At 30.2% G+C, this 50,613-nt stretch overlaps 7 protein-coding genes and 1 pseudogene across 9 annotated transcripts; 4 read left to right on the plus strand and 4 right to left on the minus strand.

The window, feature by feature from the left end:
• The first annotated feature begins 4,066 nt into the window (after positions 1 to 4,066).
• LOC8258977 (repressor of RNA polymerase III transcription MAF1 homolog) lies at positions 4,067 to 7,261 on the plus strand. Its single transcript, XM_048373445.1, has 11 exons — positions 4,067 to 4,226; positions 4,335 to 4,390; positions 4,517 to 4,587; positions 4,709 to 4,758; positions 5,161 to 5,234; positions 5,336 to 5,398; positions 5,802 to 5,889; positions 6,300 to 6,362; positions 6,431 to 6,510; positions 6,659 to 6,730; positions 6,828 to 7,261. The coding sequence occupies exons 2-11, from the start codon at positions 4,359 to 4,361 to the stop codon at positions 6,904 to 6,906; spliced, it is 672 nt and encodes a 223-aa protein (XP_048229402.1). The 5' UTR covers positions 4,067 to 4,226; positions 4,335 to 4,358; the 3' UTR covers positions 6,907 to 7,261.
• A 2,950-nt stretch (positions 7,262 to 10,211) lies between these two features.
• LOC8258976 lies at positions 10,212 to 11,385 on the plus strand. Its single transcript, XM_015728611.3, has 2 exons — positions 10,212 to 10,803; positions 11,068 to 11,385. The coding sequence occupies exons 1-2, from the start codon at positions 10,698 to 10,700 to the stop codon at positions 11,340 to 11,342; spliced, it is 381 nt and encodes a 126-aa protein (XP_015584097.1). The 5' UTR covers positions 10,212 to 10,697; the 3' UTR covers positions 11,343 to 11,385.
• Positions 11,386 to 20,423: 9,038 nt separating this feature from the next.
• LOC125369953 lies at positions 20,424 to 21,351 on the minus strand. Its single transcript, XM_048373485.1, has one exon. The coding sequence runs from the start codon at positions 21,121 to 21,123 to the stop codon at positions 20,572 to 20,574; it is 552 nt and encodes a 183-aa protein (XP_048229442.1). The 5' UTR covers positions 21,124 to 21,351; the 3' UTR covers positions 20,424 to 20,571.
• Positions 21,352 to 25,351: 4,000 nt separating this feature from the next.
• On the minus strand, positions 25,352 to 27,527 carry LOC8289727 (GDSL esterase/lipase 6). Its single transcript, XM_002532171.3, has 4 exons — positions 27,190 to 27,527; positions 26,733 to 26,878; positions 26,111 to 26,576; positions 25,352 to 25,928 (listed from the first exon to the last, which is right to left on the minus strand). The coding sequence occupies exons 1-4, from the start codon at positions 27,416 to 27,418 to the stop codon at positions 25,702 to 25,704; spliced, it is 1,068 nt and encodes a 355-aa protein (XP_002532217.1). The 5' UTR covers positions 27,419 to 27,527; the 3' UTR covers positions 25,352 to 25,701.
• Positions 27,528 to 29,741: 2,214 nt separating this feature from the next.
• Positions 29,742 to 37,183, plus strand: LOC8289711 (tetratricopeptide repeat protein 5). 3 transcript variants are annotated; one of them, XR_007215664.1, is made up of 14 exons: positions 29,742 to 30,130; positions 30,676 to 30,785; positions 30,865 to 30,975; positions 31,096 to 31,153; positions 32,663 to 32,752; positions 33,597 to 33,691; positions 33,869 to 33,922; positions 34,319 to 34,456; positions 34,850 to 34,907; positions 35,013 to 35,127; positions 35,567 to 35,636; positions 36,090 to 36,156; positions 36,307 to 36,378; positions 36,881 to 37,040. XR_007215664.1 is itself a non-coding variant. In XM_015727252.3 (13 exons), exons 1-13 carry the CDS (start codon positions 29,932 to 29,934, stop codon positions 36,995 to 36,997), a joined length of 1,287 nt encoding a protein of 428 aa, XP_015582738.1. In that variant the 5' UTR covers positions 29,745 to 29,931; the 3' UTR covers positions 36,998 to 37,183. The 3 variants fall into 3 exon arrangements, 1 of the variants encoding a protein (XP_015582738.1); XR_007215665.1 differs by lacking the exon at positions 36,881 to 37,040 and having other exon boundaries at positions 36,090 to 36,160; XM_015727252.3 differs by lacking the exon at positions 36,090 to 36,156 and having other exon boundaries at positions 29,745 to 30,130; positions 36,881 to 37,183.
• A 422-nt stretch (positions 37,184 to 37,605) lies between these two features.
• LOC8289710 (vacuolar-sorting protein BRO1) lies at positions 37,606 to 44,102 on the minus strand. Its single transcript, XM_002532174.3, has 8 exons — positions 43,276 to 44,102; positions 41,949 to 42,899; positions 41,557 to 41,646; positions 40,777 to 40,845; positions 40,062 to 40,202; positions 39,586 to 39,634; positions 38,696 to 38,799; positions 37,606 to 38,415 (listed from the first exon to the last, which is right to left on the minus strand). Exons 1-8 carry the CDS (start codon positions 43,954 to 43,956, stop codon positions 37,870 to 37,872), a joined length of 2,631 nt encoding a protein of 876 aa, XP_002532220.3. The 5' UTR covers positions 43,957 to 44,102; the 3' UTR covers positions 37,606 to 37,869.
• Positions 44,103 to 45,716: 1,614 nt separating this feature from the next.
• On the plus strand, positions 45,717 to 47,931 carry LOC8289712 (annotated as a pseudogene).
• Positions 47,932 to 48,851: 920 nt separating this feature from the next.
• LOC8289713 lies at positions 48,852 to 50,288 on the minus strand. The gene has a single exon (XM_002532176.1). It carries the CDS (start codon positions 50,286 to 50,288, stop codon positions 48,852 to 48,854), a length of 1,437 nt encoding a protein of 478 aa, XP_002532222.1.
• Positions 50,289 to 50,613: the final 325 nt, after the last annotated feature.

A 50,613-nucleotide genomic window follows, 5' to 3' on the forward strand; every position in this document is an offset into this window, starting at 1 on the left:
GATATATATTATTAGTAATTTGGTATACGTTTTCATAATTTTATGATACTTAATTTTTAATATTTGTCTAGTATATGTCTGATGTATGTTTAATATTCATTCGATAATATTAATTTAATTACAGGTCAATCTATTGGAGAGCCGAGTTTATCAATAACTAGTATTTAAAACTATTTATTGGTATATATTTCATATATTTTAGTATAAATTTTGTATATATTTAGTATATAAATAGTATTTAAATTACTTTTTAACATCTAGTTTGGATATTTCATATCAATTTTATATTTTTTAGCATATATGAAAATATAATTATTATCTAAAACTGATATATAAAACTATATTTTAGTATTTATTTTATAATTTTTGTATTTATTTCATATATTTTGATATATTTAGTATATAATATACATCATATATATATATATAATTAGTTAGAAATTTTTATATCATATTATTTTATAATTTTTGGTATATAAATATTATTTGAAATTATCTTTTAGTATCTATTTTAAATTTTTGGTATCAATTTTATATATTTTAATATTTATTTAGTATATATTTAGTATACATGTGATATAACACTATCATATAAAATTAATATATTAAATTATCTTTTAGTATCTATTTTATATTGAAGTCTATTTAGTATATAGTTGATATCAAAGTTATTAATTCTATTCCGGCCATCATTCTGGATTTGTTATTGGAACAAAATATTTAATACTGTAGAATTTTAGCATTCTGTATCAGACTATTTCACATTATATATATATATATATATATTATTTTAAATCATTAAAAAAACAACACTATAAATTATTACCCATAATCTATTAAATAGCATATTAGAAGATAACAAGCAAATATAAACTCAACCTTTCATTATTATAGAATTACAATAATGAAATCTTTTTATATAATACAATCGACTAAGGTACAAAATAATATCTTGTGGTATAAAGTCATAAAAAAAGCAGATACATAAGTCTTAAATTGTTATTACTAAACAATAGATTAAACTGCAAAAATATTTTAACGAATTAGTAAAAAGAATACATGGTTAAACTATAGAACACAAGATGAAGTGATAAATAAAGATACAAATATTATTATGTAGGATTTTAGATTTTAAAATTTTAGATTTTATTTATTTTTATTGATAAAGGGAGAAATTTTTTTATTGAGTTGAACTACTTAACTCAATTCAATAATATAAACTTTTTTATAAAATTACCTCATCTCGGCCTATCTCGTTAATCTCGACCGGAATGGCCAGTTTGGCCTAATTTAAATTACTTTTTAACATCAAGTTTGGATATTTCATATCAATTTTATATATTTTAGTATCTATTTAGTATATAATTAGTATCTAAAACTGAAATATAAAACTATATTTTAGTATTTATTTTATAATTTTTATATTTATTTCATATATTTTGATATTTATTTCATATATTTTGATATATTTAGTATATAATATACATTATATATATATATATATATATATATATAGTTAGAAAGTTTTATATCATATTATTTTATAATTTTTGGTATATAAATATTATTTGAAATTATCTTTTAGTATCTATTTTAAATTTTTGGTATCAATTTTATATATTTTAATATTTATTTAGTATATATTTAGTATACATGTGATATAACACTATCATATAAAATTAATATATTAAATTATTATCCATAATCTATTAAATAGCAGATTAGAAGGTAACAAGCAAATATAAATTCAACCTTTCATTATTATAGAATTACATTAATGAAATCTTTTTATATAATACAATCGACTAAGGTACAAAATAATATCTTGTGGTATAAAGTCATAAAAAAAAAAAGCAGATACATAAGTCTTAAATTGTTATTACTAAACAATATAGATTAAACCGCAAAAATATTTTAACGAATTAGTAAAAAGAATACATGGTTAAACTATAGAGCACTAGATGAGATGATAAATAAAGATACAGAGATTATTATGTAGGATTTTAGATTTTAAAATTTTAGATTTAGTTTATTTTTATTGATAAAGAGAGAATAAATTTTATTGGGTTGAACTACTTAACTCAATTCAATGATATAAACTTTTTTATAAAATTACCTCATCTCGGCTTATCTTGTTAATCTCGACCGGAATGGCCAGTTTGGCCTAATTTAAATTACTTTTTAACATATAGTTTGGATATTTCATATCAATTTTATATATTTTAGTATCAGTATCTAAAACTGAAATATAAAACTATATTTAGTATTTATTTTCTAATTTTTGTATTTATTTCATATATTTTGATAGATTTAATATATATATATATATATATATATATAATTAGTTAGAAAGTTTTATATCATATTATTTTATAATTTTTTATATATAAATATTATTTGAAATTATCTTTTAGTATCTATTTTAAATTTTTGGTATGAATTTTATATATTTTAATATTTATTTAGTACATATTTAGTATACATGTGATATAACACTATCATATAAAATTAATATATTAAATTATCTTTTAGTATATATTTTATATTGAAGTCTATTTAGTATATAGTTGATATCAAAGTTATTAATTTCATTTAAGCCGTCATTCTGAATTTGTTATTGGAACGAAATATTTAGTACCGTAGAATTTTAGCGTTCCGTATGAGACAGTTTCACATTATATATATATATATATATATATATATATATATATATATATATATATATATATATATATATCATTAAAAAACAACACTATAAATTATTACCCATAATCTATTAAATAGCATATTAGAAGATAACAAGTAAATATAAACTCAACCTTTCATTATTATAGAATTACAATAATTAAATCTTTTTATATAATACAATTGACTAAGGTACAAAATAGTATCTTGTGATATAAAGTCATGAAAAAAAGCAAATACATCTTAAATTGTTATTACTAAACAATATAGATTAAACTGTAAAAATATTTTAACAAATTAGTAAAAATAATGCATGGTTAAACTATAGAGCACAAGATGAGGTGATAAATAAAGATAGAGAGATTATTATATAGGATTTTAGATTTTTGGTTTTAAGATTTTAGATTTAATTTATTTTTATTAATAAAGAGAGAAAAAATTTTATTGAGTTAGAACTACTTAACTCAATTCAATGATATAATTTTTTTTATAAAGTTACCTCATCTCGACTTATCTCGTTAATCTTGATCGTCCCGGTTCGAAAAGATTGAAATTTTGGTTTTGTTCCGTTTTTCTTAATAAAATGAGAGATTCCGGCTAGAACGGAACACAATCAATAACATGGATTGATGTATAACCAGCATTTGCAATATTATTATTATTAATGTGTTAATTAGAGTTAATTAGCATTTTATTATAATTTTTAGATAAAAGAAAATGAAAAGAGAATGAAATGGATAAAATAATAAAAATTCGCGCTTTACTATAGCTGGCTTGGTTTTTGAGGGAATGAAAAGAAAGTTTGCATTTTTCAACAAATAACGAAAAGCAGCCCTCTCGTCTCCTTCATCTTCCTCGATAACGCAACTTCCCCATTTCTACCATTCATTACCATTTTTGCCACCAATCGCCACTATAGCACTGGCCAAATTTGTTTCCTCCAGCTGCCCGGCGAGCTCCTGAAAATTGTTAAGGGAGAAGAAGCCGCTTTCTTGCTGCCGCAACTGGTTCAACCTCCTGCCGACGTCATTTCTTCATTTCGACGCTAGAATTGTGTTCCTCATAATCGAAAACCTTAAAATCCAACCTATTTTGGTGAACAATTAAAAAAAAAAAAAACTCAGTATAAAAAGACTAATATGAAAATAAAAAAATGAAAAATACCGTATAAAAGATATTTTGTAAAAAAAAAACGTAAATTATGTAAATTTCTTAATATATATATATGTATATATATACCTAACAGTACATGTAGCCCACCGGTCTATTTTACGAAGCTAGCCCAATGCCAAACCATGTCCGTCGTTTTCAGTCTGTTAATAGGCAGGCTATTGACCCAATCCGGGCCCAAAATGGTGTCGGCTCTTATCCCAATTCTAACATCCACAAAACGACAAAGTATCATTTCAAAATCAAATTTCATCCCCAAATCTCACCCGAGAATATTCGAATTTAGGTTTCATTTCGATCCCATACTTTAAAATTCGATTAAACCGCTATCATTTTCTGCGAATTAGGAAATTAGCATAGTCGTCTAAAAGGTACGCATATTGATCTCATTTCTCTTCTTTTTGTTTCGCGTGTTGCCAATTTGTGTAAATTGTATCAAATGCGGGTTCTTTTCTCTGGTTTTCTTTTCCTCGATTCAGGACCTTTTTTTAGTGAAGGGCATTATGAAGTTCTTAGAATACACTCCTCTGGAACGGTAAATTTGATATATCGTTTTATTTTCCCGTGAATCTGAAATTTGAGTTTGAAATGTTTTTTAGATAAATTTTGATTTTCTTTTGTTATAGTTGTGCTTATTCTGTTTTATTTATTCATTATTTAGAATTAATGAGTTCTTAAGTAATTTAAATCTTGGAGAACGCACAATCCAGGGATGTCTTGAAGCTTACTCTTGTAAGTCCTAAACTTTGTTGTTCTTTTTAAACTATGAAATTTGCTCATTTATGTTTTTATATATTTTAATTTTTTTATGGGAAATGTTGTTATTTATTTATTGATTGGTATTTTTGTGAAGGCAAACATACTGGAACTGACAAAAAGCTTTCTTTTAGTTTGGAGCACGAGGTAATTTAACTGACATAACATGTGATATAATATATGGTTTCTTTGCTTTTAAGTTTCCGCTAGGGGATAGTGGCATGTCTTTTAATATCTGAACAAAATTAATTTTTTTGAGAATGATATATAGCTGAAAGTGTTTCTAAAATTAATATTTGAGAAGGATATTTAATTTTTTTTTTAATTTTGTGGGAAATTAAAATAGGGTTAAAGTTCTTGGAATTTGATGTCTGTATTGATTTCTGTTGCCATATAGTTTCCAAGGTGAATCAAATGTGCACTATATAAATGTGTTGGGTTGATGGGGATTTAGGTTCATTTTAATATCTCCCAATCTCTAAATATCAGATTATCAGTGTGTTTTTTGGTCTCTTATGTCTACATTCTTAAGAATCAGTCTCTCTTCAGATCCTTGATTATCTCGGGAAGTCTTCGGACACTGACTCATCCTCGCCGGCTGAATACTTATTGAGCAGATCCAGGTGCTGTTGGTCAGCTAGAAGATTTGTGAATGTTAGACTGTTGTGTTAGTTGTGTTTGAAATTTCCTTGACTGTTTTTTTTTTCCCTTGTGCCCATTCCAGCCGAAAGACATTGATTTATCTTGTTCTTACTCTCTATCACATGTATCCGGATTATGACTTCAGGTAAGACTGTACCTTATGCCCTATCTTAAATACATATTAGTTAAATGATGTTAAAAGGAGGATTATGGGTAATGCCATGGACAGCTTCTTTGGCGACATGGCATCCCGCTATATAATCCTTTTTTAACTGCAAAGGGAGTGTTGTCAAAAGGTTTGACGGACGGTTCACAGAACTGTTGCTCTAGTAGCTGAGAGTTCAAGTCTCTCCATTCCCCAGATCTAATCTCAGCCATTGTTGTGGTCGGCCTTTCTTTTCGTCTTACTCCCTGATTTTTTTTTAGTTTATGGTTGGCCTGATTTTTATTCGTTTCAAATTTGAATTATTTCAGGATTGTTATGTGGATGCCCTGATGTATAGTTTTTTTTTTTCTATATATATATACTATGATGTCTCGGTTTGCAGTGCCATGAATGCTCACCAGTTCTTCACAGAGGAAAGCTGGGACACATTTAAGCAGATCTTTGATACTTATATGTTTGAAGCATCTAAGGTATTAGCTAATCTTTTTCATTTATGTCTATAGAGCAATACATGTCCATAAAAAAATGACACTGCCTTCTCCAAGAAAGAAGGTTTTTGCGTGATTGTATATCAGCCTTATACATATATAGTTGGTTAATTGCATTTATGGTTGCCTGGAGTGAGCTTGTCTGAACTATGAAATTGTGCTATCTGGCTCATCTTTGTGAGATTGGTATGGAAAAAACTAGTTTATTTAGGTGGAAATGCTAACTCGTGTTTAGGTAGGTTATTGCATGTGCTGCAGAGAAAGCTTTGCTATTGTTTCTGTTTTTTGTTTGTGAGAAAGATGTGTTGCCTGTTTTTGAAATAATTAGTGTAAAAGAATGCTTAATATTGTCATCTTCACATTTTTTTTTCTTTTGCTCCATTTATTTGTAGGAATGGATCAACGAAAATGAGGGTAGTTCCCTGCTGGAAACATTATTCAAGGCTCTGGATGAGGTGAGCATACTTTAAAGTTATGAAGGCTGCTTGTTTATGAGGCAGTATTATGATACATTGTGATGCAGGTTGTGAAACTAGCGGAATGCGAAATCTACAGCTACATTCCAGATTCTGATGCAGACCCATTTCTTGAGAAAGGAGCAATGTGAGTATTTGTGAATCGTGTCATCTTCTTGATTTCATTTAAGCTGTTAGTCTATGAACTCTTGGTGTTGCTCTGTCTGCTACTCCGTACTACAAGAAGATGAAATAAAAGAGTAGTTCTAACTTCAGAGTGTTTTCTTTTTCCGCAGTTGGTCTTTTAGTTTCTTTTTCTACAATAGAAAATTAAAGCGTGTTGTAAGCTTCCGATTCTGTTGTTTAAGGTGGGCCTATGCAGTTTATTTATTTATTTAGTTTCCTTTTTGGTCCTTCAAAGCACATAAATTACATTGTTTGCTTCATCATTGTTTCCTGTGGCAGTAACTTAGTGGCTGAGGGATTTCTTATGAACAATTCAAGTTATGAGGAAGATGAGATATTTGATGGCATGGACATGTGAGTGCTGATAGCCAAAGACTATTAGCATGATGTTCATATGTGAAGGCCTTTAACATCTGTTTGTAGTTATTCTCCTGTCAGTGCTATACTCACAGCACCTAAGCAGTAGGATTAGCCTTTATACTCCCGTCCATCTCTACTCCTGTACACTAGTTACTATCCTCTTGTAACTAAGCAAGAATGTGTCTGTAAAATGTATTTGAAACCTTATGCTAGGCTTGTGATTAGATGCGAGTATCTAAGTTTCTGTCAGAGGATAACTCCTCTTTCTCAAATACTGCTATTTTTGCTGTGCTTTTTCTGTAATATGTATGTATATGTGGAGCTACCCTTAGGCTGATTTTCCACTTACTGCAGATGCTGTTCACATTTCTTGGTTTCTTGGATGACTTGAACTTCATAATTGGATTGGATATGATGATGATGGCCTCCTTGTCTTGTATGCGAATGAAATCCAGATTGTGCAAATACATAAAAGGAACTTAAACAGGACTTGTTTCTAAGTCTTTCAGCCAACTTGAAAAGGGGCATTTCCTTGATAATTCTTCTGCCCGGCACAGGGGGGGGGATCCAGCTTGGTGCTTGTTGGCCTGGATCTCAAAAGTGGCATTATATTTTAGGGTGCAATTGAATTGTGTTTCAGTAATTAACAAGTGAAATGCAGATACAGGGCAAATTTCCTCTCTTATCAACTAATATCACCTAACACATTGCCAAGAAGAAGAGGCCAAAAAAGTAAAAAGGAAAAACAAAGGAAGAAAAAGAATTAAGCAACGTAATCTTAGGTAAGCTAATTGAAAGATCCTTCAAGGTATCGTTGTCCCTCGATGCACCCATTCTATCTGCCTAACTGCATTACCATATATAACTAAAACAAAGTACAGTAAGGAGGTACACTTGTTTCATTTAGGTATGATCATGAAATTAGTGGAAAAAGAAGAAAGTATTTGAATAATAATATGGTTCGATTCATGATCAGCCACCCTATTTACAACAAATGCTTTTTCATCATCAATCAACAACCAACATTTGTACTTCCAACACTTTCCTCTTTTTCTTTCCTTTTCATTCTTTTGGCAGTAAAGGGTATGTGTACATGCTGATGCTGTGTGGTTACACTAGCTCCAATCCTAGTGACATAATAAATTATTGACTAGCTATTCTTGATTTTCTTTTGGTACATATTATCTAAGTAGCCACCTAGGAAATTAACGAGAATACTCTGTATACAAGTTTTGTTCAATTAGTCGAGTTCCAACACAATAGCAAATGCCTTTCTTTTTTTTTTAAATTCAGCTTCAAATTTCTATTCTCTTTGTTATACAGGTGCTTACGGATCACTGTTGTTACAATAATCACCCGATTTTGGTCTAGTGGTCATACTTTAGTGTAAAGAATTGAGATCTCAAATTTCCTCAAATATATCGATATATTCTCTATTTTCAAAAAAAAAAAAAAAAAAAAAAAATTTCCTTCATTTCCTAGCATACTGACAATATCTATTGTTAAAGAAATGTGTCATTACAATATATTAAACATTTGTGTAATATATATATATATATATAGAGGTTCTTGTTCCACATGTCAACTATAGGTGCATTAGGTTAATAGAGAATTCATTGAACCTTGTAAGTAATTAAAACATAAATTATGCCTTATTTGGAGTATCTATTAGTATTATTGTAATATATACGTCTCTTTTGTTCTTGTAATACGTGAAAGGAAAACCTTTGTCCCATAACGGGGTTCTCTGTAAAAGTGCTACGTGGAGAAACATTATAAATTGAACAGTATAACAATCTTCGTACGTGTATGCCACTTGTTGTTGGTAAACTGGCTGTATCAGATCTCTTGCACTTGCCACTTCCTTCTTTTTAATTTATGTTTTATATTATATAATATATGCTTTTATCAGATCTTCAAATTATCCCACCTGACCACTTGTTTCATAATCCCTTAATTATCCCTTAATCCCATATAATTGCATCCAAATCTTCTTTATTGGTACTTTTTTTTTCTTTTTTCTAATCATATATTAATGAGTACTTTACTCTCTAGCAATGGAGAATAATGCAAAAGGCATTTAAGAAATCATTGGTTCTTGACAAAAGAAAAAGATGTGTCCTATTCTGATAAGTGAGTCCTCAATTACGGCATTTGGAAGTTGGATTAAACTATTACAAGCCATTTCTCTTTCTATGGACTCACATGCATGGATAAATACTTTCTCAATTCACATACTCTGCATTCATTAATTTAATTTATTCTTCTTTAGTTTGTGATTGTTTCTATATATATTATATTAAATTAAATTATTGTTATTTTTAAAAGATTTATGTTCGAAGTGTTATCTTTATATTAATTATTAAAGATAATTGATAGATAATAATAGTGAGAGAAATATAATTCGATTTTGAAATCTTAATTTAATAGCAAGCTTTAAAAGTTCAGTCAATCAACATGGACTGCATTTCTTTCAATGTTTGCACTGTTACCAAACCTAGTAGTTCACTAATCTTTCTTTTGCTTTTTACCATTTTCTCAACGTTCCTGCGGAGAATTTAAATCATTCTGCCCTCAGGAATATTTCTTCCATATCTTTACAGACACCATTACATGAGATGCCTTGAACAACATGAAATGATATGACCTTTCTCTTCTTTGTAATCAGAAAGATCATTGGACAAATGGGCTCATGTTCTCTAGTCTTAAAATTATTTTATTTTTCTCCTTCCTGTTCGATTTCGTTGAGTCAAGTTGGTATGGTGCTGAAATGAATGTTTTTCCTTAGTGAAGCAGTAGTTAAACCTTAACAGCTATTTGCGTTAAATACGAAATAATTATTGCACTGTTTAAAGTTGACGTTAAGAATTCTACAGATACTGTAACGTTATAGACTAAGTTTACCTGTAAATTGATTTCTTATAAATTATGCATGAAAAATAGCGAACCTACAATGCATATGGTTTATACATATAAATCTTTTATTTCTTTCTTGTGTTCATTGATGTAATCCAAGTAAGGCACTTAAATACTTTCTTAACAAGTTGATAAAATTTGAAGCCCTTGCTCAATTAATTCAGGAATGGTGTAGGAATATATTACATATAAAGCTAGCTAAAGAAGCTCCTTAGATTGTAACATAAATTCAGATGGAATGGCTCAGGAACATAAGTTTCATTAGAATTTTTTAAAGCTTATTTATCCTCCATACTTAAGTTATGGTCGTCAATTTTTTAGCTAGCCAACTTGGGCTTCAATTATATGGTCTTGGTGCTCGTATTCTTAACTTCCCTGCTCCCCTGATTAGGTTAGAAGTATCATGTTCCAGAACAGTGTTGGAGTTTCGATTCCATGAATTTTGTAATATGTAGCTGCTTTAGGCTATGGCCTCCTTTCAAATTAAAAAGAAAAAAAAAAAAAACGTAAATACACATAGAAACTTTGTCACGTCCTGGAATCTAAAACAAAGATGAGCAGATCTTCATCTTAAAGAAAATAAAAAGAAATGAAATGAAAGACCTATATGGAGCTGAGGCCAAATGGGGCATGTGAATTGGGGCTGAAAGAATACAAATCTATTAAAAAAATGATAAAATTCTATATAATTCACATATAAATATTCTTAAATGATTTACAGATGTGCATGGCATTGGACCCCTTCAAGCCCAGAACATATACATGTCTTCTTTATTGATAAAAGTGATAAACGTTACCAAAAGTAAATAAATATTTATACCTACTGGCAGATGCCCAAAATCCTCCAAATAAGCTTGTTTCCTTACAGATGACATGTCTTCCTCTCTATCATCTTCCTGCAGCTTGAGGCTTCGCTTTTGCAGCAGGTTCAAGGGAGTCAAGTCCCCTCAAGTTAGAGCTAAAAGCTTTAGGGATGATGGTATATGCATACATGATTATTACTTCCTTCTCTTTCTATATATGCAGTAGTCTCTCTCTCTCTCTGGACAGAGGTTTCAGCTAGTTAGCAAAGTTGATCAACTTAGATAATCAACCAGTGATTTAGATTTGTCATCGTAATTTCATAATTTAAATACATCATCTATTCTGAGGAGTTTTTCCATACTGATTATGAATCAGTAAAATCAGATTCATTCACATGCAATCTTTTCTTAATGGTATAGCGATTGGTTTTGGTTGGCAGGGACATTTGCAAATATGGTAGATGCAAACATGGGAGCTCTAAGAGAAAGAATGGCAGAAGTGAGGATGAAGGAGAGGTTGGAGAGCTGTTGCAGCAGAACCCAAAATGGCTGGGATTATCAGTGTTATGGTTATGATGACAAACACAAGAGAAGCCATATGTTAGGCGAGTCTTTAGAGATTTTGAGTTCAGCTAGTGGCGCACTTGCCTTCGTCTTCCTCAGCGGGTCTCTTTGCATTTTTCTTGTTTCTCTTTTGGTTCATTTTACCAACTAATAATTAATTATTAGGATTAATTAAGAGTATTATTTTGCAAGTATTTACTACCCAATGATCCTCTCTTTTATTATATATATATATATTCACCATAGGGCATTTGGTGACGAATTTCTAGTTCCCACCAAAATCAAGTCTCATGTCTGTTGGGATGTAGAGAAGGTCAATATAGAGAAAATAAAAAAGAAAGAAGAAGAAAAATATAGCTATAAAACAAACATTAGTTTTTGGCTATTTGCAACCAGAAGCTTAGTTTGATGGCAGATATATATCCTAAATTAAATTTCTTTTTTCTTTTAAGAATAAAGTGAAAAAATGGATATTATTAAATGTATTTATTTAAAATTAACCTTTCGTGTTTGAATTTATTGATGTGGAATGTAGAGTTTATAATACTAAGAAAATTAATGAATTATTTAGTATTATCTAAAATTTATTCAACATTTTCAATTTACAAAATAATTTTTTTTATTTCAGATTAGTAATGGCGACTCATTATAAATTACTTTATACACATAAATAGAAATTAAACTGATTGATTTAACTTATCAGTATAGTATAAAATGATTGGTATCAAAGTTTTGTTTAATTATTCTATATTTTCCAAATAAACATATAAAATAAAATAAATTAAATAATATCATATTATCAATAATTAATTAATTGTTATAAAAAATTTATCTAATTATTTAGTCAATTCCATGTATGGAAGAACAAACAACAATATAACTACAACATGAAAAAATAAAAGGCAACATGATTAATTATTAAGAAAAATTAATTAATTAATTTATTCACTCTTAGTTTAAATCATTTTTTTCTCTTTTTATGTGAAAGTATTAACTAAAGAATAGATAATTAGCAAAAAGAAATTAGAGAAAAGGAAACGAATTTATGGTAAAAAGGATAGACCTGTTAATATCAAATAACTAATTAAGAATAGACCTAAGAGTTAAAACAATAGTAATGTTTTGGTTGAAATTTATTTAAAAATATATTGGTGTTATTCAATATATTGATAAATTAATGTGAAATTTATTTAAAAAATTTATTTATTTTATTTTAATTTAATTTAATTATAATTAATTCCACATAAATTTGATTGTATAAGATTTTAAATTAACTTTCACTTTATTCAAAATATATAAATTTAGATTTACAAATAAATTCTATAAATTTTATGAATTTCAACTAAATACAATGTAAATGTAAAAGAAAGAAAAAAGTCAAGCAAATTGTTAACGAGTAGTCTATTATTATCTAGTGGAAGATGCAAGGCTTCCAAAAAAAATTAGCACTTAATAATGAGTAAAAGATAAATGCAATTTGCAGCAAAGAATACATATATAGCACTTCACCTAAGGAATATTTTCATAGACAAAAGAAAAGAGATCTAAAAACATAGAACAGTTTTAAAGAGTATTAAAGAGGATTATTTTGTCTTGCAAATAAAATTATTATCACCAATCGGAAAAAATCTCTTAAAACAAGCTAATCATATCAGTTGTTGTTTTAGTTTGAATAAGCTATAAGCAGCTGTTAATAAAATCTTACGAATTAGGTTTTATTTAACTTACGAAATAGGTTTTATTTAACTGAATCAAGCACACTCTAAATATGTTATGGTATAAAATAGAATAATTAGTAATGTCAACTAGGGTTTCAATATGGAAAAAAATATACCGCGGTGGTGGCTTGATATGAATTTTAGTCGAGGGTCGTGAACTTTTAAATTTTGTCTCGCTACTATTTTTTGGTTTCTTAAGGTAGAAGTGCGAAATAAATAAATATATTAGTCAGTTATTATAATTTACGTAAGCAACGGTTTGAACGTTTTACACTTGACAGTTAAATGGTTCGGATATTTTTTAATTATTTAACGCTGATATATACATATTATTTATCTATGGATACGATAAATGAAGAAAGATATTCTAATATTTTTATTTTTTTTATCGACTACTGTATGGATACCGACATTTAAGAAGATTCTAAAATCTTTTAATGAGAATAAAAGAAATAGAAAGAAAATGTTTCTATTAGAATATAAGATTTCTTATTTAAATATTATGTTTCTACTTATACACCAAACTGATAGATAAACGATATATATTTATTAGTTTTAGATATTTAAATATGTATCAGTCATCTAATATATTATCAAAATATGAAACAATGATGCATATATTTCATTCGCTTATTCCTTACAATATACGCATAACATAAATAAAAATTATCCATTATATGAGACTAAATTTAGAATGATGAATTTGTGATATATATAAATAAATCTATAAAAAATCAATTTTTTAAATCTTATTTTTGCTGATGTATATTTTAATTTAAAAATATAATAAATTTATCTTTCCTTAGGTGGGAATAGTACAAAGTTCGAGAAGTTTATGATGTAAGAAACTAGTGCGTGAAAAAGGTCTAAAAACAGTATAAGGCAGTAGAAGAAGACATGAGATATTATGTCGCAACAAAGAGGAGATGCCTAAAAAAGTTAGGGTTTGATTGATCAAAAATATAAATCTAATGGTTCTGAAATAAGTGATGCAGAAAAATGCAAACAAATTGCTATATATATAAGGGGCACCTTTGGCTCTTCCCAGTCACAAAGGAAAACAACTCTTTCTCAACTAATATTTACTATATAATTTCTGAAAATAAAACATAATATATATGCCCAACAACTCATTCAAGGGGCACAAATATATAATATATAAGTTCATACCCACATAAAAATTCAACACTATAAGGAAAGAATGCCAAAAATGTTCATATCTTAGAATTATTAAGATAAATTTATTAAATATAATAGTTGTTTTAATATATTATGGACGTATGATATTATATAAATCTATAAAAATTAATATTATTTTAGTTTTATTAATTTATTAACATATAAATTAGATATATATATATATATGTATTTAATTATTGATCAATTAAATATATAATTTTTATTTATTAAAAATTTCATTAGTAATATTTATTAATCATGAAATTTATTTATATAATTTTGATTTGTGTAAATAATTAAAATACAAAAGAATAAACTAAGTCCTTATTTATTTATTTATTTAATTGTATGATTAAATTTATATTATAATATATTGAATTATGCTATGGAAAAGAGGGAAAAAAGAGAATAAAACACGGAAAGTATGGAGGCATGCGAGGATGAGGTTTAAAAGTGTAGAGTTAGTTGAGGAAGAAACAATAAAGCTGAAGTCAGTAGTGTACGAAGCTTTTATATAATTATAACAGAAAAGCAATTGTTTTTGCTATGATCGGTTCATGAAATTATATTGGTGCGTTAACTTTATTTAATTGTGATCTGAAATCTTTTTTAAATTTATGTTATTTTTATATTATTTTTTTTTATTTGTACGATGTTGAAATATTTAAAATATAATTTTTATTTGTTTAAAATTTACGGTTTCAGTTGTGTTTTAATCTTTTTCTAATTGTTTTTAATAAAAAGAATAAAGAAAACAATCAAAATTTAATTCAGCGGATCTATTGTTATAGTTTTTCTTTTAAAAGCTTAAAATATTTATTAATAGTTTGCATTTAGACTATATTTGTTAGGACATAATCTATTGCAATTGTTGTATTTTTTAGATAAATAAAATTTATTCTTTATTTTGTTATGAGAACTACGTATTTATCTAACTTATTAAATTCGTTTATATTTAAATTTATTGTTTAGTTTTTTTTAGTTTAGTCAACTTAGTTAAAAAGATTAATTATTAACTTAATATTAAGTATCAAACTCAGTAGAGGATTTTCTTTATTAAATTTAAGTAATTTTTTTCAAAAGATCTTAACTTCATTTTAGTCATAATATCTAATAATTAAATAATTATTTACCTAATTAAAATAAAAAATTTAAATTATTCAGAGAATATCTATATAATTATAACAGAAAAGCAATTGTTGATTATATTATATAATATAATACAATCGATGATGCTATGATCGGTTCATGAAATCATACCGATTCTTAACTTGATTTAATTGTGACTCGAAATCCTTTTTAAATATATGTTATTTTTATTTTAAATTTACTCTTCTTTTTATATGTATGGTGTTAAAATATTAAAAATATAATTTTTAATTTTTTTAAAATTTACAGTTTCAGTTGAGTTTTAATATGATTTTTTTAATAAAAATAATAGAAAAAGCAATCAAAATTAATTGAGCGGAGCTATTTTTATGGTTTTTTCTTTTAAGAGTTTAAAATATTTATTAATGGTTTGCATTTAGACTATATTTGATAGGACATAATCTCTCACAATTGTTGTATTTTTAGATAAATAATTTTTTTCTTTATTTTGTTATGAAAACAACGTATCTATCTAACTTGTTAAATTCGTTTATATTTAAGTTTATTGTTTAGATTCTTTTTTTTAATTTAGTCAACTTAGTTAAAAAGATTAATTATTAACTTAATATTAAGTATCAAACTCAGTAGAGAATTTTCGTTATTAAATTTAAGTAACTTTGTTCAAAAAATCTTAACTTCATTTTAGTCATAATATCTAATAATTAAATAATTATTTACCTAATTAAAATAAGAATTTTAAATTATTCAAAGAACATCTATATAATTATAATAGAAAAGCAATTGTTGATTATATTATATAATATAATACAACCGATGATGCTATGATCGGTTCATGAAATCATACCAGTTCTTAACTTGATTTAATTGTGACCCGAAATCCTTTTTAAATCTATATTATTTTTATATTAAATTTATTCTTTTTTAATTTATACGGTGTTAAGATATTAAAAATATAATTTTTAATTTTTTAAAAATTTATGGTTTCAATTGAGTTTTAATCTGATTATTTTTAATAAAAATAACAGAAAAAACAATCAAAATTTAATTCAACGGAGCTATTTTTATGGTTTTTATTTTAAAAGTTTAAAATATTTATTAATAGTTTGCATTTAGACTATATTTGATACGACATAATCTCTCACAATTGTTGTATTTTTAGATAAATAATTTTTTTTCTTTATTTTGCTATGAGAACTACGTATCTATCTAACTTGTTAAATTCGTTTATATTTAAGTTTATTGTTTAGATTTTTTTTTTAGTTTAGTCAACTTAGTTAAAAAGATTCATTATTAACTTAATATTAAGTATCAAACTCAGCAGAGGATTTTCGTTATTGAATTTAAGTAATTTTTTTCAAAAAATCTTAACTTCATTTTAGTCATAATATCTAATAATTAAATAATTATTTACCTAATTAAGATAAAAAAATTTAAATTATTCAGAGAATATCTATATAATTATAACATAAAAGCAATTGTTGATTATATTATATAATATAATACAATCGATGATGCTATGATCGGTTCATGAAATCATACCGGTTCTTAACTTGATTTAATTGTGACCCGAAATCTTTTTTAAATCTATGTTATTTTTATATTAAATTTACTCTTTTTTATTTGTACGGTGTTAAAATATTAAAAATTTAATTTTTAATGTTTTTAAAATTTACGGTTTCAATTGAGTTTTAATCTGATTGTTTTTAATAAAAATAATAGAAAAAGCAATTAAAATTTAATTCAGCGGAGCTATTTTTATGGTTTTTCTTTTAAGAGTTTAAAATATTTATTAATGGTTTACATTTAGACTATATTTGATAGGACATAATCTCTTGCAATTGTTGTATTTTTAGATAAATAAATTTTTTTCTTTATTTTGTTATGAGAACTACGTATCTATCTAACTTCTTAAATTCGTTTATATTTAAGTTTATTGTTTAATTTTTATTTTAGTTTAGTCAACTTAGTTAAAAAGATTAATTATTAACTTAATATTAAGTATCAAACTTAGTAGAGGATTTTCGTTATTAAATTTAAATAATTTTTTTCAAAAAATCTTAACTTCATTTTAGTCATAATATCTAATAATTAAATAATTATTTACCTAACTAAAATAAGAATTTTAAATTATTCAGGAAATATCTATATAATTGTAATAGAAAAGCAATTGTTGATTATATTATATAATATAATACAATCGATGATGTTATGATCGGTTCATGAAATCATACCGGTTTTTAACTTGATTTAATTGTGATCCGAAATCCTTTTTAAATCTATATTATTCTTATATTAAAATTAATATGTAACTCATTTTCAATTGATTGGAGCTTTTCTATTCTCAAATTAATTATAATTCAATAAACATTTTATAGCTGATAAGAACTTAAATAATCACATCCAGTGTATATAACAACAGTCATCCCCTTTATACTTCTTCAGTATAAAGAAAAAAAAAAACTACCATTACCATTACTTAATAAACTGATAAACCATATATATATATATATATATATATATATATATATATATATATATATATATATAAAAGAAAGCAAAATGTTTTTCCTCAATTTGAAAATTTCTATCATTTTTAAGGCATCTTTTTTAATTACAGTGAGGTATTAGTTTTAACTATATTAAATAACAATTTTATTTTTTCCTTTCATATTTAAAACTATATCAATTGCCAAGTATTATCATTATACACATTATTTATCTCATTTATTAATGACTCTTGGTTTTTATATTGTATAAATTTTGTGTCTCATGATCTTTCTTTTGATAATTAAAAAGTTATTATTTATCACCACAACCATTCTATTAAAATTACAATTTTCTCATTCATATATTTTATATTTTCCATCTTCATCTTAATTTTCAATATATATATAAAATAATCTCCTCACTTGAAACTTTTTATGATTTTTAAGATATATATTTTTTTAAATTGTAGCAAATTTTTAGATTTAACTATGTAAAAGATTGGTTTCATATTTTTTTTTTCATTTTTAAACCAGATTAATTGCTAAATCAATATAAATATTATTTACCTATTCTATTAATTATAATATATTATAAAATAACTCTTGATTTTTATATTGTATTAATTTTATGTCTCATGATCTCTTTTTTAATAATTTAATAATTAAAAATTAATTATTCATAACTACAACCATCTATGTATAAATATGAAAAATATTGTTTTTTTTTTTTATATTCTACATGGAAGGACTAGACATTACCCTACACATCATGCAGAATTAGAAAAATAATTTTAATTTAATACAATTCAAAATTTATAATCACTTCATTATTTATATCTCAAAACTAAATAAAACATTCATATCCTAATCAATTAGGAAAATGTAACAATAAATCTAGAGTTCAATATAAAGTCATGAATATATAAATAAATAAATAAATTTCAACATACTTTTAAAGATGTACCTTATTAATTCTTAGTAACTTTGGACTTCCTATTAACCCCCAATGTCCAATGTGTGATCTCACAGATCATGTAAGTGAGTGTATACCCATTCATCCAACTATAGATATATACTGTTTGACTCTATTTTTTCAATTCTTAGAATAATACTTTTAATAATTTACTATAATTTGTAGAATTATTATTTTTATTCATAATAATATAATTTTATTATTGTTAAAATAACAAGGCTTAAGAGCGGGCCCTGATCTAGTTAGGGAGATGGATTATATTATTTGGCGGTCCAAGCTCGATTATATTATTCCCTCCCCAACTTGGACCTAATGTATGTATTCAAAATAAATATTAAAGAGGAAACTTCCTCCCACCTCCTTCATGCAAACTTTCTTTCCCTTCTTCCTACTGACCATGGAATCTTCTTCAAAATATGTATTCAATGTGAAAGAATCAACTACGTCTCCTGGCATCCAATTTAGAACAATTCTACTTTCCTATGTTGATATATTTTGACCCACATAAACCTCCTAATTTAATCACCACAAATTTTAACAATAAAATAGCAAAAGGAGAATTATAAATATCTTAAAGACTTATTTTATTATGTGTCTAAAAGTAGCATTTTCTTTTTGTCTTTCTCATTTGTAGTCGTTCAAAATAAATATAATTATTTTGTAATTAAATAGCTATTCATAGTTAAAGCCTAGTTCAAGTGGTAAGAGCGATTGCTTTTGGAAAGTGAAAGTTTTGAGTTCAAACCTCCATCTCCTTTTCGCCTTTATGTCGAGTGTAAGGAGATAACTACCCTATTGTTTAGCCCATAACCCATTGGACTTCCTATGAATCAAAAAAAATAAAATTAAATAGCTATTCAATTTTATATTTAATTTCATTTAATTTCAATTATTAAACTTTAATCATATTACAATTTAGTCAATATATAAATGATAAATTTGACAAATTAAAAAAAGTAGCTATCGGAAAAAAAATATTCAAGAGAGAAATATAATTGTATACAGTACATAATGAAAATAGATCAAATTAAAAGTTTATAGTGAAAATAAAATTTAATGTAATATTCCATCCCACAATCAAATAATAAACTAAAATCCAGGAACATTGGTTAATAAATGTGGACTTATCTTTTAAAAACTGCAAATAATTATGAAAATAGAGATTATAAATTTAGCAAAATCTCTTAGTTTTATATATTACTAACTAATTCTAAGGATCAACGATTTAAAACCAATTAATTAATACTTGCTTTCATTTTTTTTTCTCTATATTAATTAGTTCTCATAACAATATGTATTTGAAATTACACCACAAACAAAGGATAAATTGTCCAATTGGTATCAATTTTTTGAACCAAATTTTAAATTGATACTAATATTTTAGTTTGAATTTAATTGATATCCAAACTATACGAAAGTATATCAACTTAGAGCAGGTTTCCAATTTCCGGTCAATTGATTCTGATTTGGCAATATGATCTCTGCTTCAGCATATGTCATGTCATAAAGTCAGTCCAATCATCCAACAGGTCCCATTTCTTAACTTTTTTTAATGACATGACACATGTTGAGACAGAGAATCAAATGAAATATACCTCATCAGATTGCCAAATCAGCATTAATTGGCCGAAAATTGGAGAACTGCCCTAAATTGATATACTTTCGTATAGTTTAGGTATCAATTATATTCAAATTAAAGTATAATATCAATTTGAAATATAGTCCAAAAAATTGGTACCAACTGTACAATTTACCCTGCAAACAAATGATGAATAAACTTTTCCCAGTCCATAAATTTTCCGTGTTAATTAGCTAAAGAATATGATCAGAGAAAGATAGAAGAAAAAAAGAAAGAAAGTAACAAGAAATATAGTCATTTAAATTTTCTACACAATTCAAACACAAATCTTAGCTTTATCTTGAATGAACCGGTTCTTCTTTTATAGTCTCTAACATTGGCTTCCTTGACCTACAAACAGATAATCGATACTTATATTCTGCCATTGGAAACCCTACAATCTCTTCACCAGAATTCATTATCAATCTCGACCCTCCTCCTTCACTGCTTTCCAAATTTTCTCGGACGTCATCGCAATTGCAGGTGGACTCCGGCAAGACCCTGACCTTACTATTGCCACCCGATATTCTCTTGGCAGCAGAATTAGCAGCCATGAAAAGGGCAGCCATATCAGCAGCGGTGACAACAGAATTCACTCTCTTCATCGGGAACATGATATAGACATTGCCAAATTCGACTTCCTCGTCAGCTGCAAGCGCGGAGAATCTCCTGCCTATATGAAGCGACTGAGAGTTCACGAGGAAGAAGTTTGGACACTCCAGCATCAGCTCTGCAGCTTTAACCGGCTGGCGAAACTGCCTAACTTCGCCCCCGGGAAGGATGACTCTGGCTGCCTTGGAGCTGTTGATCAGAGGAGTAGCTAAAGTGCAAGAAACGTAGTTGCCCATATCAATTAGTTGGAGAAGAAAGAAGAATTGGTTAAAAAGGGTCTGTTGAGAGAGAATTGTGATGGGTAATGGAAGTGTATGTATATATATAGAGAGAGTGTTTGGGTCAATGACAGTTTTTTTTTTCTTTCTTTAATGGAAGAAAAGTATTTAATTAACATGGAAAAACAAGTACTGTTAAGTGTGGAAGTTGTGCAAGTTGTTCTGTTGTCCTTTTTTGTTTATGTCTTTAAGGATTTTTCTTGTATGAGAAAGACGCGTGAATTAGGCTGAAGGCAAAAGCAAATGAAAAGTAGGAGAAGTTGCATTGCATATGTATCTTTACTCTTCTTCTTCTTCTTCTTTGGCCAGCTGTTAATGGCGTGTGGGACCTAAATACAGACACCCCATTTTGCAGAGCTGTTATCACTGAAGGATTCGCTACAAGTTTTGATTTTTCCTTTTCTTTTTCTTCTTTTCTATTTGGGAATTTGAAAGGATATCAGTCTTTTTCTTGGTAATTTAAAACTGAGCTATATAAATATTTTATATTTTTATATCAGTATAAATTAATAAATATTTTTTAATAATTTTCGATTTAATAGAAAAAGTATATGGGTACCCAGACTGTGCCCTTGTCTTGGACCCTGTTCTCTAACTTTAGTGGATGGACCCTTTTTGCAAATGATCATTGTGTTTACATTATGAGAAATTCCATCACGTTATGTTAATTTATTATTAGTTTTATGTTGTGTGATTAAGACGTTTGTAATTTTAATGGAATATTTATCTCATGATACTTAATAATAATTTACTTATATTAAATTTAATTCTTTTTATTTTTAAACTTTAATTTTTATTCTATTCAATAGTTTTCTTAGTTGAAGACTAGTGATGTGGCTATTAATCGATCACAATTAATTAGATGCCACATCTTTAAATATCACATTCTAATTTCTAGAGCAGTTAAAATATTAATTATTATTTAATTTAATTAGAATGAGCGAATAATGAATTTCATTAGATAATAAAAAAAAAACTGACAAAAGATTATTAGATTTAATTAATTTTATAATTCAGTTGGAGTAAACAGAGAACAGATTTAATTAGTATAAGAAAGGAATAAAAACTAATGAATAAGAGAAGCAAAACAATCACTTAATATTCTTACCGACTAATATTGTCATATATTTAATAGTGGGCAGTCGGCAAATTTACAAAGCAGCCCGTATTAAGTTAACATATTCTTATAATTCATAGTAATTTATATATTAACTAAATTAATGTAAAATAATATTAAAATATATTATCAATGTAGGTTTTTGTGATTAAAATTATTATTTAGCTAGAAATATGTTATACTTTAGATAAGAAATTATTGTGTAATTAAAAAAAAAAATTGGATCAGAGGATATGATAAAAAAAATAAAATAAAAAAATAATTATGTCATAAACTACTAAAATTTAATTTATTTATAGTATTTTCTTAATGATAATGAGTAAATATCTTATTACAATCGGATCTATTTATGTAAGAATCATATATAATGCATGTATATAAAAGAACTAGTTATCACTAAATTATCCGACAAATTAATTTAATTTACGATAAATATAAGCGATAAAAGTATTAAAATTTATTAAGTAAAATATTATATATGAATGATGAGATTCTATTGATACAAAACCAATTTCAGTAGACTTATTGGAGAGTACTATTGGTGTGCATCCGGTAGGAATTGAACCTATGAACTCGCCAATTATGAGTTGGGCGCTTTAACCATTCAGCCATGAATGTTTAGCGAAAATCTTCATTAAAATCTGTAATACATAAGAAAAATCATTTGTATATATATATAAAACTATTTCTCATAATATTACATAATACTTTAATTGACGATTGAGACACTAAAAATAAAAAATTAATATATAATAAATATAAATATATGCGTGTTTGGGTGTTAGTTGACATGAATAAAATATTATTCCATAACATAAGGTGGTTACAATTCAAATGTCAAAGAAATTTTACCACATGAAAGTAGACAAGTTTGTGGAAAATGAACACTTTATTGTTTCTTTACCTAAGTTTAGGTTTAGAGGATGCAAAAGTTGAATCAGAACTTGAATTATTATTATTATAATTATGCCCAGGATTTAACTTCCAAATTTTTGTCGGTGAAATAGATAAAATTGGCATTTGGCAGTCACAATGTAGGGCAAGGCATGTGTCATATACTTAATTATACAAATTGTACCAAAAGTATACGGATACAAGGACATATTATAGGCCTCCACCATATATGCCAACAGGTACCATTCTAATAATTATTTCTTATCCTTCTATTAATTGTATAACCCACCACCATTATCAAAAGTGAAAGCCCAACGACCTCATCTTTCTACCTTCTTAGTCAGTTGATTAAATTTGTGACAGATTAATCATTAATTAAAAAATAAGAATAATTATTTTAATTTCAACTCAAAATTTCTTATTTCCAAACACAAATAATTTTACAATTTGAGCTCTATTTAATCTTAATTTAGTTTATGGGCGCTTGCTAGGTATATAGGCCAACCAGAATTAGACCACATGGATAACTGTTGTGGGAGCACAGGTGTAACCAAAACACATGACATGTTGTGTCCCTTCTAGGACATGAATTAACCCTGCAAAACATTATAATTTAATAAGCATTAATGTTGTCTAAAGTTCCTCCAGTGTAACATATAGAAATAGAAATAATAGTTCGACTGCCAATGATTTGTTGGATTCATCAATATAACTATGCCATATTTTTATGGGATGGGATTAAGTCTTTTTTTTTTTTTTTTAGAATATTTTCTATGACAATTTTATATTATAAATTTAAGTTATTTTAACAGTTACTGTTATTAATTTTTTTATCCTTTTATCTCCTTAGTAAAATATATATTCTTAAAAAAAAACTTGATGAACTGTCCCAATTGATATAATAAAGATAGGTCAACATCCCTAATATTTGTCCAAGTTATCTCATTCCTTAATTGTATTATATACATATATAGTACTACTAGTGCGCCTTATTTGTGGAATTATTTTTTAAAATTTTGTTTTTCTATTTCAGTATGTTACATGGAAGTGTGATGTGTCTTTTTTAGTACTTGTAAGTACACGAACCGTTCCTATAATAAATGTAAGTTCACCACGATATTGATCTCTCAAAGAAACTATGAAGTCACTTATTATAAAGACTAATTTTCAATACAAAACAATAAAAGTAAATTTAAACACTTTAAATCAGTATGTTGAGAGGATAATATTCATAAAATAAAGTAATTAAATAATAAATAAATATGCAAATGCTTATGATCTAAAACTATATGCTAAAAATAGTATTTAGTCTAGCCATTTACTTAGTAATCTCCTTGTTTTACTTCAAGCCTAGATCTAATAAATGAGACGGTGATGTGCCTTTTTTCCTAAATCACTCAAGCTAATGATGCAACCTAGATTTTTTATACCAACATAGATTAAAATAAAGATGATGTTTCTAATACTTTTAACCTAAAAATTTTCGTAACAAATATTACTACTAAATTGATATGATAGTCAACCAATAATAATAGATGAAACTAATAAATATATGAAAGTAAAGAAATTATTCATTAAATATAAATAACAAGATTCATACAAAGTAAAAAAGACTAAACTAAATACTTATGAAAACTAGCCTAACATATTTAACCTAACAATTATGGTATTAAATAGAAAGACATAAAATAAAAAGAATTTCTTCAAGTAGGAAAAAGATTAGTCCTCATTCTCAACTTCTTAAAAAACTCCTTAAATTCTAAAAAGAGTAATGAAAACTAAACTAAAGTGTTTATGAAAAACTGTAGAGAATTATGGAGAGAATAATAGTGGCAGGTGTAAAGAGCAGCTAGGAGAAAACTCCCCTCTCTTCGAATTAAATTTTGCAGAGACAAATATAGAGAAAGTCCTCCTCTAAATAAATTTTCCTAGAGATAAGTATACTAATATAAGTCTATGTAATAGATAAGACTTTAAGTATCTTTATTTCCACCAAATATTATTGAAAATAGACAATTAAGCTTAAGTGAGATAAAAACATATATTTTCACCATTTTATATATAGAAATATATTATTAAAGCTCTAAAATATCCTTAAATATACATAATTTGGACCGATCAGAGTGATAAACATAAAATAATTATAAAATCTAAAACTCTTTTATTATTCAGATGTAAAATACTTAAAAAATACAAATTATTCATTCAAATGCTTGAATGTAATACATTAGGAGTGATTAAAAACTTTCCTTTTAAAGAAAGAAAATTAGAATTTAAAATTATAATAATTCTCAAATTTATTACAAATAATATCAAAAGGATAGGAGATAGATAAACTTTCCAACACCAAATTTCAAATTAACATTTTATAATTAAGTCCAATCCCATATATGGGATTTGACACTGTGAAAAAGCTAAGGTAACCTCTAGTTTCAAAAAGAAGAGATAATAGAAGACATAGTTGAAGTGAAATATCCCAACACTTATCTCCAAAACTGCATGTTCTTGTGTATATCTTTGTAAAATCAAACCATGGTTGCTAAAGTCCTGAGATTGAATGGCTTAATTGTTGAGTTCTTTCCACCCCATAAAGCCTTGGAGATGAGCTTGTAAGTATGCTCTGATGGATGGAAGTAATCCCAAAACAAGTACTTGTCAGGATCTTCACAAATCTGGTAGCCCTCCTTCCCACATTGCAATAATCCCCTTAGAGGCCCATCTCCACAACATGCATTAATTACATCTGTAAACCCTGTGTCATCGTCACAAGATAATAGACTTATGATGAGTTTCCTTAGATGTAAAATAATTGAATCAACAATGTGGGTGGGGTTCCATATATGGCACAAATCCAGCTTTACATATTGGCAAATAATTGCATCTTCCTGTGCTTGATGGTAAAATCTATGATTCAAAAAATAGGTAAGAAATTACCATACTGTGTTGGAATGGTCCGGAATCGTTGAACAAGATCATATACTGCACCATAAACACCAATAACACCAGGGTACTTAATGGGCAAAGACTTGGCCATGTTTTCCAGTCCCTTGTTATATTTCTTGACCATCACGTTCATTTTCCCATAACATTTACTAACCGGTGCGTCGGGCAAGAGGCCTCTGGCGGGGACGCAGCCAACAGGGCCCAGTGAGAACACAGCCATGCGGCGAGCACCAAGCTTGTAAATTTGGTCTAAGAAATTGGCTACCTCAGTTAACATGGACTGGACATATGCATCAGGGTCAAGTGTTGGAGTAACAAAAGGGACGAAGTAGTTGAACATGTCGTTGGACCCTGATTCGAAAAAGAAAAAGGAGTTCTTTATTAGGTTCTTGTCGATCTTGTTTTGTTGCACTAGTGCTTGAAATTGCTGTAGCTGGTCTTGGATTGGCGTGACTCCCTGGTCATGTATCAGAAAGTTGGTCAATTAGCAGCAGTATAGGGACTTTAATTTGGAAGATTGAACAAATTATGGAAAAGACTTTGATGCTTAATTAAAGATTGGCAGTTTCTTGTTAATTAGCACAGGGTTGCTAATTCTTGAGCTTAGTATTACCAAATCTTGATTTGTTGCACGTAGAACACCGCTGCCAGCGCTGGCAAAGTTGAGGCCATTAGATGGAAAACTCTTGCTACTTCCATTCACAAATGCTAGCTGTGCTTCAAGGTACGGCTTTTGCAATTCAATTCCAAGAAATTGCGCTGCATCCACCGACCACATAGAGATTTATTTACCAATAGACAAAGAGATAAATCAATCTAAAGAGATCTCGTAAGAATAAAAGCACATGCTATGTAATTAATGTAATTCAAAATTTATCAATCGAGTGTAATTTAATCGATATTGAATTTATAACTTGTACTTAAAAAATTGCATTGAGGCATATTGTACGTATTATTATTTAAAGTACAGTACAATAACGCCTAAAAAAAAATAATATTTAAATTTATTCAAGTGCCCTGATTGATCTTTAAATCATAGAGGATGAAATTAAAATGAATCAAGTACTCACAAATGAAGTCGACAACAGTTCTGCCATTAGTGAACCGTCCAGTAGGATGGTGGAAGAAAGTTGATCCGTAGGGTGGGAAATCAGCCTGAGCAGTGCAATTCTCGTTGAAGTGGTTGGTTCCAGCATCAACAATAGAGTCTCCAAATGTGAAAATTGCTGGCACAGAGTGTGAGGAGACTAGCAACGACCGGGACAAGAGGAAGAGAAGTAGGAAAAGCAGTTCCTCCATGTCTTTTGGATTGGATGGGGAATAGAAGAGTAGTGGCACTACTTATAATGAACATAGAAATTAGAAAAAAATCAATGAAGTAATTACCCTGATTAGAAGGTGATTATTCATAAGGTATATGCAGTACTTGCACATTAATTAATTAATTAAGAAGAAAGTTGATGGAGTATAGTAATTGGGACTGAGGTAATGGCGGGGAAGAAAGCAAAGGACAAAGAAGAAACAGAAAACACGAGCAAGTTGCATGGGGATTTTTGTTACAGGAACTAAAAAAGGTTGAAAGCCGTTGCTAAAAGGTTCACATTTGGCAACATTCTTGGTCGCGATAGCATGTCCTTTTCCTTCAAAAGCTAAATCTTTCTACCTATTTTCGGTCCGGATCCTTTGGCTTTCATTTTCTTTCTTTCTTTTTGCTTTTCCTTAAATGAAATTAAAAATTTATGATTAATTATCTTATGTCAGATGATGTTATAACTAGTGGCAATCTACTTAATTATCCTTTAAAATTCTCAAATTTTCATAATTTTTAACCTATAAAATTATTTTATTTTAAAACCCTTAAAATTTTACAAGTTAATTTCATTCTCTATTTCTTTACCTGATTGGTTCTTCAATTCTCATAAATTCTTTTTTATTTTTATTTTTATGTTCTATCCTATTAACAGAGTTTGTTGGGTTAACTCTGAATCTCCATTGACACAATTGTTGGCAGGATAGATCCTGTTTTTTCCTACTACCTTTTGTTATGTTTAAAGTTTTTAGTATGATTTGTCTTTACTCACAAAGGATGCTATCCATGATTATTTAATATATGTTATGAGCGAATTAAGTAATATATGCTACGAGAGAATTAAGGCCACAAATAAATCGAGTTGCTCATGAGCTAATCAATGTTTGTTATGCTAAAAGTTTGTTTAAGTTTATTTATTAAGTTAAATAAATTATATTTAAACTTGTTTTATAAGCTAAACAAGCTGAACTTAAATTTATTACTATTCAGGCTTGTTTGAGCTCGCAAAATAATTTATTTATGAGTTTGTAAATAAATTTATGAATTAACTCATTTAAAGTTTAAAAATTAGTGTATGAGCTGAATTATTTATGAGCTTTAAAATTAACTCGTTCATAGCTAATAATATATGTTGTTAATTTTTAATACTTCTTTTACAATTTTTATTTAGAAAATGTATGATAAATATATATAATTTCGTAAATAAAATATAATAACATTAAATATTTACTAGAGCATATATATGCATATATGATTATTGAATTTAAATGGTTTAGTTTAATACAAGTTTCTAAATAAATTTAAGAAATTCTTTTTACTCTTTTTTTTTTAATATATTACAGATATTTGAATTTTAATATTAGAGTCAAGGATGAATGACAGAACTGTAGAATTTACTGTATGCTGTTGTTTCTCCTAGTGTTTATTTTATATATGTTTAATTAATGTTTACTTTAAGAATCTTTTGACATGAAAGTGGAGAACAAAGCAAAGAAAAACCATAAAAGAAAAAAGAAATTAACAGTAAACTAATGCAGGCAATGCCATCCCAACTCTGTCTCTGAGCAGTAGCTCAGAAACTTCACAGGGAGCGTCCACTGACTCACGACAGCCTGAAGGAAGATTGATAGAATGATTATTATTATCTTTTAATATTAGGTTTAATAACATATTTAACTTTTGTTTGTAATTTAATTAATATAATTTGATTTGTTAACTGGATCGATACAATTCTCGTTGCTGTTCGCTGGTTGGGACTTTTAGTAAAAAATAATATGGTTAATTGTAAATTAAATTCTAAATTTTATGTTTTTTAATAATTTTATTTAATTATTTTAAAATTTTAGAATAAATATTTTATTATTTATTTTCTTAAAATAATTTATGATGATAATTTTTAAAATTTTACAATAAAAAGAGACATGTATGAAATTAATTATATTTATTAAAAAGATAATAATTATAAATTAGTAAAAATAATTTATATATTTAATAGTATAACTATTAAAATTTTTTATATTTAAATGTAATATATTTTATATTGACTCATTTATTTTTATATCGTAAATAGAATTAACTTAGAGTACTATTTTTTTATTATAAAATTTAAAAATTATTTTTGAAATATATTTTTAAAAATAATTAATAAATATAAAATATTTATTTTAAAATATTAAAATAATTGAATAAAACTTTCAGGACTTAAATAGTAATTTGACCAAAATAATATATTATCTACGATCATTAATATTCTCGTAAAGAGAAAACTACGATTATTAATACATGCTATGGGCGATTTGTCGACAGAAAATAGCTGATCAGAAGAAAAAGAATTCACTAAATAGAATTACGAAACGACATCGTTATGTCCAGTCTCTCTTAGGAGCAGATGATACAAATGAAACGTTTCAAAAGTTAGAGCATCCTTTCATATCAGTGATCAGTCAGTCTCCTTGTGCAGCGGCTTCGTAGACTGGGTGTATCTATCTATCGAGTGAGAATTATGAGCAGCAATAGCAGTAGCAGTAGCAGCAACAATGAAGTAGAAGAAGGGGAAGACTTATGGGCCAAAGTTAAAAAAGCAGCAGATGATCTCTACACTATTCGCGACACTTTTTTCCCATTAAACCCAGTTGATAAAACCTCCAAATTACACTCTCAGTCTGATCTCTCTCTCCACCTCCTTGATTCCATTCCTCTTGGTACTCTCTCTCTCTCTCTCTCATTTCAATTTCATTTCTTTTTTTTTCCTTTTCTCTTACCATGAGCTAATAATATATTTAGACGTTGTATATGCACCATTCTTTCTTGTTTAGTTGTTATTGAAGTTCAATATTGAACCCAAAGAAGAAGATATAAAATCTTAGGGAAAGTTGAGATTTTAATGTACCTAACTTTGTGGGTTGCGAGAAATACTAAAATGTGTTGCTAGCATTTTATGGACTTGTTATTTTTAAGCACTGGGTCTTGCTTATTCTCATTGTCTAATTTAAGGATTCGACATGATGATAAAGCTTGTTTATTTGCTCGTTTGCTTGCATAACTAATTTCTCAAGAAAGCGGCATCACTAACCACCTGTCAACCACTGCCATGTCCATTCAATTATACATGTTCAAAATTTTTAATGCACCAGGAGCTAAATGATTAAGATTTTTCACAATCCAAAGCTACTTATTTGATTGAAATTTCTATAGTGCTCTTGGAAATGTCTACAGCCTCTGTTATGAAAACATTTGTCATTTGCAGAACAAAGGAAAACGCCTGTGCAACGAGCAAAATATGAATATTTAAGAGGAAAGATATTGGATGTATTCCCTGAATACAGGAAAGAAGCAGAGGACCATCTCTCAAAAGCTGTAAGCAGAAGTAGATCGTTTGCTCTAGTAGGTTGGTTGGGCGTGCTGTTGATTGGAGATTGACAATTTTTTGCTCCAGGTCAAGTTGAATCCATCTCTTGCTGATGCTTGGCTATGTTTGGGTAACTGCATTTGGAAGAAGGGAGATTTACCTTCGGCGAAGAATTGTTTCAGTCTTGCACTAAACAAGGTTATATGTGATATATAGTTTCTTGTTTTCTAAAGTCTCTTGTAATCATATGTTGTCAGTACATATAATGTGTTACTGTTTTAGCTATCAATACATACTTCTATTTTATGTGTTATGCAGGGTCCAAACAAAAAGATTCTGTGTCTATTGTCAATGCTTGAAAGAAGAATGGCCCAAGGCAAGGATTTTTATTCTTTTACTTTTTCTTTTTAATCTTCTAATAATGCTTGGTGAAGCTACATTTGGTTTTGCTTCTTATGGAGAACTTGAGAAGCAAACGTAATTCAAATATCAACTTTGACTAGAAGTCCATATATTAGTTTCAACTCAGCATGTGGTTACTTTGGAATTTTTGTTCATGATGAAATTTGAGAGAGAGATAGAGAAGAAATGAATTTCCCAAACTGGACTTATCTTTTGCCTTGTCCATCTGGTGATTTTGCCTCTTTGTAATGTTGTGTTAGCATTAAAAGAAGTCTTCATCAGCTTGTTGTTGCTTCTTGCCTAGCACCTATAGCTCATTATTGCTTAGTTTAATCCTCCACCATCTAAAATGAAAATCCTTGGAGTTTTCAACATGACGCAGTCAGATTTTTATTGCACAACCATACTTGCATTATTATGTAATGACCTTAATTTCTCAATCTTTGGTGTTATAGGTGATTACAATGGTAGGCTGCTTATATTACTTATAATGCAAAGTTATATAAATAACATACATAAAAATTAGACTACAAGTCTAAACATTTTCAATCTCTTCATCCTCACCTGCTTCATCTACAAACAATGATGACCCAAATTTTGGGTCATTGATTGATAGATTGGCAATCTCAAGAATCCCCACACCATTAGGTGACTCGAACTCATCTCTGCCAAAGCCTACTTGAAATAAGCGAGAGTGATATAGCGATTAAGGTCGCTAGGATTTCTTAAAAGATTTTCAAAATTTGATCCATTAATTTTTAAGTTATTCTAAAAAGTACCCCATGTTTCTCAAATTTGTTCCAAAGTCTTGCAAAGTTTATTACTTCCTGTATTGTCGGCGTATCTGCACCTACAAAAAAAGAAAAAGAAAAGCAAAGAGCACATTCTCCAGCTTGTCCTATATGTATCCTGATGTGTCTGTGTCTCCATAGTGTTCAACATGCATATGGCAACCACCTAGGAGTTGTGCACGCTTCAAAGAGGCACAAAATGTTTTAGGCTTTTAGATTTAGTATAGCATAAGGTAAAGTCATTTTAAGTTATTAGATGGGTGGAATTATCTTTAACTGTCCAAAAGAAGCTGGCAGTTTTGCTATTTAACCTTTGAACTTGCCAGAAGATAAAGGAAGTGGTTCAAAACATGATTGCAAAGCATTTCCCACCAGCAGAATGCAACTATGGAGATAAGTTCAAAACATATCTCATTAACAGCCTTGTGTGTATTCTGGTCTAGGGCCATTATGAACTCTTCTGAATTTCCAGCTACTCTTTGTTGGAGGTTGAAATATTTGGTGCTAGGATATGATGGACTATGGGGCAATATTGCTTCAGGTAGTTGAGCAGAAGATTACCGAATACTAAATTAATGTTGGATTTACATTCTATGAAGGCAATGATTTTTTTTACTTGCAAGTCAGATGCTTTAGTATTATCTTAACATTCATGCCGTATTATGCTTATCAGAAAATTTCTCCTTGTATAGGTGCTGAAAATCAGGCTGAACTTGTAAAAGAAAGCATTCGACATGCAAAGGATGCTATCGCTTTAGATGTAAAGGATGGTTACTCTTGGTGTAAGATTCCAAATTTAATTTGCCCCATTGACCATGCATGTTTACCAGTTTTCTTGATGCTGGGATATAACTTACTATTTTTTTTTTTCTGTAGATGCTGCATTTTGCTATGGCCTGAAATAATTTGTATGTGATGTGTGCTGGCCATCTTTCTTGAGTGTTGTATCCTGACCTAGTTACTGATTTTTACCATATCTCTTCCGGTTGTATCCAAAGAAACATAGTATCTGCATGAGGATAGTGTAGTTAGACCAGTCTGGTTTCAATTGGCTGGGTAGAGCATTTCTGTTAGGTGTTTATTTATGATAGGGATGCTTGTCTCTTACCTGCTATTTTTCAGATGTGCTAATCACATCTACACCACAAAATATCTAAAACCCCCACTCTCCATTCAAACACAGATGCACATGTGCGCGCACACACACAACACAAAGAAGAAAATGGTGTGGATACTTAGAGCATAATGCTCAGAGCCTGAGCCTCAGATTATGTGGGTGGAGTACCATGGGTGAGTCTCCTCTGCTTGTTTGAGGCTATCCTTATAATTGCTAAATCATGGAAAATCTTGCATCAACTATTCGGCTTATCATTTGTGTAGGTGAAACTAGCCTTCATGTAAACCTGAGTTTAGTTACACTAATTATGTATTGGGGAAGAATTAGGTCATTATTTATATGCAGTTCAGGTATCACCTTCACCTAAAAACCAATGACGTTGAGTTGTGGGTCTCCCATCTACTTGTACTCATCAGAAGTCATCATCGTGATAATATGAGATTGAACTTGCATGCATGCACATATTAATTTTAGTTTTCTATTTACTTGAGGTTTGACCTTATTGACAGACAACTTAGGAAATGCATTGCTGACAAGTTTTTTTGTGACTGGAGCATGGGATCACGGCATGATGCTACAATCTTTAAAAGCATACCAGAATGCTGTGAGTCTGCAGACTGATAACTCTTCCTGATTAGCATTCATTCTTTCTTTTAAAACAAGAAAAAGCAGTGGTTATATGAACTGATTATTTAGTTTTTGGTCTTAATTGATTATTTGCTGCTTCCGAATTTCATATAATTGATTATTCTGTACTAAATTCTTAAATATTACTTACCAGGAGAAAGATGAAAGAATGCAATCCAATCCCGACCTATATTTTAATTCTGCCACAGTAAGTTCAAAATTTTGTGCTCATCTATTGGTTGGAAGCAAGTCCTCTTGATAATGACTTGTTACAAGGTTTCTATGAGTTTTAACATACACTCTTTCATCCAAATGTATGGTTATCTGCTGTATAATTTGTTAGCTTGGCATTAAACAGCAGTTAAATGAGTATAAGTATCAGGATTTGCTTGTTAAATGAACTAATTCATTGTCCAGAGTTTCAGCTAGTTAATTGAGTTGGGATGGTATAAAATCGCTTGCTTGATTTGATTTAAATATAAAGCCAGCTGGACCATAAAATTACCATTTGTTGGGACAAGTTCCTCCTATTGCTGCAGGAGCCAAGTATTTTTCAGCTACACATCTGTACTTTAATATTGTATGGTGGTTTTTCTATTTTCAGGTCAACAAATATTTAGAGAACTATGAGAGGGCCCTTAGTGGGTTTGAAGCTGCTGCCTTAAAGGATCCTAGTTTAAATGCTACTGAAGAGGTTGAAAAGATGGTTAATCTTCTGGATAAGTTAGAGAACTTTTTGAGGGTAATAATTTTTTAATTTTAATAACTTAGACAGCATGCTGAAATGCTGCATCAATGTCGAGATGTCTCCTTATGCTGGATTATTAATAACCTGGTCTTTTTTCTTCTTTCAAATTTTTATTTTTATTTAATAGTAACAAAAAAATTTTTAAAAAAAAGTTAAGGTAAATTGGAGTGGGAGGAAGAACAAAATTTTAAAATTTCATCGGATTTAGTTAACAGAGAAATGATAGTACGTGGGGCCACTCGCATTTTACCACATGCTCAGCATAAGCATAATTTAACTCTGGAAGTAATTGTAAAATTTTTCTTTTTTGCTTGGGCTATATATGATCTATACATCATGCCCTCTTTTAAGTGGTGCAGCTTATTTTTCTGCGATTTGAATTGACAGGGACAAGCTAAAGCTAAAAGACTCACATCTGTGGCATCATCTTTGGCAGCCGTTAATTGTAAGCTCCCTCACTCTTTATGTTTTTTATGTTAATAGTAAACTTTCAGTTCTGAGTGTAATCCTAAAACGGTTGTACTGGTTTTTTTCATGATTCATCTATTAGTGAATTCATCTTTCAAAAGAGCCACTGTTGATCTGTTGTCGAATGGCCTCAATAAAGCTGTATCAATTGTTGGAAAAGTGCTTTTCTTCATTAAGCATGAGAATGTCACTCCCCTGTAAGTCCTCTGCTGAAGATCACTTGGCGACTTATGAAAACGAAGCAAATAAAAGTTCATCCTATTTGTGTATTTAACTTGCAGTTCTTGTCTATGAAACATCTTTAACTTAGCTGTTAGGTGGTGGTTAACATGAACTACGCAGGCATACCATTCATTTTCATTTCAGCACTTTCATGCAGGAAGGGTGGTTTTAGCATGTCTTATATATTAATGCAATATGTTGAGTAGCTGTATCACCAAGATGAATTATTACCTAGGACCAACTAATGAGCTCGTCCTCTTACATTGCCCTAGGGCCAACTTGATTTGTGAGAGGATGGGCTCACTAATTATACACATATTACCAAACGAGATATTTATATTTATTTTATAAATTTTGTTAATGTATATAATGTAATCAATGAGTTCTCTTTTTCTCTTTCTTTTTGTTTTCCAGATATTACTTGGTGTGTGATTCAAACCAAATATGCTTTGTTCTATCAGTGTATGGCATAAGCAATGATGCGGTAAGAGCTAACTGCTGAATTTTTGTTAGTACTTATTCTATTTTGTTTGCTGGGTGGTTTTCATTCCTTCATTCTTCTTCCAATTTGAAGATAATTTTGGTTCCCACCCCCTTATGTGGAGGGTTAAAATGTAGGAGCTATCAAATTGTGTTGCAAACCTTGGCCAACAACATGACATGAATGATGAGGCATGATTTGCATTTTATAAATGACTTCCATGGCTGCACATTGGCAACTCCTTATGCAAGAAAAGGGGAAAAGTTTTTTTATTTTCATTTCCTAATTTCCAGTATATTATATCACCCGATATAAAGATAATTTGAAAGTAAATTATTTATCATCCAGTGAACCATTAAATGTTGCTAATCATGATAAAAAAAATGTGATAATGCTAGTATTTTTTCTTAATTATTATTTTTAATTCTTACATAAGTATCTTTTGAGGTCTATTAGTCAGAAGCAAGATAGGCAGGGTTTTGGATCTCGGCAAAATTTCTCGATGTATTGTCAAGTCATCACTGTAGGTTAGCTGTGGATGTACTCTTGTAGATTCATTGTAGTATTCTTAGATTGCGCATGAGATTGCTTTAGATTCTGCAGGCATGATCTCTTGCTGTTGTATTTAATTGGTTTAGCTGGTACTTACAACTAATGAACCTTCTGATGATAGATAAAAGAAGGAGATCAACTAATACTTCTGGAGCCGTTTTACCATTATACTGATTTTTTTTGGAAGGAAAAGGTATCTTCCCTTGAATAGTTTCTGTTTGTTTCAGTTTGATTCAAAATTTGTGAACTCACATGCTTGAGCGTTTCCTTCATGCTGTATCTATCCATATAATTAAAATCACTTGCTCTTTACTTCTATATTCCAACTTTTAGCCCCTGTGGTTTCCTGCCAATTTAAATTAGAAAAGCTTAAGCTTACAACAATAGGACAAAGGCAAGGAGTTTAATCGTTTATTCTTTTAGTTAATTAAATAAACAATGAGCTTAACAATATCAGAAATAGTTAATGCATCTTTTTATCATAATTATGCATTTCAAATAACGTGGGCTGCCAGTTGGATTGGTTAAACCAGTCCACCGAGGAAGCACTGGCAATTGAGGATTCAAATGCTTGCCTTGCATCTGAATCCTAACCTTTCAGGGACTAATTCTTCATCTTTGGTCTGTTTGACAGAATAACGAATTATGATAACTGATTTTATTTTATTTTTTCCTTCCTGTGTCATTTGAAACAGCATTACCATTTCAAATCAATTCGGGTGGATTTCATAGAGCAAGTTCTTGTAAATGGAAAAGCTCTCTCGCCACATCATGCAGTTCGGTCATCAATTTATGCGCAACATAAACCATGAACAGTTGTTTCAAGTAATGGACTTGTGACTTTTATGCTTGTAATGAGGTTTTGCTGATATTCTGATTCATTTGTTTGAATGTTGTTGTAAATAGAATAGGAGATGTAGAAAAAGTTAAAAGACAAAGATGTGAGCTAAAGTTAAGCGGGTTTTCCAATCAAGAAAAGGAATCAAAAATTTCTACTAGGGATCTCCATGTGTTTTGATTACAGTTGGTTGGATGTTTTTATGCTTAATGCTCTGCAAAAGTACCCAAGATTTCGTGCTTAATTATGTTGCAAATTACCTGCCTTTCCATGCACCAGACAACAGGAGAGAAAAGAAGAAGGTACCATCTTCATTTCGGCCAAAATCCAATGGCAAGGCGATGCACAGGCCATTACCCAATGGCTGATGAGTGTTGGCATTCTGTCCCATTTTCGCGACTTCTATTTATATTTAAGTAGTTATAGCAACACTATAATATTTTGGTAGTTAGGACAATGCTATTCATAGAGTGAATTATAACACCCATGTGTAATAACTGACTGAAAAAGATACTTGAGACGAACTTCCATGGGCACAGTGGCATCCCCTTCGTAAATTTAAGATTATAAAAGAAAGAGTACTACTGCATAAACTTGAATATATTTCAAGAAATTTAACCTGTCTGAATGTTAAAATTCGAACAAGATTTTATTCTCATTAATACATATAAAATGGTATAAAAGGATTATGCAGAACAACAGACAACTAGCTATTCAAGATAGTGATGCTGTGCAACCAAACATAAGATCTACCGAGTACAACCTATTCCACCAAAGACGGAATAAAGAAAAGCTGTCAAATAATATTGCCAAAAATAAAATGAAAAAAAAAATATTACACAATCATTACTTATAGTAGCCACTTTGATGGGGAGGAGGGTATGGATTAGGCAGTGTGTAAGGAGGTCTAGGAAGGGATCCGGGTTGCTGTCCATGGGCATTGTAGTATGGGCCCCGCCAACCTGGATAGGCAGGCTGACCATACTCTTGACTTGTTGGTGGCTGTTGTTGAACCTGAGGAGGTGGATAAGGAGTACCCGGTGCAGGTGGCATATGATAAGGCGGAGGCTGATTGGGAGTGCTATAAGGGGGAGGATGATGAGCATATCCTGGCATTGTTGGCTGCTGCTCAGGAGGCTGATAGTAAGGAGGTGTGGCTTGAGGGCGAGGATGGGGCACATTTTGAGGATCTGCTAGTGCGGGTGGAAGACTTGATCTCGGTGTTTGATGAGCCTGACTCACCATAGGATAGTTGTAGGAACCTGAGTTCTTCCGGTCCTGAAAACTCAGTCCTGCCATTTGTCTCTGTACGTCTTCCATCATCTCTCGGCACTGGATACTTCTTGTCATCACAAAATCACTGCACTGCTGCTTGACATTGGTGATTGCGTCCTGTTAACAAAGATGTATTTTAATAACTCCATCCTTAATTTGCAAAACCATCATTTAAATAATCCACAAAAGTAACTCTGGACAATCTGAGCATCAAGGATTGAGTTTTGTAGAATTTCAAATTCAACAATGTACCAAAAGATATCTGATTGTCATTGTACTAATTACAGTAAGCTACTTGAACAGAAAGCTAAGAAGTTCGAAAATTACTCTAACGCACAACCAGCAGGAATTTGAAACCTGAAAATTATAGCCATAAGCAACAAATGTAATATAATACCTGAAGAGTAACATAGAATTTCAAACCCTCATTGATGTTCTCCTTTATTTCTCGATACTTAGCTATAGCAGCCTGTATCTGCTTATAACACTTCTCACGAGATGCTGAGACAAAATTTAAGGAGAAACATTTATGTCCAAGGATGAATCTGGTAAGAAAATAAATGCAGAGAGCACAATCGATGCAAGGAAATATTCTTTCATGCCAAGTGAAACTGAGGACCACTTAGGACAAACATGCCATCAAAGAGTCCAGGAAGTGAAAGTCATACAAGTAATGCATTACACACTGTTATCAGAAAGTGCTGAATGTGTAGAAAGTTAAAATTCGCTAATTGGTGAACTACTGGTTTTGTAATTTATAAATACTACCAAACAAAATAAAAAGCTTGCATATACAGTTTGAAAGTTGAAAAATTGCCCAAATGAGATCAAAATCTTTTACCAAAAGACGAAAGGAAAAGGTATGTAGACAAAATAAAAATATGATTTGCTAGTCGAATCATATGGTTTGATTAAAGATTGCATGGTACAATCCAAGATATTTAATTATTTCACATTCATTTATTTACATGAACCGAACCGATTTAAGCTCGTTTGGAAAACCGTGGAATTAGAATAAAAACCAGATTTTCAATGTCATTTTAAAGTATGTATTCTTCTCAACAGTATATGAAACTTTGTGTTATGAGTTTCCACATACTAGTTACACTTTGTTGTAATACTGGTTTATTATGATAGGTAACTAAATGTCTAAATAAGAAGCATACTGTTAATATAGACCTCATCATGCAATAACCGTAAGAGACATTGATAAATGCAGATGCATGCTTACTAAGCATCCTAATACAAGAAAATCCTCATGTTGAAACAATAATACAACAAATATACCTTTGTAATCTTCCAGATTGAAGATGGCAGAGAAATCATCATTTTGAGCCTGCAGACAAGAGAGTACAAGATTTTAATAGACAAAAAGCATATTAAATTTTGATAGCATACTAACAAAGTGAAAGAGAACTATGATAAATGAAAACCTCGTTCTATTTTTAGGGTCCTTTAGTTCTAAAGATGCAAATGAAGTAGCTTATGGACTAAGGACTCATTTGTATCAGAGTTACATTGCTTAAACATCAAACCAATTTATCCATGCTTATTAATGTGGTGTACAGTCAAGTGCCAAGTCAATAGATATACACTGATAAAAAAAATTACCAGCAAAAATACAAAAGAAATAAAAGTGTGCATTGATAAAGTACATGTTCTAGCTATATTAAGATTTTCAATGAGGCAGCAGTTCTTGCCGTAAAGGTGTCACAATCTACATGCATATAACCAAGTGACTGTAGCAGAAGAAATAAATAAACCTGGATTTGCAAAAGCAATTGTTCTTGCGCCTCAATATTTTGGGCAATGTCTTCACAAATTTGATCATATTTTGCAATCTCTTTCCTGAAAAGGTCTTCATAGGAGCCAGTGGATGTCATCAATTTTGGTAATATGTCATCCTGCAACCATATAGACCACAACATCAGGAGGAGGGGGAGGAGAAAGCAACACAAACAAATACTGCCAGAGGATGCTTAGGTTCAAAAAATTATGGCATGCAGCCATTAAGTCATCTAGATCTCAAAATTACAATATATAATTGAGAGGAAAAGCAGCATTTGAATCATGAAAAGAAAATGTTCCACATGTGTCACACAGGTAACAGCCCTTAGTTATAGCATATCGACCAAATGAAATCAGCATGCAAGAAGCTGGTAGTACTTAACATATATACGAGTCTCATTTGCATGCTGCTGGGCAGAGAGAATTCCAAGGGATTCCATAATACCATAGAAATGGTGATTCCAAATAAAAAAAATAGCTATACATATTGTCTTACGGCACAGCAGCATGAAACCAGCTAATGTATAATTAATGATATATTGCAATAGGAAAGAATCTATGGTCCATTAAATTCAGAAGAATCCATAAGGAAAAACAGAAGGAAAGAAAGAAAATTCCATCAGGAAAAGCAGTTGGTGCACAAAAGACTAGTTACTTAAGAACAGTATCAGAAGATGCTTAAGCACACACCTTCCTTTTCATCTCCTTGAGCATGTCTTCAAGACCCGCCCGTTGAGCACCAAGTACCTCCAACTGCCTCTGCATAGTTCAGCAAGCAAAGTCTATCATTTGTTGAAGTGGTTTATATAATAACTAACACTACGAACATAAATTTAGCAAGGACAAGGTTAATTCTCTCAAAAGTTTCTTAATCATGACACTTTTCGGGTGTTTAAATATTAAAATTTTGTTCACATCCTTCTTTGTGATTTTTATCATATCTTACATTTATTAGTTATATTTGATGATAGGATTTAATTTTAAAAAGAAAAAATACAGAGGGTATATTGTTCCATTTGCTAATTACAGCAATTATCATTTCACAAGCAAATACACCTCCACTTGTGATGTTAAGATTCAATTCTGAATAATGAATCACGAGATAGACCAGATCTGCCATCAGTATAAATTGTAGTAGTATAGGAAGACAAAATTAACAGCTATGTGAAGTTAGAGTTTTAGTCTTCTTCCTTATTTGAGCAGTTAATTTTTGAAATCTGTGCTAGCTGCCACAAGATCTCTCTCATTCATGAGAGTTTTATAAAATAGATTGTTGAGATTATCAAGTGCAAAATTCTATATTAGTACTGAAACACTAATATCTGTTCTTTAAGCAACCAGTTTAATCTCTTTCCCTCTTTAAGGAACATGGTTCAGGGGATATATTAAAGTCAAAAAATCTATATACATAAATCATGAATAAGCACAAAATTACAAACAACCACAATGTTTAGCATTGAGAGGACATACCAAGCTCTGCTTCAGGGACCCCACTATAGCATCTTCATTGGCATCTAAAGACATAATTGGCCTAGCCAGAGTTGGAAGAGCAGCTTCTATCTGATAAGTGCAAAATCAACATAAGATTACCATATACATAGTACTCAAAAAAGTGTATTACATTTTATATCATCTAGCTAGGACTTGTAATCCCAAAAGAACTGTTCCATGGTTCACCAATCAATTTCAGTCACACAAGTCATATGAATAAAGAATTGGCACAAATGAGCAGATTGGCACAAATGAGCAGCATGGAGCATGCAAATCTTTAAAACATAATAAGGTAGCCCAAAAAAAAACTAATAAATTACAAGACCTTAATGATCCAAATGGCAACAATACGAATCGTTTATAATACATACCGGACGTCGATCAAGGATTGACATGAGTGCAGAATGATCCCTCACTGAACGCTCAATTCTGCCATCACTTTCTGAAGCTTGCTTTAAGTTAGATGCAAATCTATTTAACCTATCCTGCAAGTTCTTTGTCAAAGTGCTGGACTGAGGCCTAGTCCATCGAGTACCAAATTGGCTTCTAAACTGAGCATCTTCTGCTGCTTCTTTCTGCAAAAGCTCTTCAGTCTGAACCAGCAATTCTTGGTTCACTCTTCTCAAATCCCTAAGCTGCTGTAACTCAACTTCCAAGCCAGCAGGGCCACCACTAATTTGCACTGCTTCCACATCTTCTTTAAGATCTGTTGGAAGAGTAAAATTTCCTTCTAAAGCAAGAATGGAATCTGGCAGGTCCATTTCCTTGAGCCTGACTCTAGTTAGCTCACTGCCTTGCTGTAATTTCTCAGCTTGTACTCTGATAATCTCATCAACCATTTCAGTATACCTGGAAAGAGCTTTTGCACTGCTGTCTGGAACAAGAGTTGCAAACATCTTTTCCTTGCTTGCATCGAGTACTTCATTCATTGACATTGGTTTTACCATTGAAAATGCTGGAAGAGGAGGTAATGAAGTAGGGGAAGGAATCCTCATGAGGTAAACTCTATCATTTTCCTTCACGGCCCTCTCCAGGTTGCGATTGATATTGACTTCAAGCTTGCTAATAGCATCCAGAAGCTGTACAGCAGCCCCCTTTGAGTTTTTCTTCGCCTCAGCTAAGGCACTAACCCCACTCCTCAACCTTGCAATTTCTTCAGCTATTTCTTCTTTCTCATGCAGCTCTAAACTATAACGATAACAAGCTTCACCATAGAAAAGAGCTGCCTTCAACTGAACATGAGCAATCCAAGCCCTGTCAAAATGATCCTTCAAAGGTGCAACATTGAGCGCAGCTAAAGCTTCCTCATAGTATAGCCCAACCTGCAATCACTCACATCCCATAGTAAACTTAAAACAAATTCAAACAGGAAGCACAGCAAATCTTCATTTCACAATGCAATCAAATGTACAGGTAAATGATTCAATTCAATTCAATTCAATTCAATTCAACTAAATTCTTGCAAAATTAGGATTTCATTTCATTTCTTTCAAAATGCCATCAAGATTTTCTTTTCTTTTCCTTTATATTATTTTTCTTTTTAAGTTAATAGAAGTGGATTTTAGCAACTATGATCTTTCCAAACATGAGAACTGACTAAATTAGATTAAATTCTTTCATTTTTAAACTATCCAAACACGCTCGATAATAAAGATTAAACAAAATTCCTAAAGTAATAAATAAATAAATAACACTCACCTGCCTGGCAATCTTGGCACAAACACCAGGCGTACTCCCTTTAGCAATAGTGTTCTCAAAAACACATTCCTGCGCTTGTGCCAGCATCAACCTCTCCAACATGCCACCACATTCCACCGACACATCCACCGTACTACTCCCTCCAATCGACGCCTTAATCGCTGCATTATCCCTCAAATAAGCAAACGCACCAGCCGCGGCTATAAACGCATGACTGGCCTGCCTCCTACCTTCCACTGTACCTCTATCATACGAAAGCCCAACCTGACTATACACAGCACCTAAATTAAACAACACAGCCGCTTTCTCCAAATGAATATTCTGCTGCGATGCCTTTTGCTTCTGCTTAAACGCATCATACCACAAAAAAGTCACCGTGTTGATGTGATCCTTATCCGGAGAAATAGGGAAGCGCGTTTCGACTAAACAAAGGGCTTTATAGTAATTCTGGAGAAGATCACGGCGCGAAGTCGGGGAAGGGTCTGATTGGCGCTCGAGATCGATCCGGTACTGTTTGAGGGTTTGGAGATCATCTTCGAGGTTTTGAGCTTCGCGCTCTGAGTAGTACATGGAGATGTAATTTCGAAGGGGTCGGTAGAGGTCTATTGAGGATGTTTTCTTCTCGTAGATTGCTAACATGATGTTTGTCGTGCCTGCCGTCGACGACGATTGGCCTGCCATCGCCGATGAAGATTTTTCAGACTAAGGATTTTCGGTTGAGAAGACGGGGTTTTGATCGACTGTTACCGAAATACTTCTTTTACTTATTTATTTTCTTTTCTTTTCTTCTTCTTCTTAGCTAAGGAAAGTAGTGATCCATTTTATATTTTTGTAAAACAAACAAACATGGCTTTACAATTTATTAGTAAAATAGATATTCTATTTTTTTCAAGAAGAATAAAATAATATTTATTTACATAATAAAATTGTTATGTCTCATAATATCAAATATATATAATATAATAATTATTATTTATAAATTTAATAAGTCAGCAGTACACGAACGATGATGATTTGATTGATAATAAAAGGAGAAATTTCTTCGTTTATTTCTTCATCTTAACAATAAAAATTTTCTAATGATATATAAAGTCAAGAGTCAACAAAAGAAAAATTTGAACTTAAATATTTATGTGGTAAAAGGAAAAGAATAATAAAAATAAATAACAATAAGATTATTTTACAATTAAGTGTTAAAAATTTAAATTCAGTGACATAGAAAATAAATATGTATATTATATAGTTTTGTTTCTCAAATTTTACATTCTATACCTTTTTTTTTTTTTTTTGTTCTTAAGTAGTAAGTTTGAGACCTATTTTAATAGCTTTAGGATGAATATTATAAAATGATACTCTCATATTCTTTTTCATTTTAATCTCCCTAAGATTCAAGCTTCAAATTTAGACCCACCTACTCTGTCTCCAACCAGACAACGCTGCAAGTTAATGAAATGGAGAGGATAGAAACTATTTGGCTAAAACTCAAAACTAAATCGAAACCGACTTGGATAATAAAATCTCAAACTTAAAAAATATTTTTCTGTATAGTAATATTTATATATATGACTTTAAGAAAAATAGTAGTACTATATTTAGTTTTAGTGTAGTATTATTTTGTCTTATCAATCTTATTTGCATAATATGATAAGATATTTTCTTATTCTATCTCTTATTTCTATTATTTCATCAATAAATTAAGTCTAAAAAATTCAAACTTCGATTAAATTACAATTTTTTTATAGTTATAAATTTTAATTGGTTCACTAAATTTTTATTTATAATTACATGTAATGGCTTCCACATCCAAAAGTTTGCTTTAAATGACAATAACTAATAGCGACAACTTATTGTCTTTCTGTGTTGTGAAAACGAAATGGGAGAAGTTTCCCTTGTCTCAGAAACGACAGGCTATTGCTGACTTTGATATTAACTTAGTTGCAAACACTAAGCTATCCCATAGTTGTTAATTTGTATTAATACTGATTAGAGCAATCCAGTTATTCCACAAGACTTTGATTTGTGATCATAACTTCGTTGTAAATCATGCTGTGGTAATATAGGTAGAGACGATGAATTGGTCGCTGCAAAGTAAGAGCAAAGACATATATATAATTCTTTACAAGTGCAAAATGTTGTGAATGAACTATAGAACCTTCTACGCAAAGGAATTCTGAGTGTATTTATAGAATTGTAGAAATCCCCATTTATGAGCAAATGGAATCATCAATAATAGCTAAAAATTCTTTTTTTTTTCAGTGTTGATACAATTATGAAATCATTAAATTAATACTGGTTGTTCGAATATATTATGATTAGGATAAGATTTTTTATTTTTCTTTTTTTACCTTATATCATCATGCCGCATGGGAACAAAATAAAAAACAAGGTTGGAGAAATTTTTATTTAGATAGCTTGTAAGAGATTTGTATTTTAGTGTTCGATACTTTTAATACATGCTTCATCGTTTAAAATTTATATATAAACATGTGTTCTTTATCTATTGGGTATGGTAAATAAGTTAGTATATAAACACCTTAGACAGGTTTCTTTCAAAATGTTAAGCAACTCACTCCTATGTCGGAGCTAGCTAGTTTGTGCATCTTTTTTGTCTTTGCTTCCCTTGATTAAAGAGAAGAGACAGCAACGTCTTGGCATTCATGGGAAATATCATGCTGCAAGTGTGAAAAACACACTCACAGTTGATGCGATCACATATTTAAATGTCATTGTATAATAAAGCCATTATTTCAAACGCTTGTTATGCGCACGCAGTATTTATTGTGAATTGGAATTGGTTTGCTAGTCTCTGCTTGCCCTGTACATGAATAATCAAAACAGGATTGCCCTTGCCTTGTACAGGTAAACTTTTATCTTTAATAATTTTTTTGGTGTTTAAAACTGGTTTTCTGGGTTGTTTGCTTCAATGATTGAGTAATTATGTATGGTTTTGTTTTGCTCTGTTCTTGCTTGTTTGATTATTAATCTATCTTTTCTAGCTAGAATCATGATACAGGCTTATCGTTGTTGCATATCTCAACTTCAGCAATTTGTAACTAAAAAAAATTATGGTTGCATGAATTATTGGCCTATGCTCTTTTTGGTTTTTACATTACTAACATTCTTTTTAATTTCTTCTTTTGTTTAATTCTCTCCTAACGGAGTGTTATTGCAGGGAACACAGCTTATTAACTTGACATAGAGCTAAGTTTGTGATTCTCTCTGTTAATTTAATTATTTATTTACTCTAAATCAATCAACTGAGATTTTGTTTACCCTTTGAACAGGTTAGATTGGCATTTTAATTTGGTTTCAAGGAAAAACAGAAATACATAACAGTAGTAATGAACAGTCTGTTTGAATGTTCAGGGAGTTTAATAACACGATGCATATTTGGCGTTCTGTCCATGGGTCCTATCCCCGGTCATCTTTCCTTTCTAACGGATGGAAATCGGAGGTTTGCTAAGAAGGAGAATCTGGAAACAGGGGCTGGTCATAAGGCTGGGTCTTCAGCTCTTATAACCATACTTAAGTACTGCTATGATTTGAGGGTGAAGTATGTAACTGTCTATGCCTTTAGCATTGAGAATTTTAACAGGCCACCTCATGAGGTTCAGACTGTAATGGATCTAATGCTGGAGACGACTGAGGGTTTGCTCAAGGAAGAAAGCGTAGTCCATCAGCATGGGATTAGAGTACATTTTATTGGTAATTTGAAGCTTCTAGATAAGCCACTTAGGGTTGCAGCAGAAAAGGTTATGAGGGCAACCTCCAAAAATACAAAGTATGTGCTTTTGATTTGTGTAGCTTATTCATCATCTGATGAGATAATACATGCTGTTCAAGAATCTTGTAAGGAAAAATGGAACAAAATTGAGCATTCTAAAGTTTCCAGGGGTGAAGTTAAAGTAGAAGTTGGTAATAAGAATACAGACAATGCCACCACGTGTGGTGCTCGAGAAATCTGCAAAAAGTAAGCAGATGGTGCGACTGAAGGAGTTGAAGAGATTTGCAATGAACATAGTGTCACTGCGAATGCTAGCCAAAGATCAGGTTTTGGAGACAAATGGGATGATGAAGGTCAAGCATTGTGGGAAACTAGAACTGGCAATCGAGATGAAGAAAGGGCGAAGATGCAATCTCATTCTATCATAAAACAAGTAGATGTCGAGAAACCCATGTACATGGCAGTAGCTCCTGACCCTGATATACTGATCCGAACATCGGGGGAGACCCGTCTGAGCAACTTCCTACTTTGGCAGGCTAGTAACTGCCCACTGTATTCTCCGGATGTACTGTGGCCAGAGTTTGGCCTACGACACTTGGTTTGGGCGGTACTAAACTTCCAGCGTAGTCATGCTTATTTGGAGAAGAAAAAGAATCAGCTATAGCTTCTTCTTTATTTCAATTTTTCTCAAGGTATTTGGAGGAGGAGGTTATAAGAATTATGCAGCTTTACCAATATTCATATTGCAAAATAATATGCCCTCACATCTAAGGGATAGCTGAGCATATATTTCTGAAAGCTTGGAAAACTCCAGCATTGATTTCCTGACATTGTTCTGCAGCAGTCAACTTTAGAAAAATTACGATTTGTCTGTTCCTTTCAAATTGATGATTTGGCATGGATTCCCCCTACTCCCTTAGGAAATCAATTACTTAAACCTCAACATTTTAATAATTGAATTGTTGAATCATTCCTTTTATTATTATTATTATTATTACTCACCGTATAACAGAGTTGGCTAATAATCTTATTAGAAACTAAATTAAAATTAATAGGCTAGATTTGATTTTGATAATAAGTTTAAAGTACAAAAATTCTTTTGATGATTAAACCTTATTTCTAATGATTTTTATAATTATTATTTAGCATATCAAGTCTAAGAATTTATTTCAAATAAATTCTATTTATAATTTATTTATGAATAAAATATATTTTTAATAAGTTTAAATAAGACTGGCAATTAATATACATTTTAACATTCAACAAGTTCAATAAATTCTAAAAGCATCACCACCACTATACTTTAATTTTTTTCTTTTAAAGATTTATTTAATAAAATAATGAATTATTTAGTCTCTAAATAATATATATTTGAAAAGTTAAATTTTAATCTCTATTTTAAATTCTATAAATTCACTCTAAATCTTTAGACACTTAATTAATTATTATTTGTAATTTTTATATTGGTAAAAATTTAAAAAAATAAAAAAAAAAGTTAGAATCGTCCATACTTACAAGAGTAAAATGTAAAGAATTTATTGAATTTAAATATAATTCTTTGTTCAATTAAATCCCAATTAATAACACCATCAACATTTCTATTAATAATGCTGCTTCCTTAAATTTGCATTTTTCTGCTTTTTTCAGAAATAAAAATTAAAAACAAATATTCTAAACTGTTGGCTATGTAACCACACCTGATTGAGTAATTAATGCAAAATCAGTTTAATTAATATCTCATTATACAACTTGTTATCCACTTTTCTTAAGCTAAAACTGAAACACAAATAATCATTAGCAGAACAAAAAAAAAGATCTTTTTAAGAACATCAATTAATTATATATAAAAAACTTAACTGGTGCAAGGAAAATCCAAATGCGGTGTGAACCAAATGAAGGGTGCAGGGCATTTTCTGCTAGGATAACCCCGTGTGATCTTCCCATCCTTGAGCCAAAATATTCCTGATTCACGGGCTACAAATGGATCAAAACTGCTGCAATTCCTATAATCTGTGTCGTCCAAAAAGTGAATGCAATTTCCTTTGATCCCTTCGAAATCTTTGGCTGAAACCGACACCGACGACCCTACTCCTCCGACGAATAGCACTTGGTCGTCCTCCAAGCAATCCATCCTACGCATCTCCTCAAATTTTCCGTCGCGATCCACCACCTTATATACCTCACATTCGGTTGCTTGAAGGTACTCAAATACATCAGCATTATCATCGCCACCGCCACCGCCACCGTCATTATTCAACGTAATCTTAGTCTGCAAAACGTCGAAGTACATGACAATCTGTAACAACTCACCCCTGGATTCCACCAGGTAAGAGTTACTTAAACCATTTCTGGTAATGGATTCCACCGCATACGCGCCTTTGAAGTCATACACTGCTAAATTCACCTTTTCAACCGAGACATGACAAGCATGGAGAACTAGTTTAATGGGTATTGTCCCCAAGTTTAAATCTATAATAGTATTATCATCGTACCCAAAGTGTGAGAACAGCACATAAAGTGTTCCTTTGTGAAATGACATGTCAATGAACATATCTTCCGATTGAATAGCAATCCATTTGTCATCATATGGTTTGCAAATCGCCAGAACTTCACCCTGATTTAAGATGGCTACGACAGTGCAATTACATGGCAGGTCTTCATCCTCCTCAAGAAAATATAAGTCGAGCTTATTGATGAAATATGAAAAATTATATGCATCTTTCTCTTCTTCTAGGTATTGGTAGTAGGTTGGGATTGTAGTGATGGAGGGAAGCGGAATAACCTTTGCTGACATTGGGTTTAGTAGAAAAACTTGTGGGTTCTTTTTGCTGCCCTTGGCAATGAAAAGCCAACCTCTGGAAGAACCAAAGCACCACCCTCCTTCAACAGATTTGGGGAGACAGTAATTATGTATTTTACGTTGAATCCTGTCAAAGAAGCTAATTACCTGCTGCTGCTTGCGACGAGAGAACATCATCGACCATATTGAAGACTGGTTCGGAGTAGGAGAGAGCATCAACAATGGAAACTGAGGAGGAACTGGAATCTCCTTTTCCATAGATAAAATTCTCCATGGCTTGCAAACCAAGCAAATTCTTGTACGATCAGTAACATCTAACCGTTGAATGATGAGCCTCATCACATCATCAGGAATTTGACGCCAGTCAGGTTGCAGGTCACTGGCGGCGTCATAATAGACATCACCATCGTAGGAATAGGCATTATCAGGTTGGGATTTTCCTGATTGAAGGGAATGGGTATGAGCTGGGAGTGAAATTTTAGTGCCCATGACGAATGACTTGCTTGCTTGCTTTCCCTGCAACTCCGCCTATTTATAGTTACAGAGAAGTCCTAATTGTAATATAATCCCCTTCCGGCTTTCAGTTTCGGAATAGGAAAATAAGATGCTATTACTTATTTAATTTTGCTTTTAGTAGGTAAAGCAAATTCCTTTTTCTATTAGGAAATGTATTTCTTTTAACTAAATTTTATACATTTAGGTATATATATCATGAGATCTAAAGAAAAATATATTATATTACCACGAAAAGAAAAATAATATATAAAGAGAGAAAATAGAGTGAGAGAGATAGTGAGAGAAACACTTTCCCTAT

The sequence above is a fragment of the Ricinus communis genome, chromosome 4, assembly GCF_019578655.1.
Source record: "Ricinus communis isolate WT05 ecotype wild-type chromosome 4, ASM1957865v1, whole genome shotgun sequence".
Classification (NCBI taxonomy): Eukaryota; Viridiplantae; Streptophyta; class Magnoliopsida; order Malpighiales; family Euphorbiaceae; genus Ricinus; species Ricinus communis.

Coding starts and splice junctions, on each gene's coding strand:
- LOC8258977 (XM_048373445.1), top strand. CDS start 4,359: ATGAAGTTCTTAGAATACACTCCTCTGGAACG. Junction 5,235..5,335: donor TACTTATTGAGCAGATCCAG/GTGCTGTTGGTC, acceptor TGCCCATTCCAG/CCGAAAGACATTGATTTATC. Junction 5,890..6,299: donor ATATGTTTGAAGCATCTAAG/GTATTAGCTAAT, acceptor ATTTATTTGTAG/GAATGGATCAACGAAAATGA.
- LOC8258976 (XM_015728611.3), top strand. CDS start 10,698: ATGTCTTCCTCTCTATCATCTTCCTGCAGCTTGAGGCTTCGCTTTTGC. Junction 10,804..11,067: donor TAAAAGCTTTAGGGATGATG/GTATATGCATAC, acceptor TTTGGTTGGCAG/GGACATTTGCAAATATGGTA.
- LOC125369953 (XM_048373485.1), bottom strand. CDS start 21,123: ATGGGCAACTACGTTTCTTGCACTTTAGCTACTCCTCTGATCAACAGC.
- LOC8289727 (XM_002532171.3), bottom strand. CDS start 27,418: ATGGAGGAACTGCTTTTCCTACTTCTCTTCCTCTTGTCCCGGTCGTTG. Junction 26,577..26,732: donor GTGCAACAAATCAAGATTTG/GTAATACTAAGC, acceptor ATACATGACCAG/GGAGTCACGCCAATCCAAGA. Junction 25,929..26,110: donor GACCATTCCAACACAGTATG/GTAATTTCTTAC, acceptor ACGATGACACAG/GGTTTACAGATGTAATTAAT.
- LOC8289711 (XM_015727252.3), top strand. CDS start 29,932: ATGAGCAGCAATAGCAGTAGCAGTAGCAGCAACAATGAAGTAGAAGAA. Junction 34,457..34,849: donor AGTTAGAGAACTTTTTGAGG/GTAATAATTTTT, acceptor TTGAATTGACAG/GGACAAGCTAAAGCTAAAAG. Junction 36,379..36,880: donor ATTTTTTTTGGAAGGAAAAG/GTATCTTCCCTT, acceptor CATTTGAAACAG/CATTACCATTTCAAATCAAT.
- LOC8289710 (XM_002532174.3), bottom strand. CDS start 43,956: ATGGCAGGCCAATCGTCGTCGACGGCAGGCACGACAAACATCATGTTA. Junction 40,203..40,776: donor TCAAGGAGATGAAAAGGAAG/GTGTGTGCTTAA, acceptor ATATGGTTGCAG/GATGACATATTACCAAAATT. Junction 38,416..38,695: donor AATTCTATGTTACTCTTCAG/GTATTATATTAC, acceptor CTTTGTTAACAG/GACGCAATCACCAATGTCAA.
- LOC8289713 (XM_002532176.1), bottom strand. CDS start 50,288: ATGGGCACTAAAATTTCACTCCCAGCTCATACCCATTCCCTTCAATCA.